Source organism: Hordeum vulgare, chromosome 2H, assembly GCF_904849725.1.
Source record: "Hordeum vulgare subsp. vulgare chromosome 2H, MorexV3_pseudomolecules_assembly, whole genome shotgun sequence".
Lineage (NCBI taxonomy): Eukaryota > Viridiplantae > Streptophyta > Magnoliopsida > Poales > Poaceae > Hordeum > Hordeum vulgare.
Window position 1 is genome coordinate 111571030 of NC_058519.1, and position 72089 is coordinate 111643118.

Below are 72089 nucleotides of genomic sequence, written 5' to 3' on the forward strand. Positions count from 1 at the left end.
CTCGTTTTTGTATTCGTTTGTCGTGCCATCTCTTAACCTTTTCCTTGAACAACTTGGCATTCTCGTATGCCTAGGCCCTCCATTCATCTAATGAGTTGATATCAAACAACCGCTTCTCACCGGCAAGTTTGAAATCGAAGTTGAGCTCTTTGATTGCCCAATAAGCTTTGTGTTCCAGCTCAAGAGGTAAATGATAGGCCTTACCATAAACCATTTTATACGGCGACATGCCCACGGGATTCTTATAAGCAGTCCTATAAGCCCATAGTGCATCGTCAAGTTTGCTAGACCAATTCTTTCGAGATCTATAGACGGTCTTTTGTAGGATCAATTTGATCTCCCTATTACTCAACTCCACTTGACCACTAGACTGAGGATGATAAGGAGATGCAACTCTATGGTTGACATCATACTTAGTGAGCATCTTGCGGAAAACACCATGAATGAAGTGTGAACCGCCATCAGTCATCAAATATCTAGGGACTCCAAATCTTGGGAAAATGACTTCTTTAAGCATCTTAATAGAGGTGTGGTGATCAGCGTTTTTAGAGGGAATAGCCTCTACCCACTTGGTGACATAATCCACAACAACTAAGATGTGAGTGTACCCATTGGAACTCGGGAAGGGTCCCATATAATCAAAGCCCCAGACATCAAATGGTTCAATGACAAGTGAATAGTTCATAGGCATCTCCTCACGCTTACTGATGTTCCCTATTCTTTGGCATTCGTCACAAGACAAGACAAACTTACGCGCATCCTTGAAGAGAGTGGGCCAATAGAAACCTGATTGCAATACCTTATGGGCAGTTCTATCTCCAGCGTGGTGTCCTCCGTAGGCTCCGGAATGACACTTCTGCAAGATCTGTCCCTGTTCATGTTCACGCACACAACGTCTAATAACACCATCTACTCCTTCCTTATAAAGGTGAGGATCATCCCAAAATTAGTGTCTCAAATCAAAGAAGAATTTCTTCATTTGCTGATAGGTGAAACTGGGTGGTATGTATTTGGCCACGATATAATTTGCATAATCGGCATACCACGATGCACTATGTGAAGTGCGGATGACATTTAATTGCTCATCAGGAAAGCTATCTTCAATAGGTCGTGGGTCATCAAGGACATTCTCTAGCCTGGACAAGTTATCTGCTACAGGGTTATCAGCACCCTTTCGGTCAACAACGTGCAAATCAAATTCCTGTAGCAGGAGAACCCATCTGATCAGCCTAGGCTTAGCGTCCTTCTTCTCCATAAGGTACTTAATAGCAGCATGATCCGAGTGAATAGTGACTTTGGAGTAAACTATATAATATCTGAACTTTTCACATGCAAACACGACTGCTAAAAACTCCTTTTTCGTAGTGGCATAGTTTCTTTGGGCACTGTCTAGAGTTTTACTAGCGTAGTGAATAACATTCAACTTCTTGTCAACTCTTTGTCCTAGAACAACACCAATAGCATAATCACTAGCGTCGCACATGATTTCAAAGGCCAAGTTCCAGTCAGGTGGTTGAACAATAGGTGCGGTTATCAAAGCCTTCTTAAGTATTTCGAAAGCTTCCTCATAATCCTCATCAAAAACAAAATGAACATCCTTCTGCAAGAGGTTGGTAAGAGGCCTAGAAATCTTAGAGAAGTCTTTAATGAACCTTCTATAGAAACCAACATGACCTAGGAAACTTCGTATACCTCTGATACCTGTGGGGCAAGGCATTTTCTCAATTGCATCAACCTTAGCCTTATCAACTTCAATGCCTCTTTCAGAGATTGTGTGTCCTAAGATGATACCTTCGTTAACCATAAAGTAGCACTTCTCCCAATTCAAGACGAGGTTGGTATCTTCGCATCTCTGTAAGACTCGATCAAGGTTACTGAGGCAATCATCAAAGGAAGACCTGTAAACGGAGAAGTCATCCATGGAAACCTCGACAATCTTTTCACAAAAGTCAGAGAATATAGCCATCATACAACTTTGAAAGGTGGCAGGTGCATTGCATAAGCCAAAAGGCATACGTCTATAACCAAAGGTACTGAAGGGGCAGGTGAAAGTGGTTTTCTCCTGATCAGATTGTGCAACAGGTATTTGCGAGAAACCTGAATAACCGTCTAGAAAGCAGAAGTGTGTGTGTTTGATAGCCTTTATAGCATTTGGTCGATAAACAGCAAAGGATAATGATCTTTCCTGGTTGCCTTGTTCAGTTTCCGGAAGTCTATCACCATCCTATAGCCAGTAATAATCCTTTGTGGGATTAATTCATCCTTATCATTAGGAACAACGGTGATACCTCCCTTCTTAGGTACGCAATGTACTGGACTTACCCAATCACTATGAGCAACAGGATAATTGATTCCTGCTTCCAGAAGCTTTAATATTTCTTTTCTAACGACCTCTTTCATCTTAGGATTTAATCTCCTTTGATGATCAGCAATTGGTTTAAAATCAGGATCGGTTTTAATCTTGTGCTGACATAGAGTGGGACTAATACCCTTAAGATCATCAAGAGTATATCCAATAGCAGCACGGTGCTTCCTCGGAGTTTTTAGTAACTTCTTCTTTTCGTGCTCTGAGGGGAGAGCACTAATAATAACATGATATATCTCCTTCTCATCAATATAGGCATACTTAAGAGTATCAGGCAACTGTTTAAGCTCTAACACAGGATCACCCTTTGGTGGGGGAGGATCCCCAAGCAGTTCAACAGGCAGATTATTCTTGAGAATAGGATAATTTTATCTATCTCATCTCTTTCCTCCATATGGATATCATTTTCATGCTCAAGCAGATATTGCTCTAAAGGATCCGTAGGAGGTATGGCAATAGAGGCAAGAGCAATGATTTCATCCCCACCAGACGACTCTTTTTCATGGGGTTGTCTTCCAAACTTGGAGAAGTTAAATTCATGAGACACACCCTCGAAACTAACAGTGACGGTGTGCTTAATGCAATCAATGTGAGCATTGACAGTGTTGAGAAAGGGTCTACCAAATATGATGGGACAAAAGCTATCTTGTGCAGTACCAAGGACGAGGAAATCAGTAGGATACTTAGTCTTACCACACAGGACTTCTACGTCTCTCATAATTCCCGGAGGGCAGATAGTGTCTCTATTAGCTAGAGTAATAGTGACATCAATGGGTTCTAGCTCAGCAGGTGCAATCTCATCTTTGATTTCATCATATAAGGAACGGGGTATTGCACTAAAACTAGCTCCCATATCACATAAACCATGGTAACAGTGATCTCCTATCTTGACAGAAACAATGGGCAGGCCAACTACAGGTCTGTATTTGTCTTTCACGTGAGGTTTAGCAATTCTAGCGGAGTCCTCACAGAATTTGATAACATGCCCGTCTACATCTTCGGCTAAGAGATCTTTGATAATAGCAACACTAGGTTCAACTCTAATCTCCTCAGGGGGTGCAAGTGGTCTAATGTAACCCCTATGTATCACAGTTGGAGCTTTAGAATAATCCTTTATCCTAGCAGGGTATGGTGGTTTCTCAGTGCACGCACAAGGAACAACAGGATCACTAAAAGCAATGACTTTCTCCTCAACTAGATTGGTTTTGACTATGTTGCTTTCTACAGGAGGATGATACTTAAACCATTTCTCTTTGGGAAGATCAACATGAGCAGCAAAAGATTCACATAGAGAAGCTACTATCTCAGAGTCAAGTCCATACTTAGCGCTAAAATCTCTAGAAGTGTTTGTCTCAACAAAAGATTTAACGCAATCAAACTGGAAATTCATACCTGACTCCTTACCTTCCTCCAGCTCCCAATCTTCAGAGTTACGTTTGATTCTTTCCAATAAATTCCACTTGTGGTCAATATCCTTCTTCATAAAAGAACCGGTACAAGAAGTGTCAAGCATGGTACGATCTTCATGAGAAAGCCGAGCATAAAAGTTTTGAGTGATAATTTCTCTCGAGAGCTCATGATTGGGGCATGAATATAGCAATGATTTAAGCCTCCCCAAGCTTGAGCTATGCTTTCCCTGTCACGAGGCCAAAAGTTATAAATAAAGTTCCGATCACGATGTACTAAATGCATAGGATGGAACTTTTGATGAAATTCCAATTTCAACCGATTGTAGTCCCATGATCCAGTATCATCACATAGCCTATACCATGTCAACGCATTATCCTTAAAAGATAAAGGAAAGGCTTTCTTCTTTACCTCATCCTGGGGCAAACTTGCAAGCTTAAATAAACCACAAACTTCATCTACATAGATCAGATGCAAGTCTCGATGTGAAGATCCATCTCCTATGAAAGGATTAGCCAGCAGTTTCTCAAGCATACCCGAAGGAATTTCATAAAAGATATTTTCAGTAGGTACCTCAGGTTGAGTAACAACTCCTCGTGCTACCGTTCGTGGTGAAGATACCCCAAGCAAACTCCTCAAAGGAACAGTTTCCATAGTGACAAGTGACAAAAAATTTCAGCACAGTATATAAATGTTTCATTACCAATTTCCACTTACCAAAGGCGCTTCACTCCCCGGCAACGGCACCAGAAAAGAGTCTTGATGACCCACAAGTATAGGGTATCAATCGTAGTCCTTTCGATAAGTAAGAGTGTCGAACCCAACGAGGAGCAGAAGGCTCTGATAAACGGTTTTCAGCAAGGTAATAACTGCAAGCACTGAAAGTAGTGGTAACAAGTGATGGTGTAGTGAGGTGAAACGTAGCAAGCGAAAAGTAACAAGTAACAAGTAGTAGCAATGGTGCAGCAAGTGGCCCAATCCTTTTTATAGCAAGGGACAAGCCTGAACAAAGTCTTATAGGAGGAAAAACGCTCCCTAGGACACACGGGAATTCGTGTCATGCTAGTTTCATCATGTTCATATGATTCGCGTTCTTTACTTTGATAGTTTGATATGTGGGTGGACCGGCGCTTGGGTACTGCCCTTACTTGGACAAGCATCCCACTTATTATTAACCCCTCTCGCAAGCATCCACAACTACGAAAGAAGAATTAAGACAACGTCTAACCATAGCATTAAACTAGTGAATCCAAATCAGCCCCTTACGAAGCAACGCATAGACTGGGGTTTAAGCTTCTGTCACTCCAGCAACCCATCATCTACTTACTACTCCCCAATGCCTTCCTCTAGGCCCAAATATGGTGAATTGTTATATAGTCGACGTTCACATAACACCACTAGAGGAAAAACAACATACAACATATCAAAATACCGAACGAATATCAAACTCACATGACTATTATCAGCATGACTTATCCCATGTCCTCAGGAACAAAAGTGACTACTCACAAAGCATAATCATAATCATGATCAGAGGTGTAATGAATAGCATCAAGGATCTGAACATAAACTCTTCCACCAAGTAATCCAACTAGCATCAACTACAAAGAGTAATCAACACTACTAGTAACCTTACAAGTACCAATCGAAGTCGTGAGACGGAGATTGGTTACAAGAGATGAACTAGGGATTGGGGAGGATATGGTGTTGATGAAGATGCCTCCGCTCCGACGAGAGGAGTGTTGGTGATGACAATGGCGACGATTTCCCCCTCTGGGAGGGAAGTTTCCCCGGCAGGATCGTCCTACCGGAGCTCTAGATTGGATCTGCTCAAGTTCCACCTCGTGGCGGCGACGAAGCCATGAAAAAGCTCCCGATTGATTTTTTTGAAACGAAACCCTTCATATAGCAAAAGAGGGGGGCTAGTGGGCCGTCAGGGAGCCCACAAGCTTGCTAGCCGCCACCAGGGGGTGGCGGTGGCAGGGCTTGTGGCGCCCTAGTAGCTCCCCTCTGGTACTTCTTTAGCCCAGTATTTTTTATATAATCCCAAAAAATTCCACATAAATTTTCAATGAATTTGGAGATGTGCAGAATAGTGGACTAAGATTTTCTCCTTTTCCAGTCCAGAATTCCAACTGCCTGAATTCTCCCTCTTTAAATAAACCTTGCAAAATAAGAGAGAAAAGGCATAAATATGGTACCACAAAGTAATATAACAACCCATAAAGCAATAAATATGAACATGAAAGCATGATGCAAAATGGACGTATCATGGGGGAGAGGAAAACGAGAGGCAAAAAAAAAGTAAATGCAAGAGATGAGTTTGCGACACTTACTTGGATTAGTTCTTGACTTGATCCTCCCCGGCAATGGCGCCAGAAATCCTTCTGGTACTTCTCAAACAACAGTGCCAGAAATTGACACGTTGACGGAGACTTGCTTACGTTGGCTTTTCCCTTGAAGAGGAAAGGGCGATGCAACACAGGAGCAGTAAGTATTTCCCTCAGTTTGAGAACTAAGGTATCAATCCAGTAGGAGAATCTCGTCAAGTTGGGTATACCTGCAAAAACACAAAAGAGCTTGAACCCAACGCTATAAAGGGGTTGTCAATCCCTTCAAGATTGATTGCAAAGTGAGATCTGAAGGCGGAAAGTGCAACGAAGAAAAAGAGTAAGGCTGAAAATATGGTGTGGAGTAGACCCGGGGGCCATAGTGTTCACTAGAGGCTTCTCTCAAAATAGCAAATATTACGGTGGGTGAACAAATTACTGTCGAGCAATTGATAGAACATCGCAAAGTCATGACGATATCTAAGGCAATGATCATACATATAGGCATCATGTCCGAGACAGGTAGACCGATACTTTCTGCATCTACTACTATTACTCCACACATCGACCGCTATCCAGCATGCATCTAGTGTATTGAGTTCATGACGAACAGAGTAACGCCTTAAGCAAGATGACATGATGTAGAGGGATAAACTCAAACCAATGATGAAACCCCCATCTTTTTACCCTTGATGGCAACAACACGATGCGTGCCTCGCTACCCCTTCTGTCACTGGGTGAGGTCACCGCACGGTATGAACCCAAAACCAAGCACTTCTCCCATTGCAAGAATCATAGATCAAGCTGGCCAAACAAAACCCACAACTCGAAGAGAATTACAAGGATATGAAATCATGCATAAGAGAGATCAGAAGAAACTCAAATAAGAATCATAGATAATCTGATCATAAATCCATAATTCATCGTATCTCGACAAACACACCGCAAAAGAAGATTACATCGGATAGATCTCCATGAAGATCATGGAGAACTTTGTATTGAAGATCCAAGAGAGAGAAGAAGCCATCTAGCTAGTAGCTATGGACCCGTAGGTCTATGGTGAATTACTCACGCATCATCGGAGAGGTCATGGTGTTGATGAAGAAGCCCTCCGTATCCGAATCCCCCCTCCGGCACGGCACCAGAACATGCCCCAGATGGGATCTTGCGAAGACAGAAGCTTGCGGCGGTGGAAAAGTACTTTCGATGATCTCCTGATTTTTTCTGGAATTTATGGGAATTTATAGGCGAAAGACCTAGGGCAGAGGTGGCCCAGGGAGCCCACAAGCCTGGGAGGTGCGGGCCCCCCTGGCTGCGGCTAGGGGGCTTGTGGGGTCCGTGGTGGCCCCTGCCCTAGTTCTCAGGTTCCCCGATCTTCTTCTGTTTCGGAAAAAATCATTTTGGAAGTTTCGTTCCTTTTGGACTCCGTTTAAAATCCTCCTCTAAAAGGGGTCAAAAACATGGAAAAAACAGGAACTGGCACTTGGCGGTGAGTTAATAAGTTAGTCCCAAAAAAGATATAGAAGGCATACAAAACATCCAAAGTTTGACAAGATAATAGCATGAAACCATCAAAAATTATAGATACGTTGGACACGTATCAATGTTCCTTGCATCTTCTCTGGAAAAATGATATTCGGCATTGAATGCTCTCCACTGGCTACCATCTACGAGGTGTCTCAGCTTCGGATCATCTCCATCATCAGGCTTCTTCCTCTCCGCATGCCAGCGCATGAGCATTGCTTCCTTAGGATCTATGAAATACCCCTGCAGACGGGGAGTGATCGGAAAGTACCATACAACTTTCTGAGGAGCTTTTTTTCCTGCCTTCTTGTATCGAGAAGCATTGCACACTGGACACCTGATTTTTTACGCAATCGACACTAGTAGGACCCCGATAAATGATGCAATCGTTGGTGCATGTGTGGTATCTAATGTGCAACAGATCCAGAGGGCAAACGATTTTCTTGGCCTCATCGACACTAGTAGGACACAGGTTCCCTACGGGAAGAACTTTACTTTGTAGATACTTCAAGTGTTCATCGAGGCTTTTGTTTGTCCATTTGTTTTTGGCCTTTGTCTTTAGAAGTTCGAGCGTGAAACTCAAGCGGGTAACCTCGGGATCGCAACCATCATATAATGGAGTCTTTGAGTCTACTTCAAGTTGCGCCAGCTTGGCCTCCTCTCTATCATCATATGTGTCGCTATTCGTACTCTTGCGAAGGAGGTCTCGAACAGGAGGGTCCTGCACGACTAAACTTAGTAGCGTTGCAGTCTGCGGCGTGTCCATCGACTCTTCACCGCCATGTCCGGACTCTGCTACTTTCCCGTGTCCAGAATCTTCTCTAACGCCATGTACAGACTCTTCCCCGCCGCCGTGTCCGGACTCTTCACAACCATTGTGTCCGGCGCCATCGTCTTCTTGTCGATCGGTCATCTCTTCGTCTAGACCCATGTCATTATTCCCTGACATGTGGATGTCCTCATCATAATCTTCACTTATCCACTGAGTATAGCCATCCATGAAACCATTGATCAGCAAGTGGACTTTCAAACTGCCACGATCAAAAGGGTCCAAAATTACTCCTTCTTTGCATCTTGTACATGGACATCTAATCCCAGTCCGTTTATTTTCATACATGTCCATAATCGCGGATTGCAAATATCGCTCCACCTTCCTACCACTCACCTTCATGACTTCAAGGTATAACAAGCAAAAGGGTCATAAACAAAATGCATGCATATAAAAATTTGGCATGACCTTGCATAAAAATAGGACATATCGAGTTTGCTCGTAATTCATTGAAACAGAAATAAAACGAAATTTTGGCAAAACATAAGCAACTCACCGGTCATGTCGCTCACACAATATCCCTTCATATCGCAAACACACATATTCCCATTATTGAAATGCACAACTTTTTACTCACCTATATATATCCCGAGAGAGATTGTGCATGGCTAAATAATGGATAGGTAACAATGGTGGAGAACTTAGAGAGAGGAAAGGAAAAAGGAGGGGATAGGGCAAAGGGGGGGAGGGGGAGAGGGGGTGTGTGTGGGTGAAATGAGGGCAACAATGGTGGAGGAAAGGAGAAAGGAGGGGATATGGAAAAGGGGGGAGGGGGAGAGGGGGTGTGTGTGGGTGAAAGGGCAACAATGGTGGAGGAAAGGAGATAGAAGGGGATAGGGCAAATGGGGGAGGAAGGGGGAGAGGGTGTGTGTGTGTGGGTGACAGGTAGAAGAAAGAGAGAAGAAGGGCAATAATGGTGGAGAAGTAACAATGGAGGAGGAAAGGAGAAATGAGGGCAAAGGGGGAGGAAGGGGGAGAGTGTGTGTGAGTGTAAATGAAGCTGCCCACGTGTAGCAGTAGCGCTGGTTCCAAGGAAGCGCTACTGCTACGGAAATTAGCAGTAGCGCTTTTTACAGTCCATCGCTACTGCTACAGATACTGTCGGTTGCCTCGTTGGGCCCCGTTTAGCAGTAGCGCTTGCTCCTGTCCAGCGCTACAGCTATGGAAATTAGCAGTAGCGTTGGCTCAGGGAAGCGCAACTACTATGGATAGTGTGGATGGCCTCGTTGGGCTTCATTTAGCAGTAGCGCTGGAACTACAGCGAGCGCTACTACTACGGTAGTTATCAGTAGCGCTTACTATTTCCAACGTACTGCTAAGTAGCAGCAGCGCGTGGTATTTTCCAGCGCTACTACTAGGTCCTACCTATAAGGTTTTCCCTACTAGTGTCTTCTTGGCAGTAGATAGTGGTATTTTTAAAATTTGCAATGATAACCGTGGCACTAGGCTCAGTGACATTAATATTATTAACCAAAGTTTGCTTCTTCGGAAAATGCACAGTATGTTGCTTGCCATTGACATGAAAAGTAACCTTGATTTTGTTGCCACCAATAAAATCCCGAGAAGTATTTAGAAAGGGTGTACCAAGGATGATCGACATGTTGTCGTCCTCACGCATATCAAGAATAACAAAGTTTGTTAAGATAGTAACATTTGCAACTAGAACATGAACATCCTGGCAAATTCCAATAGGCAAAGCACTGGATTTATTAGCCATTTGCAAAGATGTCTCAGTTGGTGTAAGCTTATTCAAATCCAGTCTTTTATATAGAGAGAAAGGCATAACACTAACACCGACTCCTAAATCACATAGAGCAGTTTTAACATAATTTCTTTTAATCGAGCAAGGTATGGTGGGTATACCAGAATCTCCCAACTTTTTAGGTACTCCACCATCAAAATAATAATTAGCAAGCATATTAGCAATTTTAGAATCAAGTATTTTTCTTTTATTGGTAATAATATCCTTCATATACTTAGCATAGGGAGGCATTTTTCAATATACCAGTCAAGCGAGTGCGCAAAAAGACAAGTCTAATCATTTCAGCAAAGCGTTCAAATTATTTCCCGTCCTTACTTTAAGAAGGCTTCCGAGGGAAGGGCATGGTTTTTTGAACCCATGGCCCTCTTTCTATTCCATGTTTACTAGAAACAAAGTCTGTTTTATCATATCGTTTATTCTTAGTGTGTGGGTTATCGGGATTTTCAGTAGGTTCTATTTCCACGTCATTATTAGGTTCCTTACTACTATCTCATGGATCTTCTACATGAACATTATTGTTATCATTATCATTATCACTAAGTTCATGTTCACTACCAGATTGTGTCTCAGCATCAGTTATAGAAACATCATTATGTTTCTCAAAACGTTCACTAGAAGCATGCAAAGTCCTATCATCTTTCTTTTTATTTTTCTTTGTAGATGAGCTAGGTGCATCTTCATTAATATCTGAGAGTCTTGTTCAATTATTTTAGGGTGACCCTCAGGATAAAGAGGTTCTTGAGTCATCCTACCTCCTCTAGTCATTACTCTAGTAGCATGATCATTCATATTATTATTTAGTTCAGCAAGCAAATCATTTTGTGACTTAGCAACTTGGTCTAGTTGGGTGTGAACCATAGAAGCATGTTTACCTAGACATTTCACATCATTTGCAATTCTAAAAATCAAGTCACTTAAGCGGTCTATCATCATAGTAGTATGTCTTAATTGATCCTTAACATGATTATTGAAGTGCTTTTGCTTAAAAGTGTAATTATCAAATTCATCCATGCATTGACCCGGAGTCTTAGTATAAGGTATATCACTTTCATTAAAGGAATGAAGAGAACTTACCTCTACTACCTGTGTCGAGGTATCAAGTCCATGTATAGGTGGCAATTCCGTGTCATCTTTGATTTTAATACCTTTCTCTTTCATAGATCTTTTTGCTTCTTGCATATCTTCAGGGCTGAGGAATAGAATACCTCTCTTCTTTTGAATAGGTTCTGAAGGTGGTTCATCGAGTGTCCAATCATCGACATTTTGTAATATGTTATTCAATAATTCTTCACCTTGTCCAACAATTCTTTCCCTGAAAACACAACCAACACTACTGTCTAGGAAGTCCCTGGAGGCATCAGTTAGCCTATTATAAAAGTTATCAATATTTCATTTTTCTTAAGAGGATGACCAGGAAAAGATCTAAGTAACTAGAGAATACTCCCCCAAGCTTGAGGGAAAGTTAAATATTTCTTGTAAGACAACTTGTTTCTTATGAGCAGGAAAATATTTTTTAGAAAAGTAATAAAGCATATCCTGGCAACTACGCATACAACCAGGAGCCAGAGAAAGGAACCATTCCTTGGCCTCGCCTTTTAGAGAGAAAGTAAAAAAGCTTAATGATATAATAGTAGCATATCTTTTCATCATTAGTAAACAAAGCAACAATATCATTCAGCTTCATGAGATGTTCGACAACAGTTTCATTTTCATAAGAATGGAAAGGATCAGATTCTACTATAGGAATCAATTCAGGGTCTATAGAGAATTCATAGTCCTTATCAATGATAAATATAGGAGGAGTGGCAAATTTAGGATCATGTTTCATTTTCTCCATCATAGATTTTTCTTTTAGTTTGCATAGTAGTTTCTTCAAATCATCTTTATTTTCGCAAGAAATAAAGTCCCTAGACACTTCCCCATCCATAACATAACCTTCAGGTACACAAGGCAATTCATATCTATTAGGAGAGCGAGGTGTAACAGGAGATTCAAAATCTTCATCAGTTTCAGCATTTTCAAGTTCTCTAGCTTTAGCAATGTGAGCATCAGGTAATTCATTCAGTGGCACAATTTTAGTTTCAACATGTGTTGCAATAGTATCATCATTAATTTCAGAAGTATCATCATCAAGTTCATGTGACATATTAGAACGATCAACGGGCGGTGGTGTAATAAGCTGATTCAAAATAGTAGGTGAATCAAAAGCAAAGCTAGATGTCAGTTCCTTACATCCTCTCGTACGAGAGGGGACGATCTTAGTTCGAGTATATTTCAGATTTTTCATAGTGGCAATTGGATATCCTCAAGTTAACACAATAAATATAGCTATGCTCCCCAGCAACAACGCGAGAAGAAGGTCTTGATAACCCGCAACTATAGGGGATCGCGACAGTCTTCACCGGTATTATTTCACCCTAATTTATTGTTTCGATGCAAGGGGAGCCAATGAATATTTATTGGCCTTGACATTTGAGTTGTCAATTCAACCGCACGTGGAATATCTCTCTACGCCAAAGGCTTAGCGGCACGGTAAGTGATAGTAGTAGCAGTAATAGTGATAGCATCAGTTTTGGTAATAGTAGTAACAGTAGTGATTGAGTAACAAGTGTGACAGTAATAGCAACCGTAATAGCTTAGCAATATTCAGTATATGTAAAGCAGAGACACATGCATCAGCGATGGAAAGATATAGATGACAACAATCATGTAACAATTAAACACTAGATCGACACACAACTAGCTACAATTCATCAATATAATGTAGGCATGTATTCTATATATAGTCAGACATGCTTGCGATAAGAACTTGCATGACATCTTATGTCTTATCCTCCGGTGGGAGCGGGGTCCTATTGGAAACTTTGGGAAATTAAGGCCTCCTTTTAATAGAGAACCAAAACAAAGCATTAACACATTGTGAATACATGAACTCTTCATACTACGGCAATCGCCAAAAAGAATCCCAATTATTGTCACTTTGGGGTATGCGGATGAAGACTCGTAATAGGTGCATACAACTTGCAAGATATGATTTAAACTCTTTTAATATCAGAGAGAACATAATAAGTTGAGGTTTGAAATCATGGAACTTGGGCCCTAGTGACAAGCATTAAGCATAACAAAGTCATAGCAACATCAATCTCAGAACATAGTGGATACTAGGGATCAAGCCCTATCAACTTAACTCAATTACATGATCAATGCCATCCAAAACTCATCACCATCCAGCGAGCCTGCTAAGGAATTACTCACTCCCGATGGTGAGCATAATGGAATTGTTGATGGAGAAGGGTTAGTGATGATGACGGCGACGAATCCCCCTCTTCGGAGCCCCAAACAGACTCCAGATCAGCTTTCCCGAGGAAGAATAGGAGGTGGCGGCGGTTCCATCTCGTAAAACGCAATGGAATATTCTCTCTGGTTTTTATCTCTGAAGATGTGACTTTATAGGACTAGAATTAGGGTCGTAGGAGCTACGCGGGCCCCACAAGCCTTCAGGGCGCTTTGAGGGGGGTGGGCGCGCCCTGTTGGCTTGTGGCCCACATGCATTCCTCCTTCGGTGATCTTCGCTCCATAATTCATTATATATTCCAAAAATAATTCACAAAAAGTTTCGTCCAATTCCGGGAACTTTTATTTCTACATAAAAATAACACCAACGTAGTTCTGTTGAAAACAACGTCAATCCGGGTTAGTTCCATTCAAATCATGCAAATTAGAATCGAAAACCAGAGCAAAAGTGTTTCGAAAAGTAGATACATTGGAGACGTATCAGACGCCCGATCTGGCACAGCCGTCGCGGGTGTAGCCAGCACGCCACACCCCCATCGTCCAAGATGCCGCCACCTGTGTGGCCAAGGACGTTGGAACCAGCGCCCGCACCACCGCTCATCACAAATCCGGTGGTGCCTCACGAGGCGAGGTTGCCACCCCCAAATCTGAAGCCCACCACGGGTGAAGTAGGGCAACGGATGCCCCCGCCGCCATCTTCCTCGGGGTGCCCCAGGATTGCCTGACCGTTGTCTATGGCGGTGACGAGAGAAGGGGGAGGGGAAGCGGGCTATGGCGAGGCTAGTGTGTTCACCCCTTGAGTGGCTTGAGCGAGACACAGAGCAGGGGTGGGGGTGCGGTGAAGGGGCATAAGTACATCGTCAGGATGAAAATCCTTGTCCTGTCCGTCTCTAGCGAGACGTGGCGAGGCCATTGGTCCTTCTTAAAGGCATTCTAGCGAATGAAGTCGAGTTAGTAATAGGTATTATATCCGTATCATGTAATGGTTTCGCCATAGTTGCCTTTGTTTTGTATTCTACTTGTTGATGACTTTGGCCTCGTTATAGTTGTGTGCATCACAATGATGGAGATGCTAGCTAGGTGTCTCAAACTCATTTTTGAGAAATACGAAAAAATAGAACACATGATTTATTTATTTATTTTTTGCGGAAAAACACATGAACGAGTTCAGAAGCCCATCTCACGTGGTAGAGATGTTAATTTTCACTACATTTTCTCTATGTGTCGAGAAGACATTAACTAAAGAACCCACTGATTTTCTCCTAATATGACAAGGGCTGGAGTATTTAGCGGTCTGCAGTGTATCGATATACTCTCTCCGTTTTTATTTACTCCCCATATTATCTTTGTCTAAAGTGAAACACTATATATACTTTTAACAAGTTTGTAAAAACTAAAATACTCCCTCTGTAGTTTTTTCCAAATACAATTATTTAGGTATACATATATAGTTCTTTTCAACTACAGTTATTTAGGTACAGAGAGAGTAGAATATAAACCATCAAATCTATATCATAGGATCCATCATTGCATATAGTTTCACATCATATAAATCTTTTACTGTAAATATTCATATTGTTTTCTACAAACTATGACTACAGTCGAAACTAATATGGGGAGTAAATAAAAACAAAAGAAGTATTTGGAACGCTGATAACTGAACATCGAACACACTGAATGACAATGAATTCCTGCTCCATTAACGGAGTGAAAAGAGATTCTTATCCGAACACTACTACAGTCATGCAGGATCCCTTTTCTTTTGAATGTATGATGTATTTCCTTTTAGCATTCATAGAGGTTATCATCCATAGTTCCATACGATGATACAACCCACGATTGAACAGTGTAGACTTTCTTCAGTCTCCACCGAGCAGACCCCACTGGCAGGACGGGGTCACCCACCTCGTCCATGCCAAATGTCGCTTGCCGTCTCGCTCCCTTGTACCCGACAACAGCGGACCACACACGAGGCCTGGAAAAAACCTTTTCGCACAGCGAACCCGACCACGCTCGCTCCGGCGACCAATCCCCGGCCGTTGGCGAGGCAGACCCCTGTGGTGCACCAGCGCCACGGGCCCGCGGACCCACCAGCACCAAGGTCGCAATAACGACCCCCGCCCGATTCAACGGCCGGGATCCTTCCCCGTCTCCTCGAGATCATCTCGGCCAACCAAAACTCGACAGCGCGCCACGGGAAACCAGTCCGGTTTCGCCATACCACCCCTCGCCCCCCATCTAAACCGCCCACCTCGCCCTCCCATTTCCTGCGAGCTCCACACACCATCACACCGCATTTCTCAGTCTTCCTCCTCACATCGCCGTAGCAGCTAGCTAGTTAGCCGGGAGAGAGGGGCCGGCGCCGCCGAGCGAGAGAGCCGGAGGGGGCGGGGTGGAGGCAGGGCGGAGATGGGGCGCGGGCCGGTGCAGCTGCGGCGGATCGAGAACAAGATAAACCGGCAGGTGACCTTCTCCAAGCGGCGCAGCGGGCTGCTTAAGAAGGCGCACGAGATCTCCGTGCTCTGCGACGCCGAGGTCGCGCTCATCGTCTTCTCCACCAAGGGCAAGCTATACGAGTACTCCAGCCAGGACAGGTTATATCACGCGCCCCCAGCTACCCCTCCTTTCTCACCCACTCGGCTCCTTCCCACGAGCTCTATTTGAGGATTCGGGGAACCGGATGATTGATTTGGGCTGCTTTGTGTTCATCTTCATTCCACAAGTGGCTGTCTCGTTCGATAGTTCCGGTGGGGAATTTGGCTGCGGGAAATGTTGCTCGGTGCATGCGAGGTTATTATTTCGTGCTATTTTTTGTGGGTTATGCTTGGATGGGTAATCTAGTTCTCCTTGTTTCAATCATGGAATCGATTGTTGTTCAATTAACCAATAGCACCGGAGTTTCTGGCCCTTACTCTATTGCCCATATAGTAATTAACCTACGTACTGCGTACTGTCTACAGGTTCTACCATATGATTATGCATACTCTTGTGTACTTGATTGATTACTCTATATAAACTGTAGCATCTATTGTGCGAATGGTACACTGCCACACCAGTAATCCTTAATCACTTGTAGGGCCAGTAAAGGTGATTTTCTGATGCTATCTGTTCCGAAAACTAAGTTCACTTTAAGTGGAGGTATTCTCATGAAATGGCGGCAAGGGGGACTTGTACATCAGATGTATAAGTTTTCCTAAATTGTCTAAAGTTTGCTATTCAATGATGCTGATGCTAATGTTTCACTGTCATGTTAATTCCATATATACTACTCCATCCGTTTATAAATATAACTCTTTTTAGAGGCTCTATATAGATATACTTTAGAGTGTAGATTCACTTATTTTGCTTCGTATGTAGTCCCCTAGTCAAACCTCTAAAAAGACTTATATTTAGAAACAGAGGGAGTACTGTACAAGATATATGAAATTAACTGTGGTTACTGTAGAAACAATTTAATATGAGAGCAAAGCCTACACATATCCGTTCTCGTCCCATCTGCATCTCTCCGTCAGATATTAGACAGCTATGCTATTACGCAATGGTCTTTGTCAGATCTAACTGGTATGCATGGCCATCAGCTTATTTGACAGATATTTCGGTTTTTTTATCAATATTCTTTATCCATATGAACATTAAGGTTATGTGGTTGAAAACTTTGATTGTAGTGTTTGATTGTTTTGTCAGACTGAGAACAATCGTTACGCAAAGCCTGAAACTGATCAATGTTTTGTTTGAGATTTTGGGCGTATAGAATATATATAGACATCTTTATATTTTATGAGTAAGATAACAGTATATTGATCTTCTTTCTGATGTTTCATAATCAAAGGTGTATTTTCTTCTTATGACTGTTTTTACAAAACATCTTTTACTTTCGCTGCAATTTTTTCAGTTGCTAAGAACTAAATATTTTAGCCCTATAAAGGATTTTTTTGTGGTAGACTGGTAGTTGACTCTAAAGGTAAATTGTAGTTTTTTTCTGCAATATAGTATTTTATTGATGTGTGGTTGGAAACGAGTACCAGACTGCTAGTACGAGAAAATGGCATTGTATTAGTTAGTGAACATGGCCGGGTAACCCAAATAATGTTTTCAATTTTTTCTGACGTTTGATACTCAACCTGCATATACATTTCTAAGAGCTAAGCATACAATATTTGCTGTATATCATTCCATAATTACACAGATCACACAATCATCTGTTTGTATACACTGTATAGTATATTGTATCCACTGATTACTTGTTTCACGGGAGTAGATCCCCTTAGTACTTAAGGTTATTGTTTTGAAACCATGGTGTTGCAACCTTCTCTCACGAAGGTTAGACTATATTCGTATGGAGCACTTTTTTTTTTTTGGAAAAGGAGGTTAAACCCCCGGCCTCTGCATCAATCGATGCATGTAGCCAATTTTTGTTAATTATTCCACAAAGGTCTAACAAAAGTATACATCAATCCATCCAATGCCACCACTCACACCTACAAACTCGATAATGTGGATTGCTCTCACTTCACATATGTAAGACCGGTGTTGTTTCTAATCCATCCACATAACATATCGGGAACAACAGCTGGTGCAGCATACCTGAGACGCACACCTCACGCACACGTTTTACAAGCCGCCATCATCATCGAACCACTGACCCATCTTCAGGAAAGAGATCCGCATCATCCTTGCCAGTCCAATCATCCGTCGACGCCACCACGGCGCCCAACGGCGCCACCGCCCTGCGCTCATCCGTCCAGATACGAAGACTCCGGGAGATCTGTCGTGCGTAGCACCTGCCAACCAGGCATGACTCAGCGTAGCACCTGTCGGGCAGGCATGACTTGACAGCTCCACCGAAATTCCGTGCAAGACGAAGCCGCTCCACCTCCTGCCCGAGTCTGCCAGCGCTGCTCCACAAACGATGCTCCCAAGAGAGAAACGACACCGCAGTACCGCCATCGTCCGATCTGAAAGACCAGATCCTAGGGTTTCCCCTGAAGCAGTGCCCACCACCAGCAACAGTTCAGGACCCATACAGTGCCCACCACCACTCAGCCCTCAAGGCGACGCCTTCAGGAAGGTCACGACGTCAAGGCCGCCGCCGCCGCCCGCCGGAGTTAGGGTTTCCATCCGAGAGGCAAGGGAGGGGAGCAGAGGAGCAGATGTATACCGACGTCTCCAAAAAGAATAACGGCGCCCTTGAGCGTCGTCGTCGGCGCGGCCGGCCTGGGCCAACCAAGGGGTTTCCCCCAATCTGAATCTCCTCCACCGGCTTCACCCGCAGGTAGGGCCCCGGCAACCACGCAGGCACCACCAAGAATCCGCAGGGGAGAGGCCCACAGATCAGGACCTGGGGGCGCAGGTGGCGGTGCGGGCAGCGGTCGACGAAGGGGAGCAGCACACCTTCACAACGACGCTTCCAAGAAAGATAGCGGCACCTGCGGGCGTCGCCGTCGCGGCTCCGATGAAGACCGAAGCAAGGATTTCTTCCGGAGCTGCGCTGGACATCCACCGCTACCGACCGTCGAGCATGGCCGTCACGCACCATCACGACCCCCAGCCAGGGCCACTGCACCGCACTTCCTGGACATGCTCGTGCCCAGCCGACAGGCCCTGCCAGCGCAGCCGCGCCCGGCCGCCGCGCCCCCATTATGGCCGTGAACCCTGCATCCGGCCATGGAGCCCTGGATTTCTTGACTTGTTTTGCATTTCTGAACCGCACTTGGCACAAATTTCTGCTGGACAATCATTTCAAACTACACTGCCGTGTGTTTGTACTGGGATACAAAGTGGTGTGCTTTAGGGTACCCGCCAACCCTCTTTAGTTAATTCAAATGAACATTTTCTTTCATTTGAATGAACCAAGGAATAGGACCCTAAAGGCTACCCATTTGCACTCCTTGTACAAAATGGTTGGCCTTACCTAGCTAGTTTTATTGCACCACCTTATTTACCAACAAAGGAATGTCCAACTTTATCTAAATGAAATTTACTAGTGCATAAAAGCATGGGCTTATATCGCCCGCTAAGTTGCCGCTATTGCACCGGTATAGTTGCTGCATGTAAAAAATTGTATGATGGCTGAATATTGTGTTGTTGTATTCTAACCCTTTAGGGATATATATACGAGTACATGAGGGGTAGAGGCTTGGAGTACAAAACAAATTACATGTGGTTTGAACTAATTATATCTTTATTTTCTTATTTCTAACTTAAACCCAATTATACTTCTAACATTCCCCCTTCTGAATTTGAATTCTTGCACCTTTGTCCTCTTCTTCACCGCGTCATCATCAACTGCGTCTCTAATGGATCGGCATCTAGGGCGCTGATTGCGTCCCCTTCTGGTGCCTTCCTTGTCTCTCCTCTATTTCCTCCCGCAGTCACAACGGGAATGGCGTGGACGCTAGTGACGACGCAGACGCTAGTGACGACGCATATGCTACCGATGACGCATACGCTGTTGACTTGAGTTGTTGCGGATGAGTTGTTGTAGATCAAGCTATTAATGTTGATGTCGAGGTAGCTGATCATGGTGATGTAGCCGTGGTTGAGGTAGACGTGGTCAATGTGTGATCGTCGTGGATGATGAAGCCGCACAAAGCCGGAGGCGCAATAAAAATGCATTGTGACGGAGCTGCAGACGTGGACGATACACCTTGCGGATGTCAGAGGGTGTCGTCGGTGATGAGTCCGCCGGTTTTGCCAGGACCGGAGGAAACCCATCGAACACACATCGGTTTTGCCAGAACTGTGAGGCCGTATAGGGGTCATCACTATAGTGACACCGTGTCGATGCAGTCGTGCCTCGTGCATGACATGGTCGATGCCGGCGTCTTGACGCGGTCATTGTCATTGTCGAGGTTGCGCCTTGCAGAAAAATCTATCTGAGGACGCTAGTGTTCATTTTGTGGACGAGGTGATGATGAAAACCATGTTGATGAAGACCTTGGTGATGAAGTGTTGACGATGGCGTCGCAGCAGCGTGTCGGTCGGCTCGCTGATGGAGCACTTGATGTAGATGCGTGCAGGTGCACTGGTTGGTGTAGATGACCCGCTCGCAGCTGGAGCAGGAGTCGCGTTGCAAAACCGGCTCGTATCCAGTTCGTGTTCGTGTTGTCGAAGAAGTCGTAGCCGGATCCCGCGAGAGGCCCTGTAATCGATACACGCTAGGGCTTGCCTTTCGGCAGGCACGGGCGTGTGTCTCTGGAGTTTGTGACCGTGGTGGATGAAGCCATGAAGGAGCATGTGGCGCGGATGTTTCCTGTACGCATGCATCTTCTAGTTTCCTGGTGCATGCGTGTACAGGCCGTGTGCATGTATATCTCCTGTTCTGCATATACGCAAATAAAATAAGATTAGATCGGACCAGCGTGCCGCCCTCCCGGTGTCGTGGCCGGGTTCCGCCTCGTGCTGGTGGCGCCACGTGAAGTTTTCTCTGATGCCGTCTTGTGGAGCGAGTCGACTAAGTTCTGTGTTGATGCATCCCGGCCAGCTGGATCCGGTAGACGCACTGGATGGTGTACTTGGCGGCCGGAGGCCACCAAAAGCCCGCGGGTGGTCAGTCCCGCGTGCTTGGTCGATATCGCCGTGGAGCTGGCCGGATCAGTGCATGCGCATGTATTTAGCGCATCTTGCGCTGCAATCGGAGGGCGGAGTTTCGTCAATTTGCTCGGAAAAGCTGTAGTTGCGTGTGGAAGATTGGCGGCGCATGGCCGCCTGCACTGATTGCGATGGGATTTTCATCGGATTTTGAGGATCGTAGGACTTATTCGTGGCTAAAGAAGAATCGATCTAAGAAATTTGGAAAAGTGGAATTGATCTAATCTAAAAAACTGATCCAATCTTTTGATCAATCGGGTGTCGCGCCCCTGGGAGAGAAGACTAATCTTCCCGAGGGCGGCGCGCTACGGAAGTGATAGAGGAACTTAGGATTGACGTCGTGAGACTAACCGCTCTAATACCATGTAGAAAATTGTATGATGGCTGAATATTGTCTTGTTGTATTCTAACCCGGGCGAAGCCACCGCCCAGCTAGCCTGGGCAGTTGCGCGCTACATGCTACGATTGAGCTATCAAAACGAAGAAAATACTCCATGCACGGTGGTTTATCCGGGCAGTTGGCAGCTGGTCCAATGGGCTCTCGTTTCTTATCTGGTCAACAATACTAATTAATAGATTAATTAAGCAGTTAATAATCTATTGGGCCACGAGTGCCTACGTGAGAGAAGCGGTTCTGTTTTCGTTTTTACTCCGTTCCAATTAAGGTTTATTTATGTATCGTTTGATGATTGTTGCTTTATATATAAAACGAAGCGTGAGCTTGTTTCGAGAGAGAAATTGGTCATTTAGGATGGTTACCACTTGATGAGCTTCGTGCTTTGTTTAGGGTGTTTGGTTTAGATAGTTGGTGTTATTTTTTAATTTTTTAATTATTAGCTTTGAGAGCTGAGGAGGTTTTTGGCACTGAAAATGCAATGGTGTGCAACCAAAAACATAAGTAGAGCCACGTCCACCATCCCATATTGCCACGTGAATTTATTTAGCATACTATATGGCATGTTTCATCTGAACATCTCCATTATTTCAAGCTTCCTATTTTGAATATATTCACAAATCAAACTACTTAATTTATATGAATTACAAATCCAATTTTTTTATCTTATTGTGTCTTTTAGGACATTTGGGTGGTGATTTTGGGCAGCTATGTTTTCGCCGGCAATATGATCAGTTCGGTTCTATGACTTGGTTGTGAAGTCTACACTTAATTTTGACCTACGAAACTAAATAAATATATACTATATTATTTCGCTATTTGTGTATGATTCCTATGGTTATATTTTCACTACATCATTAACACAGATTTTTGGTTCAAAATTTTGATGTTATTTTATATGTTGTGTATCCAAAACCCAATTTTGTTTTCTAGATACTCAACCTCAAGTTTGCCCAGGCTTCACAAAATTTCTGGCTTCGCCACTGCCTTTAGGGGCATACATAGGAGTACATGAGGGGTAGAGGCTTCGAGTATAAGACAAGTTACATGTGGTTTAAACTCTATCTTCTTATCTCTAACTTAAACCCAATTATACTTCTAACACTACAGAGCCTTCCTGCTTCGCTACCGTTGGCACCACAAAATCCTCCTAATACCCTGCTAAACAGTGTCAAATTCAGCAAGAAATTATGGAGACACCACAAAATCCTCCTAATACCCTGCTAAACAGTGCCAAATTCAGCAAGAAATTATGGAGAACCTGTCTCTCAACTGGAGAAGTGCCCGCTATAGCTGCTGGGAGAAGCCGCCAGAAATTCGTTTCTCCCGCAATTAGAAACTTTGGTTCCTAATGCGCATCAAATGGGAATCGTGGGATAGTTTTAGTCTGCTGGTGTTCTTGGCTTCCAATGGAGTTTTCCTCCTTATATAGAGGAGATACATGCATGAACAATCTTCTACCTTACGCATACCTTATCTGCATAATTTGTTAAATTCGAATTTAAGCTATCTATATCACAAACCATTAATCCAATTAGCAATCTGTCTACACCGCTGAGTTTCTCTCGTTGGGATTTCAAAATAAGATCCCATCTTTTGTTTAGATATATTTTTAACACCATCGCTTACCAGGCTAAAGTAGCATTATTGTCATGTTAGCAGCGAAACAGTTACCATGATAAAAGTGTATGGCTGTAATTTAATAATTTATATGTATTTATATTAGATATTACAATGTTATGCGGAGGTAGAGAGTGTGTATTCATGTGCCACCAGTAGAAACAATATCATATCATATAAGTATTATCATGAAAGTCTTACATGGATGGAGAGTGGTAACTTGTAACAGAGTGGCTATAACCTACCAATAACTTGGTTAGTAAGTGAGTATACCTGACAACTACCGACGGGAATTTTTTTGTCAAAATATATCAACATGAGATCTACTTAGAAGGTAAATGTTTTTCCAACATATGTCACCACCATGACTTCGCCACCGTATCCTCATCAACGAGTAGGGGGAGGCCAGTAAGAGTAGGTTGGCCATCAAGCCATCATTGTAGGGTTGTTGTCACGGCATAGGAGCTCCTGTCTTGGGTGTATTGCATGCAAAATCAAACATTTGGTGGAAGATGGCTTCTCTCTGCTTGCTCATCTCCTTCCCTTTAGTGGCAGCGCTCGCGGTGGCAGGCAATGCATGTATATCTTAGATCTAGAAGAGCATGGTGTCATCAAGGTTTTCGAGTCGACGAGTCGTTATGGGGTAGCGACTCTTGAATAGTCGACCCTGCAGTTGTGATTAGTCACGACTTGTCGACTAGTCGACAAGCTGTTGAGTCGACTATTTTTTCCGACTCATCCATGCTAGGTGACCCATGCCACTAGTTAGTGGATGATGATGTCTTGCTATTATAGAACACCACATTCCACATAGCAAAACTATTCATTGCATGTTGTACTTCGGCTGTCACTATTAGATTGTTTTAGATGTGTAATGCACATCGCACAACACGGCCTGCCAGTGTGTGATGTGCCAGCACACCGCAAACATGTAGTGTCCGAAGCCGTTTGAGATGTGTTATCTCATCGCAAACGAGCATTGTTATATCACTGTTTACATTGAGGACCTTTATGTGCACACAACTCTATTTAATTGTGTGTTGTGTAGAGCAGATTGACCACACCCTAATTTCACTACATTTTGTATAAAAGCCACATGATTTTCATATATCACTTATTATCACATAGCTCACATCAATACATCACAACCAACATATAGTATGACAGACATATGTTAGGGCCAGTTATTTTTCAGCTTATTGTCAAAATAAACGAGAAGCCTAAAATAACTCGATTTGTATAAGCTAGCTTAACTTATTTTCATCGGAGTCTCCTTTGCAATGAAAAAATCTGGGGTAAGCAGCTTCATACAGAAGCTCACTTAGAAGTGACGGCGTATAGCCCTCCATCACCGCTGCTCCCGGTCCTTCCCTCCGCCGACGCCGCCTCTCCTCCCTTTGGCGCAACCCCTCCCTCCCTCTGGCGTGACTCCGCCTTCTCCTCGACCTAGCAGCAACAACTCCACTCCGGCGGACGATCGGGGCTCAACTCTGGTGGACACCGTCAAACTCCGGCCGACGACCCACTCCAGGGAAGGACCCCTGTCCCTTGTCCTACTCCGACTGACGACCCACTCCAGCTCCACTTCAAGGGTATTATAGACATTTCACTACTTATACCATATATAAGCTGAAAAAACAGGCACTGAAAAAACTGGCTAGCTTATTATCCGGAGCTTATTTTCACATGATATTATTTGGAGCTTATTCTCACATGAGTTTATTTCCACAGGAGAGCTCAGAAGAACTGCCCCTTAACATCCATATATATTCTAGGTAGTATCTATCATATTAAAGAGTATTTAGGCATATTATGTATAAGGTAGTATACATTCTACCCCTTAGGTAGTGTATGATACATCCATTTGAGCGATAATTAATACGAAATGAAGGAAATATGTACTGTAGTCATTTTTTGTACCATACAAATATGAATGTATTTTAAAAATAAACTAAAAGTATAGGATTCGTTGCAATTTTTCACATACATACCGTTATAGTATCTTGGAAATTGGAAATAGTATATGCACGTTTCAGAGATGGTATCCGGGATGCCAGTTATCGACCATGTTGATCGAGTATGTGACGGGTGCTTGGTTGGAAAACAGCACCGCAGGCCATTCCCTGCTCAGTCTACCTATCGTGCAAGTGATGCACTCGAGCTGCTCCATGGTGATCTATGTGGCCCTATCACCCCGGCAACTCACGCTGGAAAGAAGTATTTCTTCCTTATGGTAGACGACTACTCGAGATATATGTGGGTCGTTCTCCTACGGTCTAAAGATGAGGCGTTTGAAGCATTCAAGAAGCTGAAGGCTGCAACGGAGATGGAACACAAGCTGAAGGTTCGCGCTCTACGGACAGATCGCGGCGGAGAGTTTACGTCGAATGAGTTCAACGACTACTGCGAGAAGATTGGCATAAAGAGGTTCCTCACGGCACCTTACACGCCGCAGCAGAATGGGGTCGTTGAAAGGCGCAATCGAACCGTCGTTGACATGGCAAGGAGTTTACTCAAGAGCAAGAACCTGCCGGGGATTTTTTGGGGAGAAGCTGTCTCGACGGCGGTCTATCTTCTCAACCGGGCTCCAACGAAGGCGGTGATCGGCAAGACTCCGTATGAAGCAATTTACGGACATAAGCCGAATGTGTCTCATCTACGGACGTTCGGGTGCGTGGCACATGTGAAGACGGCGGAACCACATCTCTCAAAGCTTGCCGATCGTAGCACCAAGATGGTGTTCATCGGATACGAGAGCAGTTCTGGCACTAAGGCATACCGTTTCTACGATCCACAAACCAAGCGTCTACGGATTTCACGCGACGTCGTGTTTGAAGAAAACCAAGCGTGGAATTGGAGCGCTGCAGCCGACGATGCTCCAAACAGTAACATATTTGCAGTTGAATTTCCAACTGATGATGATGCAGGGGAGGATGTCCAGGTGGTTGGCAAGACGCCCAACCAAGGTGACCACAATGGTAGTGATCATCATGGTGCCGACACCGACAACGACGCGCATAGGTCGCAAGGAGATAACGACAACGCCGCGCACGACACAGGCGGAGATCTCGACGACAACATCGACAACGAGGCGCATAGTGACGACGACAATCAAGATGATGGTCACGGTCACGACGACTACGCCGACGACACGGATGTCGATGACACACCAGGGTCTCAGCCGTCTTCCTCAAGTGCATCAACACCGACACAATTTGTGTTGCCTCCTTCGCAAGCCACAACGGACTCCTCAGGGCCTCGTCGCTACAAGACCCTCAAGAAAGTCTACAAGTACACAAAGCCAGTTACGCTTGAGTACTCCGGACTATGTCTGTTCGGAGTTGAGGAGCCGGCGAACTTCGTAGAGGCGAGCAAAAGTCCTAGCTGGACGCACGCCATGGATGAGGAGATGAAGGCAATTGAGAGCAATGGCACGTGGACTTTGGTAACCCGACCTCCAAACCAAAAGACGATAGGTTTGAAGTGGGTTTACAAGTTAAAGAAGGACACAGAGGGTGCCATTGTGAAGTACAAGGCAAGACTCGTTGCAAAGGGCTACGTATAACGTCAAGGAGTTGACTATGATGAGGTGTTTGCACCGGTTGCTCGAATCGAGACGGTGAGAGTGCTCCTAGCTTTGGCAGCACAAGAGGATTGGAAGGTTCATCATATGGATGTTAAATCCGCTTTCCTCAACGGCGATCTCACAGAAGAAGTGTACGTGGAACAACCCCTCGGCTACGAGAAGAAAGGCGAAGAAGGGAAAGTTTACAAGCTCAAGAAGGCACTTTACGGGTTGAAGCAAGCGCCAAGAGCTTGGAACTCAAAGTTAGACCGAAGTCTGGTCTCGCTCGGGTTCAAGAGATGTCCCCTCGAGCACGCAGTCTATACAAAGAACTCCAAAGGCTCAAACCTGCTAGTTGGAGTTTATGTCGACGATCTGATTATCACCGGAGATAGCGTACAAGAAATTGAACGTTTCAAGGCGCAAATGAAGAACAAGTTTAGCATGAGTGATCTGGGGTTACTCAGCTATTACTTGGGCATCGAAGTGAAGCAAAGCTCCGGGGAGATTTCCCTATGTCAATCGGCTTACGCGGTCAAGTTATTGGACAAGTGTGGCATGTCAGATTGCTACGCGACACAAGTTCCAATGGACCAACGTCACAAGTTGAGCAAGCGTAGCTCAAATCCGCCGGTGGACACCACAATGTATCGAAGTGTTGTGGGTAGCCTAAGATACTTGGTGCATACCCGACCTGACTTGGCTTATTCAGTCGGGATCGTGAGTCGTTTCATGGAGAATCCGACAACCGAACACATGAGCGCGGTCAATCAAATTCTACGCTATGTGAAAGGCACAATTAATCTTGGCTGCACGTACAGAAAGGGAAAGCAAGGATTGATCCTTCGTGGATATTCAGATAGTGACATGGCAGGTGATGTTGATGACCGAAAGAGCACAACGGGCATGGTTTTCTACCTTGGCCCGAATCCGATTAGCTGGAATTCTCAGAAGCAAAAGGTGGTGGCACTGTCTTAATGCGAGGCAGAATACATAGCGGCAAGCACGGCGGCTTGTCAAGCAGTGTGGCTGAGAAGACTCCTAGCTATTCTTGCAAAGCGGGAGGTGTAGATCGATAACCAAGCTGCAATCTCGTTGTGCAAAAATCCGGTTCATCACGAAAGGAGCAAGCACATAGATACATGGTTCCACCATATCCGGGAGTGCATTGAAGAAGGGTTGATCGAGGTTCAACATGTGAACACGAAAGACCAACTTGCCGATATTTTCACCAAGTCCCTCGGTCGACAGAAGTTCATCGAGATGAGGAGGAAAGTCGGAGTGCAAGAAGTGAAGTCAAGCAACAAGATTAAGGAGGTGAATGTAGATGTTAATCATGTTGCTCATGTAGGATTAGGAAAGAAAGCCAAACCGAGTCCTAGTAGTATTAGGATTCCTAGTCCTAGTCTATTTCTATAGTCCCTTGTGGACGTGTATAAAAGACACCCTAGGGGTGTTGATTGTAACACCAGAAAAAAGAAAAGCAATACAAAGCAAAGGCTCGACACGGGTCTTTAGCCATCAAATCTATTGATCAGTTTTATTCGTGTCGCTAGTTACGCAAGTTCCGTCAAGTAGCCGGCCAAAGCAAGAATCGCGTAGGCACGCCTGTACAGCTGCATACGCACGTTCAAAAGCCAACACATGCCCAAGATGATAGAGTGGTATATATACTACCAGATGGTAGTATATGATGACGTTGGTGTAACTACACTTGGTTGAAGTTATGTACTTAAGTTCACATCTGACATAATATATCTGTATCATGAAGTATATATTATAATGTACTCAGTAGTAAGTAGTAACGAAAAAATACAAATTCGCTTCCTTCTGCTTACGTCCTTATCATTGCACTTTGGAAGGATGAGTTGCAAACAAAAGCATGGAACATATAGTATCATCTTATCTTATTGCCATAACAAGCCATATATTACAAAATCAAAGTACTCTTTTCGTTTTTTTATACAAAGCCACAAACTCATATTACACGTATCAAGATAGAAATTAATGTGGAAGGATGAGTTGCAAACAAAAGCATGGAACATATAGTATCATCTTATCTTATTGCCATAGCAAGCCATATTACAAAATCAAAGTACTCTTTTCGTTTTTTTATACAAAGCCACAAACTCATATTACACGTATCAAGATAGAAATTAATGGCCACTTAAGCCAATGTTGCAAGCAGGTCTTTTCTCTTCACTTGACGTGTTAATTAATGTGTATTTTTCTCTCCAACGCACAATAAGGCAACTATCTCACTCCTCATTAGTTGATTAATGTGGTGCATTCAAACCAGTCTTTTCATTTTCGCATGCATGCATCCATGGGGTATTAATGTTCTCGGCTGCTAGTACGAGTCAAACCTCGTCAATTTTACCTTCGTTGTTAATGGCCATGTATAGCTGCAAATTGTAATTTTGTTAGTGACCTTGTATAGAAAAATAGAGGGAGTACTAATAATGGCATCTTATCTTGTAGAAATTTTGTACCATCTTATGTTACAAAATTAAATTACTATCTCCCTCCCGACTAAACTATCTAAATATGTATTATATGTGACAAAAAATATAAAAAAAATATATATTTTGAAATACATCCATGTAGAAATCTAATGATATACTTTTCATGACATATAACACATATTTATTTGTTCAAATCGATGACCTAAAACTATGCAAATGACTTATACACCGGGACAGAGGCAGTACAATCTATCATGAATTAGTTGAATGTGCCTATTAACAAAACTGAATTACTAATAGAACATATTTTATATTAGCAAAATTATAATAACAAAATCAATACAGTGGTTGAACTTCTTTCTAGAAACACTGATTACAACCTAGATACACCCAGAAATGCATACCTCTTTTAGACTTGTATTCTTTTTGGAGGAGCAACTTATTTGTACGCATAGCCCAAGTGGCAAATATATAGTACAGTAGACTTGGGCTACAAGAAAGGAAATTTATACTAATATAGACACTAGAACAATACCAACAGTATCTCCAGCACTGTCAATCAAAACGACACATCAAATATATGCGGTATGTCTGGACGTGTCCACACACAACTTTATGGGAGTCGGCCATCGAAACCGCCTGAGTCCACCACCCGGCCTTGGACGTTGCCGGTGGAGGAGAGGTTGATGATTGACATGGACAGTCCGGCCTCATTGACGTGGAGCTTCCATCGCTCGCGATGGATGATCCGACATTGCCCGCGGACTCATAGAGCACACGGTCCTCATGGCCACGATGACCTCCCGCCAAAGATCTGGCCCTTCGTTAGCCGATGTCGCTTGAAGTGTTGTAGGTTGTACCGCTCCTACAGCATCCAGAACATGGAGACCGGCAACATTGCCTGCTCCTTCCCCATGAGAGCGTCAAAGTGCGCCTACACCATGGTGAAGCCCGTAACCAGCGCGGGCACTTGCTCCTGGTCAAATGGCTCATCTATCCTCTGGTCTTCATGATCGAGCTCTCCTCCGGTAAGCTCAGAGGCAGTCTCGCCTCATAGCGGAATGAACGCTCGGCTTCCCAGTCATCACAAGCTTTGCAATCTCATCTCGGCAGCGTGGTGAGAGCTTCTTCCACCACCCACGCCCGATCCTGGCCATTGTATCGACAATCATGGAAGGAGGAAGAGAAGAGGTGGTGTGTAGGCGGAGGTCGGACCAAGGAAGATGGGGCTTAGAGGTGTTGCGGGTCACCCTGGGCGTTCGGGTACCCTAACCCGCTACCCGAACCAAACCAAATTACCCGGATTGTCAGGTAATACGGAACATCAGAGTTTGGATCTTCAAGGTCGACGAAGTCAACACAAATGGCTCACTATTGACGGGAACATAGTGGCGTATAGTGATGGGATTTACCTACCAAAAAGCTAAGCTAATGATGATCAATGGCTTGAAGACAAGTTCACATTCAAGATCACTGGCATGATGGCCAGGACCACATAGGGTCATCCACAGGGTGGCTCCGAGAGGTTGCTTGGGGCCAATGTCGTGGCTATAGCAGAAATGGCCGTCACCACTTTGCACTTCAAGATTGGTGAGGTCAATACAAACATTTCGCTATTGACGGGAACATGTTGGCATATAGTGATGGAATTTAACTACTAACAAAACTAAGTTGTTGACAATCAATGGCTCAAGGCTGGTTCAGATTCAAGATCATTGGCATGATGGTCACAAACACACAAGGTCATGCCCGGTGGCTCTTCGGGAGGTGGCTCGGGATCGGGGTCGCCATGGTGGCTCTGGCAGAAATGGCCAGCATGATCCTCCACTCCAGCCGAGGATTGTTGTGCTCTGACACTTGGAGCTCGCCGCACCACACGTGAATCAAGCCGTGATTGAAGGGGGGCTCCCTTATATCTTGTGCAAGCCCCCATCTCATCCCCTCCCCATAAGTGTTCTCTCCCACTATGATAATAGAGGACATATTGCCTTCCCCGCCATGAATCATCTCACAATAGAAGCGGAACTACTCCCATGTCGGGGCTAGCATCTCAATCTTCCTATCCTTTTAAGACAATGTCGACCTTGTCCTCCTCTGCCCCTCACGCCCGCGTTAGCCCCATGCTCTTCGACAAAACTAAGTTATTGAGAATCAGTGTCTCGAGGCTGGTTCAGATTCGAGATCATTGGCACGATGGCCACAAACACATAAGGTCATGCCCCGCGGCTCTTCGCGAGGAGCCTTGGGGTCGGGGTCGCCATGGTGGCTCTGGTAGAAATGGCCAACGTCATCCTCCACTCCAACCGACGATCGCTGTGCTCTGACATTTGGAACGAGCTCGTCACCCCACACATGAATCAGATCGTTGCTGAAGGAGGGGCCCCCATTGCTTATACCAACCGCTATCTCATCCCCTATCCATAAACGTTCTCTCCCACTTTGATAATATAGGCGAGACTGCCTTCCCAGCCATGAATCATCCTGCAATAGAAGCAGAGCTCCTCCCGCGTCGGGGCTAGCATATCCATCTTCCTATCCTCTTGAGCAAATGCCAACCTCGCCCCCCTCTTTCCCTCATGCCCGTGCTAGCCCCGTGCTCTCCTAGCCTTCTCTCCTCCCTTGGATAGGATCCGACGACACTCAAAAGTGCTACAGAGGCGAGTAATGACCAGGAGATGGATGAGGCAATGATGGGCACCACAATTGGATTAGTTCATTGGCCCCCCTCTCATCCCTCGTGACCGAGATCTGGCAACGCCGGTCTTGTAGGTGGCCTCCACCAACATCTCGTTCAAATCAGGAGAGGGTGAGACAGGGTTAGGCTCATTAAAGAGCGCCTGGCTTTGGCTAGTCACAATGGGAGTATCATCTGCTAGTGTCATGCATATGATACTATTGTATGATAATACCGCCAAAGTGCGTAGTATCATAGTGAACCCATTATGGCCATACATAACACATACTTGTACATCATTTAATATGTTTTGTATCATATCATGATACTCAATCATCTCTTCCATCATTATGACTAGTCTTATATAACGCCTAAGCAGATCACCTCAATTGTTGTTTCTCCTGGATCTTGGTGATCGAAGGGAGGTACCACTGCATATTGGTTACCGCTTGTATTAGAGCTAGGATAGGCTGAGAGCGGGAAGGGAACGGAAGCGAAGAGAACGCCATGGAGCGGAAAATAAAGTGTATGGTTTGTTGTGTATTTAAACCAAACTCCCATGTACTCTGTACTCTTCAGGAAATCCTACACACTGCAAATGGTGGGATGCCACCTTAACAACCGTTTTCTATGAGCACTTAATTGACTGGTTTTTTAAATATATCGCCCAACATTCCCATTTAGTTGGACTTTTGGATGAACTGGTTGGTGCATAATTCAATCTTGTATCAGAGCAAAGAGGTCTTGAGTTGCAGACTCGATAAACATACTATTAAATAAAATATTTGCAGCCTACATAGATCCTATGTCTAAGGTGTGGAGTATATCTTAGAAGTGAGGGAGTGCTGAAATATATTGCCCGAACATTCTCCACCAGTTCCGTCTTCAAAATGATCTCGTTGGTGCATGAATTCAATATATCTATTTACCGATGATTGTAAGACTAGAAAATAACACAACTATTTATAGACTTTTAGGACACCTCAAGGAGTCTAGTATGTACAAAGAGCATCCCTACCCCTTCTCCACATCTTAACTCCTTAAACCACCTACCAAAACTTAACTCTTTCAAATATGAGGGCTTAAACTTTGTTGCACCAATCCCTTTTCGTAAACTTAACTCTCTATACTTTTTCTTTGCAATTTATTTCCATTCCTTTGCAAGCACATATCCCATTTGAACCATACTTTCACGTCGTATTAGTTCAAATCTTGATATTTCTAATGCACATATTTCAACAATAATTCCTCATTTTCATATTTAAACATTCAAATTCAAACACAACAATGGTCTGGATGAAGTGAATAATCCAAATAAAATATGATAAAAGCATAAGAATAAAGAACTAAGAAGTTCCCACAAGTGCTCCATAAGATTATATCAGAGATGGTCATGAGCTTCTTGCCTTTCAATCATCTTATGCACCTCGAGGAATCTTTAGATCATGGTGGCTTGATATTCCAATTAGACTTGCATCCCATTGTAATATGGTCAAAGTTGTCTCGTTGACTTCTCTCACCCTTGATGATCATGTTGTCGAAGATCGCACATGTTGTCATGATCTTGAACAATATCTTTTGGTCCCAATACTCAATAAGATCACAAACAATAGCAAAGTGAGTTCACAACACACCAAAGTCTCTCTCAACGTCCTCTAGCGCAGCTAGTTGGCACATCACAATGTGAGATCTCTTGTTCTCTTTTAGGCGTTGAATTGTCTTCACAAGTGTGGTTTTTGGAGGGTAGTTGCCATATGCAAGGTAGTAGCCCATGTTGCCAACCACAAGCCTTGTGTGTAGAGGAAATCTCTTCAAGACACTGAGGTCAGTAGGTTAACTAGGCATTCCAGAGTACGAATGCCAAATCCATGAATCCTATAATACAACTACTTTGAGAATGATGGTTGAATCATGGCAATGCCTTCTTAACTGCCCATGCCATTTGGTAGGACAATTATTTCATGTGCAATGCATACTACGAATGGATCCAAGCATTCCTAACCACCCTCTTGCTTGATCCATATCCAGAAGCCTCGCAGTGTCTTCATGAGTGGATGCACTCTGAAGATCTCGATCGAAACTTTTGATAGCTCTTCGTATACTTGAGGATGGTATCTTCTCCAATACAAATGTACACATCAACAAGGTCAATTGAAACTCCATATGAAAGTATTCAAAGTGTCATTGGTACACTCTCATCAAAGGACTTGCATCAATTTCTCCAACTGCATCCCTTCTCGGTGTGAACCAATGATCCTCCTCCTCCTCCAAAGCTCTTGCAATGCGCACAAAGATCTTTGTACACTCGTAATTGTCACCCTAAAAGGTTTGTCCAAATACACAAGGGATTGTTCGTAAAGTAAACCTGAAAAGTTTTGGCATCTGGCCTATTGCAATAGATGTGATGCCGGTGGAAACGTGAACCATGTCTCTCTTGGAGAACTTTGCATGGGAAACAAAAATTTTCCTACGCACACGCAAGACCTATCCATGGTGATGATCATCTACGAGAGGGGAGATCGGATCCACATACCCTTGTAGATCGCTAAGCAGGAAGCGTTAAGAAACGCGGTTGATGTAGTTGAACGTCTTTGCGATTCAAATCGCAATCCGTCCCACGAACTCCATCCCGATCTAGTGCCGAACGGACGACACCTCCGCGTTCAGCACACGTGCAGCTCGGTGACGATCTCCGCCTTCTTGATCCAGCAAGAGAGACGAAGAGGTAAATGAATTCTCCGGCAGCACGACAGCGTGGCGGTGATGATGGTGGAGCTACTCCGACAGGGCTTCGTCGTATCGTACCGAACTAGCTACGGGGTTTCACGAGGTGGTAGAGGGAGAGAGGGCTGCAACATGGCTTAAGGTGCAAAAAGCCTCTCTACCCTCCACTATATATAGGAGGGAGGGGAGGGGTGGCGCCCTGGGGACTTGCCCTAGGGTTTGGCCGATGCAAGGAGGAGAGGAGTCCTCCTCCAATACGGTTTGGAGGAGGAGTCTCCTTCCCCAATTCGGTTTGGCCCCACCTCTCTTTCCTTCTTCCCTTCGGCCGAATAGGCCCTCTTGGGATGGCCACCAGCCCACCAAGGGCTGGTGCGCCATCCTTGGGCCTGTTTGGTCCCCTCCCGGGTGGGTGGCCCCTCCCGGTGGAACTCCGGAACCCATTCGTCACTCCCGATATTTTACCGGTAATGCCTGAAATCCTTCCGGAAGCCAAATGGATACTTCCTATATATCAATCTTCGTCTCCGGACCATTCCGGAAACCCTCATGATGTCCGAGATCTCATCCGGGACTTCGAACAACATTCGGTTACCAACATCAATAATATTCGGTTACCAACATCAATAATTCAACTATACCGAAACGTCACCGAATCTTAAGTGTGCAGACCCGGCGAGTTCGAGAACTATGTAGACATGACCGAGACACTCTCCAGTCAATATCCGATAGCGGGACCTGGATGTCCATATTGGATCCTACATATTCTACGAAGATCCTTATCGGTGGAACCTCTATGTCAAGGATTCAATTAATCCTGTATAACATTCCCTTTGTCCTTTGGTATGTTACTTGCGCGAGTTTCGATCGTCTATATCCCTATACCTATTTGGATCTCGGTACCGGCAAGTCTCTTTACTCGTTCTGTAATATAAAATACTGTGGCTAAATCTTTAGTCACATTGCTTGCAAGGCTTGTTGTGATGTTGTATTACCGAGTGGGCCCCGAGATACCCCTCCATCATACGGAGTGACAAATCCCAGTCTTGATCCATGCTAACTCAACGGGCACCTTCGGAGATATCTGTACAACACCTTTATAGTCACCCAGTAATGTTGCGACGTTTGATACACACAAGGTATTCCTCCAGTGTTAATGAATTATATTATCTGATGGTCATAACAATATATACTTGACATGCATAAAAACAGTAGCAATAAAACGACACGATCACATGCTACGTTCATAATTTGAGTCTTGTCCATCACATCATTCTCCTGATGATGTGATTCCGTTATCAAGCGTCAACACTTGTCAATGGCGAGGAAACCTTGACCATCTTTGATCAACGAGCTAGTCAACTAGAGGCTTACTAGAAACAGTGTGTTGTCTATTTATCCATACATGTATCTAAGTTTCCATTCAATATAATTCTAGCATGGATAATAAACGATCATCTTGAACAAAGAAATATAATAATAAATATTTATTATTGCCTCTAAGGCATATTTCCAACAGTCTCTTGTTCCGCCCTTCCTCTCCAATGATCACAGGCAATGCCATCTCGAAAACATTATCCTCTACTGCTTCCTCAGACGACGGGTTGTTGAAAACCACTTCCAATAGCCTCCTCATCTATACATTGGTTTCTGCAATGATTAGATTTAGTGCATAAACCGAGAAATAAAAGAAAAAAAGGAAAAGAGTTTACCATTCGCACAATTGGTCAGACACTTCGCAAGCAAGGTGAATGGCTCTGCGTCTGGCAGGGGTGTGCAAATGAGGTGGTCAAAGACGAAAGAGCCCAGCAGAGGGGTGGATGTGGGAGGAATTGATTTCGTGCTCACCATCAATCTAGTGGAGGTGGTGGATCCCTCGGTCAGAGGCGGACCCACGTTCATGGGAGTGGGGGCCTAGGACCCCACTCAAAATATGAAACTTCAGTGATATTTCTTTGAAATTCCAGAAAAAATTGCCAAAACTATGTGAATTTGTACAAAGTGTGCCCCCACTCCTATAGTTTGGCCCCACTTAGAATGTTTTCTAGGTCCGCCCTTGCCCATGATGGCGGGCACAATCGACGTGGGGAAGGAGATGTGGAGGCCAGGAGCGTGTGCATGTGTCTATTGTGACCTCCTGCTCCTCCAGGTGTGTGGAGATGGGCTAAGGATGGCGTCGTGGCCACCGGAGGGACGGAGTCGGCGTGGAGATCAGTGGTCCCGCAGGAGAGGAGCTATGCGGTGGCAGCTGGTGGTTGATTTTTTACCTTGCCCAAAAAGTTTTGTTTGGAGGGGTTTTGTGGAGCTTGAACTTCCTGGTCAAATTTGAGCAGCCAAAGTGCACGTTTGAGGAGTTATACTAAAACTTGTGTTCATTGTTCCTAATATAACTCTCCACTCATGGAGTTAAAGTTTTTGGTTTTATAGAAATTTGGAGGAAGAAGCTCCCAATATGGTGTCCGATTCTAAACACACTTTTTGAGTTTTTGCATGTACCTTGGCTCACCATGTGCACACAGTGCAGTGATAATGATATAGATCAGGATGTGACACACAAGTTGCTTTACAACTATATTTAGCAATGAGGTTTGCTCGAAAAACAAATATTGCATTTTGCTATACTTAAAAATATAAGCGAATAGCCCTGGTCAGTTTGTTTTGCACTCTCGAATAAGGAGAGCATTAGGCCTGGTCATTTCAATAGTTTCAGTCACATGACATGATTATTACACTGAGTAATTTGAAAATAATATATGAGCACTAGTTTGGTTCTAATATAAGACCTCGATTGCTTTTTTGTGCATGCACAACATTATTTGGGGACATTTCCTCAGTAGCATGGATGTGATTCTTGAACGTTACCAACGTTACTCATTTGAAGAAAGAGCTGTACTGGATCCAAGTACTGGAGACCAGGTAAATAACATTGTAACTTGTTGTGGAACACATATGCTTATGCAGTGAAGAGATTAATTTCAGCTAATTAAATTTACTTATTATATGTACTTCATATTCATCTAGCTAATCAAATTTACTTACTATATGTACTTCATATTCTTTTTACTTGTAGGCAAATTGGGGAGACGAATATGGAAGTTTGAAGATAAAACTCGATGCACTCCAGAAGAGTCAAAGGTATTGTATTTCGAGGAACATTCTCATTCTAGTTATATGATGGGTGCTAAGTGGTAAGTGGTAATTGGCGTTTGGTCCATTTCAATCTGAAGGCAACTCTTAGGTGAACAATTGGACCCACTCACCACAAAAGAACTTCAACAGTTGGAACAACAGCTTGATAGTTCTTTGAAGCACATAAGGTCAAGAAAGGTGAACCAATTGTGTTGATATTTTGCCATTGGTGTGCAGAGCTAATTTGCATCTACCAATTTTTTAACCAAAATCTTATGAAGCATTGCCTTTTCCACAGAATCAACTTCTCTTTGAGTCAATATCTGAGCTTCAAAAGAAGGTATGTTACTCTCATTAAGTTCCCATGTGGTTTACCTTTGTGTGTACAGTGACCGCCAAGGAGAATTGTCGATATGATTCATCGGCCTCCCGCCTCTATAAACACACCCTCGTCTGAAACATTTGAAAAAAGAACCGTTTGCATTTGTCAATGTGCTAGCATGTTTTAATGAGTTTCAACGTAGTTAGTCCGCCAATGATACCATTTCGTTTTCCCATGCTTGAATAATAGTTAAACATCTATTTCTTCATCATTTGTAAATATTTAGTAGACCTAGGTTAGCAAATATTTATAATCATTGCCTTATAAATATGTGCAGGAGAAATCATTAAAAGATCAGAATGGCGTCCTGCAGAAGGTAAATCTTCTTGTTTACTGTAAGGTGACTAGCTGTGCAGACCAGAGGCTAAAATCTTCTTTTTATTTTTCTTAGCACCTCGTAGAGACAGAAAAGGAGAAAAATAACGTTTTGTCAAATATTCATCACCGGGAGCAGTTGAATGAAGCAACAAATATTCATCACCAGGAGCAGCTGAGTGGAGCAACAACAAGCTCACCGTCACCTACACCACCGACGGCCCAAGATTCCATGGCACCTCCAAATATTGGGTACTTATGCTTCCACTTAGGTATGCAGATTTGGAATCTTGTATCCTCTAACCCTCTAGTTTAACTAAATGAACTAATGTTTCAGAATTCACATCACTTTTGAAATTTTAGTTCATTTGGTTGAATTACAGAGGGCCATAGGGTACCCTAAAGGATCCAAATTGCATCTCTACTTTCACTGTATTTACGTGTTTTCCTCGTTTACATATCACTAAATAAAGTAAGACTTCAGGTCATAAAAATTAATAAAGTAAGACTGTGTAGTGTGTACATTGTTCTTCAGCAAAGAATTGGATGCCTTTTCTTAGAAACACTGATTGCAGTGTATGCACGCGCACACACACACAAACTCACACTCACATAGTGCCTACTAAGGACCGGGTCGGAGTTGCGGAATTTGAAGATTTGCGAAGTCACCATGGGAGCCTTGCTATTGATGGAAAGGCCGCCTCCCACTGAAAGAATAATCCGCATTAGCGAGACACCAAAGAGCCAAATTTGGTGTTTGATCCTTGGTGGATGACCACCCATGTTTCATAGCGATCTCAAGCATGTTCTGAATATTAGTTACCGACCTATATATACCTAGAGGACTTCAACAGAACATGAACTCTGCATAAACTATCTCCAATTTTTAATTCATTTTTATGAAATGGTTAAATCAAGGGCTGTTAATTGATTGTGTTCAGTTCATGTGATACATACGCGCATGCTGAAATCAAAAGCTAGATGCTAAACGTTTCTGGAAATTGCTCTCCGTAAGAAACAGTAAGACGCATGAGCTAGCTTTGTTCCATTTTGCTAGATACTATACCTGTCATGAAACCGAGGCTGGTAAATTCAGTTGGCGTAAGCAACTATTTGAAAAACCAACACATAAGCAACTATTTAGCACTGTTCCTAGATGAAAGCTACTGTCTGTTTTAGCACGCTGTCATTCCTTTAACAAATGCAGGCCATATCAATCTAGAGGAGGAGGGGATCCAGAACCTCAGCCGTCACCAGCACAAGCAAACAACAGCAATCTGCCACCGTGGATGCTCCGCACCATCGGCAACAGATGAAGGCTGGCGACAGCCTCATACGACTCCACCTGAAGGCGACAATGGCGCCTGACACGCGCCCACTATGGAAGCTAGCTGCCGGTGTGCAGTCCATCTCCGGCAATGGCTTCCGGTGTAGCCACCAATAAGACCATGTGTCTTTGCTACAGGGTGAATGGGGTCTTCCTGTCTTGAGCTTTTCCTGCACTATAGGGAGCAGTGTCTTGTTTCCACGTTTCAGTTCCCTTTTTTTCGCTGATCGATGAGCACGATCTTGTGGTTGGACTTTCGTGTGTAAGCTTTAATGGATTTGCGGTATGGTTTTACACGTTGACACGGTTTTTGTATTCCATCCGTTGTAAAAATGCAAAAGGGCGCTGCCTTCTCTTTATATTGTTATTAAAAGAGTAGGGCACTGTACTTCTTGCAAATGCATGAGCACGACCGACAGTTCATTAAGTTTTAGCTTCTGTCGGAAATGAAATTTCCGCTGTATCTTTTGTGTTCAGCAACTTAACTGAACCCCGGAAGTTTCACTCTGGCTTCAACTATACTAGCGGCTGCTGCTAACGCGTGCCTTGCCGTTCTTTGCATAAGTTTTCTCCCCACTTTGTATAGTGGATGTTCGGTGCATCATTCTTTTGGTTTATCTGTTCCCCGTGGGTTTATTAGGCCCTGTGTGCTTGGGGTGTAATCAACCATTTGGTTCGATAGCAGATATTTTTTTAGCAGATGAGAGACACAATTGCTATATCGTTTGTAGGTAGGACGTGGAGTTTCTACATCTGGGCACAAATGTTCTTAGTGTGAACAGTAAAAAATTAAAAAAATATTTTGAATTTTTGAATTTTTCTTGCTGGTATATTTTAAAAAGTGTTTGCTATGCATGCAAAATTTCATCATGAAATCACATTGATGGAAGGCGTGGTAAAAAATATTTGATTATCTGAAGATGTTACTTTCAGTCGAATGAAACCAAGAAACCACTACAAGAATAACAGGCTATGTCGACGGCGGTTTGTGTGCCGATGACTTTTTATCGGGGCCGTCGGCATAGCTAAAAGTATGCGGAAGGCTGGGGGAATGCCGTTGGCATAGATAAGCCTTCGGCGTAGGGCGATGTATGCCGACGACAACCGTAGGCATAGATCAGTCGTTGGCCTATCCCCATCTATGCCAACGACAGTCGTAGGCATAGGGCGGCCATCAGCATAAACGTGACTAGGGTGACCCGAGACTCGATAGTAGGTTGACGCCATCACACCTATGTTGACGGCCCTAACGATGCATGTCGGCATAGAGTAAATATTTATAAACTTCCACGTGTCACATCTATGCCGACAGCCATGCCGTCGGCTTTATTTTCTTAATTTTAAATTTGTTTTCTTTTTTGGTAAAATCTTATTAATATATATCTTATTTATACAAGCTTAGACATACACAAATTATATATCGATTGGGGTAGATTTTTTCATAGATTATGAATATCCAGTTTGTTCTTCAATTTGAGTATATTAGAAATGTAAACTTATGTAATTTTGAATCTAGGTCCTTGTACTTTGTTCAAATCATAAGTAAGTGATACTTCCATCGATTTGGACAACTTTTAAATCATTTTTTATGAGAATCATGAAATGATTCGATTGCATAGACGCCCCTCGCAGGGCTCCGGGTGTGGCCCCCCTTCACGGGCAACACTGTCGCCCTCACTTGAAGGGGGAAACGTGCACGTCGGGTCGAGCCACAGGGAATCTAGTGGTTGGTTTGGTCCAGACCATGTTCGAGGATATACCTATGGGCTGACCTATCGCAACCAGGTGAAAGAGTCCATTGGTCAAAGTCCGTCTAGCGAAAGTCAAAGGCCTAGATCTTCGGGTCAACGGGGCTAGGGTTTACTCCGGTCGCGGGGCCTTGGAGGGGGGGGGGGGTAGCTATGCCACCAAAGCATCACACGGGTCCTCATGCATGTCTCAAAGTGATGTGGCATGCGTAGACGCCCGTCGCCGGGCTCCGGGGTGTGGCCCCCCTCCACGAACGACATTGCCGCCGTTACTTGGAGGGGGAAAACATGCGTGTCGGGTCGAGCCGGAGGGAATCTAGTGGTTGGTTGGGTCCTGGCCATGTTCAAGGATGTACCTATGAGCTGACCTATTGCAACCACGTGGAAGTGTCCATTGGTCAAAGCCCGTCCGACGAAAGTCAAAGCTCTAGATCGCTGGGTCAATGGGGCTAGGGTTTAGTTTGGTCTTCGGAGGTAGCTATGCCACCAAAACATCGCATTAGGTCCTCATGCATGTTTGAAAGTGATGTGACATGCCTAGAAGCCCGTCGCGGGGCTCCAGGGTGCACTACAAGAAATATGCTAACTTGTGACCATCAATATTGGTCACTGAATGGTCGTTATTTTCATTTACGACCCTTTTTGTGACAAAAACAGTTGGTCAAAAGCTGACCGTCTCTAATAAACTACAACGACCAAAATGAAAGGTCGTTGGTTCTACGACCAATTTTTTGATCGCTGGCAATCTGCCCACACCATGTCAGATGTGATGCGGCAAGCTGACGTGGCAAAATTGCGACCAAATAAAAAGGTCATTGATTAGAATCAGCCCGGTCAAGTCTAGCCGTCTCTAGGGGTCGAGCCAAAAATTCATACCATTTAATTTATTCTTCCTGTTAATTCTGGTAGCAACATGGGCCAAGCCCAATAATTTGAATTTTTATTTTATGGGTTGTGGCCTTTTTGCACACCATTTCTTTAAGTCTATTTTTTTTTTAGAAATGTACAATGTTCGGGACCACTATTGATTGGTCGAGTAGAACATTTGGTGTTTTTCATTCACATATTTCAATTTACACATTTGAACAACAAACAATCAAAAAAATTCTTGATTAAATGATTAACTCCAGAAATCTTTCAATCAAATACTCACAACAACACATACGCGTCTGCACAACTAACAAGTGTACATACAATCAAAAAATAGGTACACAAGCACCAAAACATGGTGGTAACGACAATTAAAATTTTAGTGTGCATCTCCATGCTTCTTCTGATCTTCTATCACAGGAGCAGCAACATCGACGACATTAGATCCTGATATAGATAAACTATTAGTGAAGTACATTGGACGTAAATAATATTCATTCAAGAGACTAAAATTTATAAATACACACACATGCCCAAATGCCCCAGCCCTGTAAACACAAAGATTGGCATAGCAAAACTTCCAATAGCTTGAATACAACAGGTTAACCTCATGATGGTCTACCATAGTAACCTGTAGGTCCCAACATGGTACATTGGCATAAGTGTAGGTAATGCAATGAACATCACTGTAACACGTTCACCTGAAGAAAATTCCTATTCTGCTATCACAACCATCCATTTAGCTGACATCATGAAGAAAATTCCTATTCTGCTACCACAACCATCCATTCAGCTGACAACATCTAACAATACTAGTAAGTGCATATACTAACATCACAAGGTAGGAGAGAATAAAGGGAACGGTACCTAATGATGATAATGTCGATGATGATTTGATTGGATCGGCGTCGCTGATGAGGTTGATGATCAAGAGACATTCGTCATCCAAAGTAACAACTGCATGATCCAAAAAAATACATCAAAACTTCTTCCAAGCAATCAAACAATAAATGTCAGTGTGGATTATATAGAAGAGTAGAGATTTGCGTCCCTAGGAAGCACAAAAAATGCTAAAAATCAGAACTGGATAATTAATAAGTATGTCCTTCAGTACGAGCATATATGAGTAGATAACATTTTTGGTACAACAGAGCAAATTCATACGAGGAGGAAAAGGGTTGTGTGACGGTTAGCTTACAAACTTGACAATCTCTCATCCCATTGTAAACCAGATACTAGTATCAAAAAGAAATTATAATCATCAGTTTATTCTTGAAGCACGAGTACATTAAGAAACCCAAAATAAAAAACTTAAGGAATAAGATATGAAGCACACACCCACAATTCAATGCATTTAAAGCCATGGGGGCAGTATTGACCTGTATAACCATGCATGAGCAAAGAAGGAAAACCGCCCAAATAATGACATTCAACAAGTGCACCAATAATTGCATATAAGGAAAACATGAGCTGCATAGCAGAGTGGAGGAGAATGATAGCATAATTTATCAGCACTATAGCATGGTCAAATCGAATCACACCCAATACAGTAGTTGCAGCTACATCTAAAGCAGAGCAGTTACCAAAGCAACACATATGGCCATGAGAGGAGGAAGAAGTGACACATGAACAACACTGTGGGGGCGATCCAAGGGGTGGCTCCGTGAGGGTGCCCAGTGCGGGTACGCTCGTGCGGCACACTTGCTGGTTGGGAGCTACCTCAGGCAGGCGTCTGGGTCTGGGGACCAGGGACCTCTCGCCTTGGACAGGGTGGACGCACCCTCATGTCCAGGTCGAGGGGCCCCAGCCTGGGGACAGGGGGTGGAACATACGCCCATGCTCCCGGGCCAGACAAACCCAACCTAGGGGCCGGGGGTGGTATACCCGCTCCCGCCCCCAGGGCGCGCGACCCTCACTTCGGGACGGAGGGTGGAACACACGCCCATGTCACCCGTGGAGGCTTCGTTCGGTTACCAGAAGGTGTTCACATACCCATCGCTGCCCTTAGGCTGGGCCAGACCGGCCTGGGGGCGAGGCCCAGGGTATCAGCTAGGGAACCCCGGGTGCCCGAGCAAGGCACACTGGGGCATCGCCCCGGGATCCTGCACCCACCACCTGGGCGAGTCTTTCGGTCGGAGGGCGTACGGGCTCTCCCCACGCTCGAGGACTCACTCAGGGTGGGCCACGCTACGTCTCTACAAGCCCGGGGATCGCGAGCGGGGCGCAGGCCCATGAGGCTTGGAGCCCTCAAAGCATCCGCGGGTCCCGCATCAACCCGCAGCACCTCGGCGCAGCCTCGCGACGCCCCAGCGCCGCCACCGCATTGACTCTGCATCGTCCTTCAATTCTTCCGGAACCTACTTCATCCCGTGACACTCTCATGTAATAACGAGCCGAGGCTGTACACGCCCAGGGCCCCCAAGGACGCGGAAAGGGTCCACACCAGGCCTAGTGGAGAAGAAGAAGGAATCAACACAGTCCCCCAATGACTTCGGGAATCAGGCGCCTAATGCCTCGGGGGTAGGGACACTCGCGAGGCCAAAGCGTCCTCGCGACCTCCCATATACACCCCTACCGTGACAATCTCACGTAATAACGAGCTGAGGCTGTATACACCCAGGGCCCCCCAAGGACGTGGAAGGGGTCCACCCCACGCCTAGTGGAAGCCCTATGCTCAGTGCTGGGGGAGACGGAGGGGGTGAATAACTAGGATGCCGGACGCGGTTTCTTCTCGTTTCTTCATTGAGTTTTAAGTTCAGGCCCTCAAAGGTCTTTCCCTTTTTGTTGTATCCTGAGCTGTCAAGGGCTCGCGAGTTTCCCTGTTTGACGTTTTGAAAAGAAAACAACAGTGGGTATTTCGTTTTTGTGTTCTCTCGTCTCGCCGGACTCGTGTTCCCTTTTCCCCATTGCTTTGATTGATATTTCACTGGAACCTTGGGGGTCTTCGGTCCTCGCGGGGCAACCGCAAAAAGGGGTGGAATGCAGAATCGCTCGAGCACCAGAAAGGGGGCTCCTGGGTCCCACCTCACGAGCCTTACTGGTCATAATGCCACTCGCCACTATCGGCGATGACCTGGTCAGTGCCGGGAGTGGTGAGGCCCCGCCCAGTGAAGTGCGAGCTCCACAGTGGTAGGGATATGTGCGGGACTGGGGCCTGACGATGCAGAGCGGCTTGAGTGTCAAAGGGTGCTCCTGAGCGGCACGCCTGAGGGGCCTCACTGGTCACAATGCCACCCGCCCCCAGGGTGTCGGGGCTTTGCCCCGTGAGGAACAGCCTTGGTAACGGGTTGCACCGCACGACGGCAGGGAGATGTGCGGGACCGAGACCTGCAGACACAGAGTGCCGAAAGGGTCTTCAAACCGCCCCAAAAGCAGGAAGGAGACATGTGAACGAGCCCACGCTCATAGGACAAAACATTAGCATTGCAACATCTCAGGCTGGCCACAATCGCGGCCAGAATAGAAGCGCCACACGTACCTCAACACCAGGAAACACGTTAAAAGGTACCCACCAGACACAACCTAGCTGATGTTAAACTTAACACATGAACCTATCAGGAGTACAAGGCTGAGGATCATGAGGGCACGTCTTCATCGGAGCCCATGCCGCGGCCTTCTAGAGCAAGTCTTGCCACCAGGTCTTCCACGTGAACCTCGACCCACTCAGCCAGGGCGGCACGGATCGTCTGTGGCACCGGGTCCAGCACCGAAGCGAAGTCAAAATCATGGTCAAGGCGAAGAAGGTGACTGAAGACGTCCGAGGCAGCCTGACAAAAGGTCGTGACTCTTCTCCTCCGCGAGCGCAAGGGCCTTCCCGGCGCTCGCCTCAAGATGCTCCACAACGCGGTAGAAAAAGCCCAAGTACCCAGAGTCGTCAGGAATCAGGGGACCAGAGACGCCTTCTCCGTAGATATCGCCCAGGGAGCGGGAAGCCCTCCGCTCAAGGGACTGGAACATCCTGGGGCGTTCAAGTTGGAGTCTGCGAGCGTGGGCGGCCTCTTCGGAAGCCTCTCCAACCAAGGAAGACGTGCCTTTCACTTGTTTGTAGATGTTCGACAGCTTACCCTCGGCAATGGCCTATGCGTCCAGTGCGGCCTGTCAGCTTTCCATTTCCTGATCCAACCTCCTCTGGAGGGCACTGACCTCATTTTGCAGGCAGTCATGACGCTTGAGGAAGCGGGATTCTTGGAGCCTCAACTTCGCGTGATAATCAAGGAGGAGGGAACGTCGAGCCTCCGCCACCCTCCTGTTTATCTCCGCCTCAAGCTTCGCTTCACGAGAGGCAAGGGACTCCTCGACAAGCGACAGGAGGTGCTCCCGCGTCTCTAAATGCTCCAGCTCCAAGCACTGCTCCACTTGTGCAAGCACCAACGAGTCGGCAGATGCTCGAGGACCGACAAGGAAGGACTCCTCCGACGGGCCCCCTTGGGAGACCATTGGTGGAGCTTGCGCTTCAAGACGAGCGATGAGGGCGTAGAGCTCCTTGTGGCGGTCCTTGGAGGCCATGCGTCGACAATCAGCCTCGACAGCCTCAACAAGGGCACACTCGCGGGCTTTCACCGCCACAACAAGGGATGCCTATGCCTCTGCGCGAGCACGCTCCCGCTATAGACACCCGAGGTTCACAACGACTTCATGTTGGCGCCACCCCCGATGCAAGGTAATGGTGTTCGCCTTCCCGACGGGCCTCGTGACTGGCGAGCCCCGCCCCTAGATGTTGAAGCGCGTCCGCAGCGGTGCGGAGCAAGCCCCAAAGTGCGGCGGGCGAACCCGCGACAGGCTCCAGAGGCAGGCGGGGGTCCTCACCTCTCGAACAACGAACAAGAGAAGCGCGCAAGAGGCCTCCCGGCCCAAGTCCGTGCTCGAGGGCTAGGGGTTCCCCTGTACCCATTTCTTCGACGTTAAGCCTCCCATGAGGCCCCTCATCACCATGCTGGAGGGGCCCATGGGGAAGGTGCGGCATGGCCACATGAGGTGCCACGGGTGAGGGGAAAGGCATCCCGTAGAAGAACCGAAGGCCACCTACAAAGAAGACCACAGGGGACTCGCGATCAGGAGGCTCTGGAGGCCGGGCTCCGTGGAGTGCGAGGGAAGAAGCCGCGGGACGCCCACCGGGCACCTGAGCAGGCGACGTAGACCCGCCCCCATGGGCGTTGAACGGAAACCAGAGGAATAGAGGCTTAAAATATACGCGCGTAAAGGAGGACAAGGAGGGAGACGGGCGCTTACTCGTCAATGTCCATCCACTTCTTCCTCGCCGAAGCCCCCCGCGCCGAGAGCCGTCCGCCCTTAGATGACTTCCTCTTCCGACCTGCGGGGGCGCCCCGACAGCCCTCGAGCGAGGCACGGTAGCGGGGGCGGTGCTACGTCAACAAAAGTACTTCCCTAGCAATGGTGCCAGAGATCCTTCTGCCGTCTCTTGAGCTTGCGTTGGTTTTTCCCTTGAAGAGGAAAGGGTGATGCAGCACCGGAGCAGTAAGTATTTCCCTCAGTTTGAGAACCAAGGTATCAATCCAGTAGGAGAATCTCGTCAAGTCCACAGTACCTGCGCAAACACAAAAGAGCTTGCACCCAACGCTATAAAGGGGTTGTCAATCCCTTCAAGATTGTTTGCAAAGTGAGATCTGAAGGCAGAAAGTGCAACGAATTAAAAAAGTGTAAGGCTGAAAATATGGTTTGGAGTAGACCCTGGGGGCCATAGTGTTCACTAGAGGCTTCTCTCAAAATAGCAAGTATTACGGTGGGTGAACAAATTACTGTCGGGCAATTGATAGAACCGCACAAAGTCATGACGATATCTAAGGCAATAATCATACATATAGGCATCACGTCCGAGACAAGTAGACCAATATTTTCTGCATATACTACTATTACTCCACACATCGACCGCTATCCAGCATGCATCTAGTGTATTGAGTTCATAACGAACAGAGTAACGCCTTAAGCAAGATGACATGATGTAGAGGGATAATCTCAAACCAATGATGAAAACCCCATCTTTTTACCCTTGATGGCAACAACACGATGCGGGCCTCGCTACCCCTTCTGTCACTGGGTGAGGTTGCCGCACGGTATGAACCCAAAACCAAACACTTCTCCCATTGAAAGAATCATAGATCTAGTTGGCCAGACAAAACCCACAACTCGAAGAGAATTACAAGGATATGAAATCATGCATAAGACAGATCAAAAGAAACTCAAATAAGATTCATAGATAATCTGATCATAAATCCACAATTCATCGGATCTCGGCAAACACACCGCAAAAGAAGATTACATCGGATAGATCTCCATGAAGATCATGGAGAACTTTGTATTGAAGATCCAAGAGAGAGAAGAAGCCCTCTAGTTACTAGCTATGGACCCGTAGGTCTATGGTGAACTACTCACGCATCATCGGAGAGGTCATGGTGTTGATGAAGAAGCCCTCTGTGTTTGAATCCCCCCTCCGGCAGGGCACCAGAACGTGCCCCAGATGGTATCTTGCGGAGACAGAAACTTGCGGCGGCGGAAAACTACTTTCGATGATCTCCTGATTTTTTTGGGATTTTTGGGGAATATATAGGCGCAAAACCTAGGGCAAAGGGGCCTTAGGGAGCCCACAAGCCAGGGGGCCGCGGCCTCCCCCTGGACGCGCCATGAGGGCTTGTGGGGTCTCCGGCTCTTTGATATTTTTCTGTTTCGGACAAAAAATCTTTTTGGCAGTTTCATTCCGTTTGGACTCCGTTCAAAATCCTCCTCTGAAAGGGGTCAAAAACATGAAAAAAACAGGAACTGGTACTTGGCACTGAGTTAATAAGTTAGTCCCAAAAAATATATAAAAGGCATACAAAACATCCAAAGTTTGACAAGATAATAGCATGGAACCATCAAAAATTATAGATACGTTGGAGACGTATCAAGCATCCCCAAGCTTAACTCCTGCTCATCCTCAAGTAGGGAAGTGATAAAGAATGAATTTTTTATGTGGAATGCTACCTAGCATAGTTGTCCTTTGCAACTTCTTTCACGTGACATGAATGTTTAGATCCGTAAGATTCAAAGCAATAGTTTGCTATTGACATGAAAACTATAATACTTCAAGCAAACTAGCAAGGTAATCATGAACTTTCAAAATAACAAGGCCAAAGAAAGTTATCCCTACAAATTCATATAGTCTGGCTATGCTCCATCATCCTCACATAACTAATGTAAATCATGCACAACCCCGGTATTGGCCAAGTAATTGTTTTCGCACTCTTACTTTCTCAAATTTTTATAAGTATCATGCAATACATGAGCGTGAGCCATGGATATAGCACTATAGGTGGAATAGAGTGTGGTGGTGCTTGTGAGACAAAAAGGAGGAGATGGTCACATTGACTCGGCGTATCAAAAGGCTATGGAGATGCCCATTAATAGATATCAATTTGAATGAGTAGGGATTGCCATACAAGGGATGCACTAGAGCTATAAGTATGTGAAAGCTCAAAAGGAGAACTAGTGGGTGTGCATCCAACTTGCTTGCTCACGAAGACCTAGGGCAATTTTGAGGAAGCCCATCATTGGAATATACAAGCCAAGTTATATGATAAAGATTCCCACTAGCAGATGGTAGTGACAAAGCAAGAAGGTCTCAATCATGAAGAACATGGTGCTATTATGAAGCACAAGTGTGGAAAAAGATAGTAGCATTGTCCCTTCTCTTTTTTTTATTTGGGCTCTTAGGCCTCTTTTTTTTCTTTTCTCTTTTTTTCCTTTTTTTATTGGGCTCTTTTGCTTCTTTTTTTTTATTTCCTCACATGGGACAATGCTCTAATAATGATTATCATCACACTTTTGTTTACTCACAGCTCAATGCTTAGAACGCTGATGACTCTGTAGGAAATGCCTCCGGCAGTGTACTGGGATGTGCAACGATCTAGCTTGGCGTATGATGTTGAAACATCTCGCTAGCTATCTTACGATCATGCAATGGCAATATGAGAGTGACGCCACAAGTCATGAGACGGAACGGTGGGAGTTGCATGGCAATATATCTCGGAATGGCTATGAAAATGCCATAGTAGGTAGGTATGGTGGCTGTTTTGAGGAAGGCATATGGTGGGTTTGTGTACCGGTGAGAATTGCGCGGCACTAGAGAGGCTAGAAATGGTGGAAGATGAAAGTGCATCTATACCATGGACTCACATTAGTCATGAAGAACTCACATACTTGTTGCGAAATTTTTTATTAGTAATCGGAACAAAGTGCTAAACGCATACTCCGAGGGGAAGGGTTGGTAGGTGTAATCCATCGCGCGATCCCGACCTCAACACAAAGGATGACAATCAATAGATCAATTATGCTCTGACTACCTAACATAGCGGTTCACCATACGTGCATGCTACGGGAATCACTAACTTCAACACAAGTATTTCTAGATTCACAACACCCTACTAACATAACTCTTAATATTACCGAATCCACGTCTCAAAACTAATTGAGAGGAATCAAGACTTCTCTTTCTACTCAATGCACATGAAGATGGAGGTTTTTGTATCCTCTTTGGGTACCTATCACATTTGGGACTACTTTCATAGCATAAGCCAACTACCAAGTCACGCACCGTCGTGCTCTAAAAGATATAAGTGAAACACATAGACCAAACGTATCTAGCTCAAAAGATATAAGTGAAGCACTATGAGCATTCTAGCAAAAATCACCATGAGTGCATGTATCTCTCTCTCAAAAAGGTGTGCAGCAAGGTTGATTGTGACACAACAAAAAGAAAAGACTCCTACGATACAAGACGCTCCAAGCAAAACACATATCATGTGGTGAATAAAAATATAGCTCCAAGTAATGTTACCCATGGATTGAAGACGAAAGAGGGGATGCCTTCCCAGGGCATCCCCAAGCTTAGCCTTTTTGGTTTCCTTGAATTTGGCTTGGGATTCCTTGGGAATCCCCAAGCTTGAGCTCTTTCCCCTCCTTATCTCTTTGTCCATGAGAGCATCACCCAAAACTTGAAAACTTCACAACACAAAACTTAAACAGAAACTCGTGATAACATTAGCACAAGAAAACAAACTACCACTTCTTTTGGTACTGTAGAAAACTTGAATTCTATCTATATTGGTGTTGGGCTACTGTATTATCACTTTTCCATGGCTAGTACCCCCGATACTAACCATAGTTTGATTAGAACAAGCAACCAACTCAACAAAAATAGAATCTGTAAGAAAAAACCCAGTCTGTAGCAATCTGTATACTTCGTATACTTCTGGTACCTCAAAAAATCTGAAAAATTACGACTGCCTGGGAAAAAGGCATATCAACCAGAAGAAAAAAGAATCAACTTAAAAGCTCTTTCTGAATAAAAATGAAAAATCATCTCGTGAGCGAAACATTTCTGTCTTTTTCCAGCAGGATCAAACAACCATCACCAAGACTAATCATAAAGGTTTTGCTTGGCTCAAACACAAAAGAAACACAAAAACACAATCACAACAGAATTATGATGGTGTGGACGCAAAAAACAGAAAGAAAAAGATAAATTCATTGGGTTGCCTCCCAACAAGCGCTATTGTTTAACGCCCTTAGCTAGGCATAAAAGCGATAGAATCACGTATGGTCGTCTTTGGTGCTCAAACCATAAGTGGCGTGAGCAATGAGAGTACTAATAAAATCATTATTATTAGTATTCGAGAAGTCACAAAGTTTGGTGTTTTCATTCATGGTGACTTCGGCAAGCAAGCAAGCACACAAGCGAATAAAGAGCAAGCGAGAAAAAGGGCGAACGAAAAGGCAAACGAAAAAGGCAAATTGGTGAAGTGGGGGAGATGAAAACGAGAGGCAACTGGCAAACAAAGTAAATGCAAGAGATGAGTTTGCGACACCTACTTGGATGAGTTCTTGACTTGATCCTCCCCAGAAACGGCGCCAGAAATCCTTCTTCTATGTCAACAAAATTACTTCCCCAACAACGGCGCCAGAAATCCTTCTGCTACGTCAACAAAAGTACTTCCCTCGCAATGGTGCCAGAGAACCTTCTGTCGTCTCTTGAGCTTGCATTGGTTTTTCCCCTGAAGAGGAAAGGGTGATGCAGCACAGGAGCAGTAAGTACTTCCCTCAGTTTGAGAACCAAGGTATCAATCGAGTAGGAGAATCTCGTCAAGTCCAGAGTACCTACGCAAACACAAAAGAGCTTGCACCCAACGCTATAAAGGGGTTGTCAATCCCTTCAAGATTGTTTGCAAAGTGAGATCTGAAGGCGGAAAGTGCAGCGAAGTAAAAAGTGTAAGACTAAAAATATGGTTTGGAGTAGACCCTCGGGGCCGTAGTGTTCACTAGACGCTTCTATCAAAATAGCAAGTATTACGGTGGGTGAACAAATTACTGTCGAGCAATTGATAGAACCACGCAAAATCATGACGATATATAAGGCAATGATCATACATATAGGCATCACGTCCGAGACAAGTAGACCGATACTTTCTGCATCAACTACTATTACTCCACACATCGACCGCTATCCAGCATGCATCTAGTGTATTGAGTTCATGACGAACAGAGTAACGCCTTAAGCAAGATGACATGATGTAGAGAGATAACCTCAAACCAATGATGAAAACCCCATCGTTTTACCCTTGATGGCAACAACACGATGCGTGCCTCACTACCCCTTCTGTCACTGGGTGAGGTCACCGCACGGTATGTACCCAAAACCAAGCACTTCTCCCAATGCAAGAATCATAGATCTAGTTGGCCAGAAAAAACCCACAACTCGAAGAGAATTACAAGGATATGAAATCATGCATAAGAGAGATCAGAAGAAACTCAAATAAGATTCATAGATAATCTGATCATAAATCCACAATTCATCGGATCTCGACAAACACACCACAAAAGAAGATTACATCGGATAGATCTCCATGAAGATCATGGAGAACTTTGTATTGAAGATCCAAGAGAGAGAAGAAGCCATCTAGTTACTAGCTATGGACCTATAGGTCTATGGTGAACTACTCACGCATCATCAGAGAGGTCATGGTGATGATGAAGAAGACCTCCGCGTCCGAATCCTCCCTCCGGCAGGGCACCAGAACGTGCCCCAGATGGGATATTGCGGAGACAGAAGCTTGCGGCGGCGGAAAAGTTCGATGATCTCCTGATTTTTTTAGGATTTTTAGGTAATATATAGGCGCAAAACCTAGGGCAAAGGGGCCTCAGGGAGCCCACAAGCCAGGGGGCCACGACCTCCCCCTGGCCGCGCCATGAGGCCTTGTGGGGTCCCTGGTGGGCCCCTGCCCTGATTCTCCGGCTCTCTGATCTTTTTCTGTTCCGGAAAAAATATTTTTGGCAGTTTCATTCCGTTTGGACTCCGTTCAAAATCCTCCTGTGAAAGGGGTCAAAAACATGGAAAAAACAGGAACTGGCACTTGGCACTGAGTTAATAAGTTACTCCCAAAAAAAATATAAAAGGCATACAAAACATCCAAAGTTTGACAAGATAATAGCATGGAACCATAAAAAATTATAGATACGTTGGAGACGTATCAGGTGGTGCTTTCTATTGTCGACCAATCATCACCACCAACCCCGACTCGACGTGGAGCCAGAGCTGGGGGGTGGGCGCCCGTGCGTCGCCCAGCATGATCCCAGAGGCAATCACACAATCAGGGTCTTCGCTGGGCCGAACCCCAGGGGGCACGGCCTCCCGGAAATGTTTTCCCACCTCAGGGAGGAGCTCTCATTCGTCGAAGACCGGCATCTCCGCGGTGAGAGCTTTCGGGGCCTTGAGGCGGTACAACGGCTGGCCGTTCGGGGGAAGCTCGTCAGGATTGCCGTTGGTCAATCGGCGAAGCAGCTCACACAGGACATCAGGGGAAAAGGGGGTGACTTGAGTCCTCATCGAGTCGCTGGGCCCTGCATAAGCCCACATGGGGCGGGAGTGGCGTTGAAGGGGAGCAATCCGCCGACAGATGAACTCGCAAACCACCATCGCCATCGACACCCCCACATGTCTCAGTTGTCCCAGCTGGGTCAAGACCGGCGCGAGCCGGGGGTCGCTGAGCTTTTCGCGCTCCCACCCCCGTTTTGGCATCACTGGGGACGGACGAGGTTGGAACAGGCCTCCGGCCCCGGCAGCTTCAACCAACACCCACTGCCGCCGGAACCCTTCCACCTCGGGGAGGAGCTCGACGCATGGGATCCTGATACGTCAATTTTGCATCATGTTTTCATGTTGATATTTATCGCTTCTTTGGCTGTTATTTCACTTCACGGTACTATTCTTATGCCTTTTATCTCTTATTTTGCAAGGTTTACATGAAGAGGGAGAATACCGGCAACTGGAATTCTGGCCTGAAAGTGGAGCAAAGTTGAGATACCTATTCTGCGCAACTCCAAACGCCGGGAAAATCAACGGAGATTTTTTCCCAATATATACAAAATACTGGGCCGAAGAAGTAACGGAGGGGCACCAGGGGGTGCCCACAAGCCTGCACAGCGCGGCCACCCCCCAGGTCGCGCCATGGGGGCTTGTGGGCAGCACACTGGCCCACTGGCCCCCCTCTTTGGCTATATGGAGGGTTTCGTCCAGGAAAAAAAAAATCAGACGGGAGCTTTTTCATGGTTTCGCCGCCGCCACGAGGCGGAACTTGAGCAGAACCAATCTAGAGCTCCGGCAGGACGATCGTGCCGGGGAAACTTCCCTCCCAAAGGGGAAATCGTCGCCATCGTCATCACCAACACTCCTCTCATCGGAGGGGACTCGTCACCATCAACATCTTCATCAGCACCATCTCATCTCCAAACCCTAGTTCATCTCTTGTAACCAATCTCCATCTCGCGAATCCGATTGGTACTTGTAAGGTTGCTAGTAGTGTTGATTACTCTTTGTAGTTGATGCTAGTTGGATTACTTGGTGGAAGAGTTTATGTTCAGATCCTTGATGCTACTCATTAAACCTGTAATCATGATTATGATTATGCTTTGTGAGTAGTTACTTTTGTTCCTGAGGACATGGGATAAGTCATGCTAATAATAGTCATGTGAATTTGGTATTCGTTCGGTATTTTGATATGTTGTTTGTTATTATTCCTCTAGTGGTGTTATGTGAACGTCGACTACATAACACTTCACCATTATTTGGGCCTAGAGGAAGGCATTGGGAAGTAGTAAGTAGATGATGGGTTTCTAGAGTGACAGAAGCTTAAACCCTAGTTTATGCGTTACTTCGTAAGGGGCTGATTTGGATCCACTAGTTTAATGCTATGGTTAGACTTTGCCTTAATTCTTCTTTTGTAGTCGCGGATGCTTGCGAGAGGGGTTAATCATAAGTGGGATGCTTGTCCAAGTAAAGGCAGTACCCAAGCGCCGGTCCACCCACATATCAAACTATCAAAGTAACGAACGCAAATCATATGAACATGATGAAACTAGCATGACAGAAATTCCCGTGTGTCCTCGGGAGCGTGTTTCCTCCTATAAGACTTTGTCCAGGCTTGTCCCTTGCTACAAAAGGGATTGGGCCACTTTGCTACACCGTTTCTACTTTTGTTACTTGTTGCTTGCTACGAATCATCTCACCACACAATCGCTTGTTACCGAAAATTTCAGTGCTTGCAGATATTTCCTTGCTGAAAACCACTTGTCAGATCCTTGTGCTCCTCGTTGGGTTCGACACTCTTACTTATCAAAAGGACTACGATTGATCCCCTATACTTGTGGGTCATCAAGACTCTTTTCTGCCGCCGTTGCCGGGGAGTGAAGTGCTACTGCAACAAAAGACCTTCCAACGGTGCCAGAAACAAGCGTGCTGGCGGGAGACTATTCTTGTCTTGATACTCCTCAGCAACGGCACCAGGAATCCTTCTGCTACGGCTATGCCTTTAGGGACTTCCTTGGAAAATATGCAAAGGATTCTCCCATGGCCTTGGAGCCTTGCGTTGGTGTTCCCTCGAAGCGGAAAGGGTGATGTAGCACAACGGCGGTAAGTATTTCCCTCAGTTTTGAGAACCAATGTATCGATCCAGTGAAGGATTATCACAAGTACCTGCACAAACACAAAGAGCTTGCACCCAACGCTATGAAGGTTGTCAATCCCTTATAGATTGTTTGCCAAGTGAGAACTGAAAGCAAAAAGAAACAAAGCAAAGTAAAAGGGAAAGTGGAAACGATAGGTGTGAATAGACCCGGGGGCCGTAGTGTTCACTAGTGGCTTCTCTCATGAAAGCAAGTAGACGGTGGGTGAACGAATTACTGTCGAGCAATTGATAGAACCGCGCAAAGTCGTGACCGATAGATTATATCTATAGGCATCACGTCCAAAACAGGTAGACCGATACTTTCTGCATCTACTACTATTACTCCACACGTCGACCGCTATCTAGCATGCATCTAGTGTATTAAGTTCATGAGAACAGAGTAATGCCTTAAGCAAGATGACATGATGTAGATGGACAATCTCATATCTACGATAAAATCCCATCTTCTTACCCTTGATGGCAACAACATGATGTGTGCCTTGCTGCCCCTTCTGTCACTGGGAAAGGTCACCACACGGTATGAACCCAAAACCAAGCACTTCTCCCATTGCAAGAATTATAGATCTAGTTGGCCAAACAAAACCCAAGACTCGGAGAGACTTACAAGGATATAAAATCATGCATATAAGAAATCAGAAAAGACTCAAATATATATCATAGATAATCCGATCACAAATCCACAATTCATCGGATCTCGACAAACACATTGCCAAAGAGGATTACATCGGATAGATCTCCATGAGGATCATGGAGAACTTTGTATTGAAGATCCAAGTGAGAGAACAAGCCATCTAGCTACTAACTACGGACCCGTAGGTCTGAAGTGAACTACTCACGAGTCATTGGAGGGGCGATGATGTTGATGTAGAAGCCCTCCTACTCCAAAGTCCCCTCCGATAGGGCACCGGGAAGGGTCTCCAGATGACATCTCGTGGAAACGGAAGCTTGTGGCGGCGGAAAAGTGTTGTCGTGGATGCCCTCATTTTTTCTGGATTTTTAGGGAATTTATAGGCCAAAGACCTAGGGCAGGGGAGTGCCACAGGGGCCACAAGCTTGGTTGCCGCGGCCTCCCCCTGGCCGCGACAACAGGTCTTGTGGGCCCCCTATGGGCCCACTGCCTTGGCCCTCAAGCCTCCCGATCTTCTTCCATTCTGGAAAAATTTATTTTGGGGATTTTATTCCATTTGGACTCCGTTCCAAAATCAGATCTGAAAAGAGTCAAAAACACAGAAAAAACAGGAACTGGCGCTTGGCACTGAATTAATAAGTTAGTCCCAAAAAAGATATAAAAGGTAAATAAAACATCCAAAGTTGACAAGATAACAACGTGAAACCATAAAAAATTATAGATACGTTTGAGACGTATCAAGCATCCCCAAGCTTAACTCCTGCTCGTCCTCGAGTAGGGAAGTGATAAAGAATGAATTTTTGATGCTTTCATGCTACCTAGCATAGATGTCCTTTGTAACTCCTCTTATGTGACGTGAATGTTCAGGTCCATTAGATTCAAAACAATAGTTTGCTATTGACGTGGAGACAATAATACTTCAAGCAAACTAGCAAGGTAATTATGAACTTTCAAAATAACAAGGCCAAAAGAAAGTTATCCCTACAAAATCATATAGCCTGGCTATGCTCTATCATCATTGCACAACGAATTTAAATCACGCACAACCCCGGTATTGGCCAAGTAATTGTTTTCACACCTTTACTTTCTCAAACTTTTTCAACTCTCACGCAATACATGAGCGTGAGCCATGGTTTTAGCACTATAAGTGGTGTGGAGTGTGGTGGAGGTTGCAAGACAAACAAGGAGAAGATGGTCACACTAACTAGGCATATCAATGAGTTGTGGATATGCTCATCAATAGATATCAATGTAAATGAGTAGGGATTGCCATACAAATGATGCACTAGAGCTAAGAGTATGTGAAAGCTCTTAAAGAAAACTAGTGGGTGTGCATCCAACTTGCTTGCTCACGAAGACCTAAGGCAAATTTGAGGAAGCCTATCATTGGAATATACAAGCCAAGTTATATAATGAAAATTTCTCACTAGCTATATGGTGGTGACAAAACGAGAGACTCTCAATCATGAAGATCATGGTGCTTAATATGCACAAGTGTGGAAAGGTGGTAGCATTGTCCCTTCTCTCTTTTTCTCTCATTTTTTTAGATAGGCTCTTTGGCCTATTTATTTATTTATTTATTTATTTTGGTGGGTATCTTTGGCCTCTTTTATCTCCTCACATGGGATAAAGCTCCATCAATGATGATCATCACACTTACAACTCAAAACTTAGAGCAATGATGACTCTATATGGAATGCCTTCGGTAGTGTACCGTGACAATGATCTAGCATGGCATGGACATTAATGGAAACATCATGCTAGCTATCTTACGATCATGCAATGGCAATGTAGACGTGGTGGCACATGTCATGGTGGTAGTTGCATGGCAATATATCTCGGAATGACTTTGAAAAAGCCATAGTAGGTAGGTATGGTGGCTGTTTTGAGGGAGGCTAATGGTGGGTTTAGTGCACCGGCGAAAGTTGCACGGCACTAACAAGATAGTGATGGTGAAAGGTGAAAGTGCATCTAAACCGTGGACTCAACATTAGTCATGAAGAACTCATATACTTGTTGCAAAAGTTTTATTAGTAATCGAGACAAAGCATTCAACGCATACTCCTAGGGGAAGGGTTGGTAGGTATAAACCATCGCGCGATCCCGACCGCCACACAAAGGATGACAATCAATAGACTAATCATGCTCAGACTTCATCACATAGAGGTTCACCATACGTGCATGCTACGGGAATCACTAACTTCAACACAAGTATTTGTAGATCCAGAACACCTTACTAATATAACTTTAATATTACCATAACCACAACTCAAAACTAGTTGAGATGAATCAAACTTCTCTAACTATTCAATGCACATGAAGGTGGAAGTTTTCGTATCCCTTTGGATAAATACCCCTTTTGAGACTACTTTCATAGCATAGATCAACTACCAAGCCACGCACCGCCGTGCTCTAAAAGATATAAGTGAAGCACATAGAGCAAAATCAACTAGCACAAAAGATATAAGCGAAGCTCGACAAAAATCACGGTGAGTGCATGTCTCTCTCTCTAGGTGTGCAACAAGGATGATTGTGCCACAAAAAAAATAAAAGACTCCTACGATACAAGATGCTCCAAGCAAAACACATAACATGTGGTGAATACAAATATAGCCCCAAGTAACGTTACCGATGGATTGAAGACGAAAGAGGGGATGCCTTCCCGGGGCATCCCCAAGCTTAGGATTTTACGGCATCCTTGAATCATCTTGGGGTGCCTTGGGCATCCCCAATCTTGATATCTTGCCACTCTTTATCTTTTTTTCCATAAGAACTTCACCCAAAACTTGAAAACTTCACAACACGAAACTTAAACAGAAACTCGTGATAACATTAGTATAAGAAAGCAAACCACCACTTCCTTAGGTACTGTAGCAAACTTAAATTCTACTTATGTTGATGTTGAGTTACTGTATTTTCAATCTTCCATGGCTAATACCCCCCGATACTATCCATAGTTTCATCAAAATAAGCAACCAACCCAACAAAAAACAGAATCTGTTAACAACATACCAGTCTGTAGTAATCTGTATACTTCGTATACTTCTGGTACTTCAAAAATTCTGAAAAATTACGAAAGTCTGAAGAATTTGCATAGCAATCAGCAACAAGAAGAATCAACTAAAAAGCTCTTACAGAAAAAAAAGGAAAATTATTTTTGTGAGCAGAAAGTTTCTGTCCTTCCCAGCATGACCAAACGATCATCCCCAAGACTAATCATAATGGTTTTGCTTGGCACAAACGCAAAAAGAAACACAAAAAAGACAATCATAACAGAATTATGAAAGTGTGGAAAACACAAAACAGAAATAAAAAGGATTGATTCGTTGGGTTGCCTCCCAACAAGCGCTATTGTTTAACGCCCTTAGCTAGGCAAAATGTGATGGAATCACGTATAGTCATCTTTGGTGCTCAAACCATAAGTTGCCCTCATCATAGATTCATAAGGAAATCTTATTTTCTTTCTAGGAAAGTGCTCCATGCCCTTCTTTAGAGGAAATTGAAATCTAATATTCCCTTCCTTCATATTGATGATAGCACCAATAGTCCTTAGGAAAGGTCTACCAAGAATAATGGGACATGAAGGATTGCAATCTATGTCAAGTACAATGAAATCCACGGGTACATAGTTCTTATTTGCAACAATAAGAACATCATCGATCCTTCCCATGGGCTTCTTGACAGTAGAATCCGCAAGATGCAAATTAAGAGAACACTCTTCAATCTCATGAAAACCAAGAATATCACATAAAGACTTTGGAATCGCGGAAACACTAGCACCCAAATCACACAAAGCATTGCACTCATAGTTTTTTATCTTGATTTTGATAGTAGGTTCCCACTCGTCATGAAGTTTTCTAGGTATAGAGACCTCTAGTTCGAGCTTCTCTTCAAGAGATTTCATCATAGCATCTACGATATGCGCGGTAAAGGTTTTGCTTTGGCTATAAGAATGTGGCGAGTTTGCAATGGATTGCATCAAAGAAATGCATTCAAACAAGGAGCAAATATCATAATTGAATTCCTTGAAATCCAAAGTGGGAGTTTCATTACTACCCAAAATTTTGATTTCTTCTACTCCACTCTCCACACCTTTATCATCAAGATAGGTGGACTCTGAATCATTGGGGCGTTTTTCAACCAAAGTGGATTCATATCCAGCCCCTTAATCAATAGGTTTGACACGCGAAAAAAGATTCAAGAGGAGTCACACCAAGCATTTTAAGGTCTTCATGATTTGCATCACTAGAACGCAACCTTTTAAACCATTCATGCCTAGCGCAAATTTGGGCGGTTCTTTCTTTGCTCTCATTCATGGAGACACGCATGGATTTCAAAGTTTCATCCAAGTTGAGCTTGGGAGGAGCACATCTAACTTTCAAAGCATCAATATCACAAGACATCCTATCAACGCTCTTAGCCAAATCGTCAATTTTGAGTAGTTTTTCCTCTATGGACGCATTGAAAATCTTTTGAGTGTTTATGAACTCTTTGATATTACTCTCTAAATTAGAGGGTAATTTGTTGTGATTTCCATAAGTGTTGTTGTAGTAATTGCCATAATTGTTAGACGAGTTACTAGGAGAATGCCTAGGAACATAGTTTCCTCTAATAGCATTGTTGTTGCCAAAATTGTTCCTACCAACAAAATTAACGTCCAAACTAGCGTTGCTACTCTCAATCAAGGAAGATAGTGGCATGCCATTAGGATCTAAAGGAGCGTTTCTACTAGCAACCAAATTCATCAACTCGTCCATCTTAACACTAAGTGAGTTAATTTCTTCTATAGCGTGTACCTTTTTGCTAGCAGGTGACCTTTCAGTGTGCCACTGAGAGTAGTTGGTCATGATATTGTCTAGGAGTTTTGTAGCGTCTCCTAACATGATTTCCATAAACGTTCCACCTGAGGCGGAGTCCAAGATATTGCGAAAGGAAAAACTCAAGCCAACGTAAAAGATTTGTATAATCATCCACAAACTCAAGCCATGAGCAGGACAATTTCTAATCATTAACTTCATCCTCTCCTAAGATTGTGCAACGTGTTCATGATCAATTTTCTTGAAATTCATGATATCGTTACGTAAGGAGATAATCTTAGCCGGCGGAAAATACTTGGATATGTAAGCATCTTTGCATTTATCCCAAGAATTGATACTATTTTTAGGCAAAGAAGAAAACCAAGTTTTTGCGCGATCTCGCAACAAGAAAGGAAAAAGCTTCAACTTAATCACGTCATTATCCACATCTCTTTTCTTTTGCATATGGCAAAGCTCAATGAAGGTATTGAGATGGGATGCGGTATCTTCACTGGGAAGGCCAGAGAATTGCTCTTTCATAACAAGATTCAGCAAAGCTGCATTGATTTCATACGGTTCCACACTAGTGGCGTGAGCAATCGGAGTACTAATAAAATCATTATTATTGGTACTCGAGAAGTCGCAAAGTTTGGTGTTTTCAGCCATGATGACTTCAACAAACAAACAAGCACACAAGCAAGCAAGAAAACCGGCAAAGGAAAACGGCAAAAAGGCAAAAGGCAAAAGAAAACGGCAAAGGAGAAAGGCAAATGAAAACGGCAAATGTGAAGTGGGGGAGAGGAAAACGAGAGGCAACTGGCAAAAAAGTAAATGCAAGAGATGAGCTTGTGAGACATACTTGGATAGATCTCTCATTCCCCGGCAACGGCGCCAGAAATACTTCCGCTACTGCAACAAAAGACCTTCCAACGGCGCCACAAACAAGCGTGCTGGCGGGAGACTATTCTTGTCTTGATACTCCTCAGCAACGGCACCGGGAATCCTTCTGCTACGGCTACGCCTTTGGGGACTTCCTTGGCAAATATGCAAAGGATTCCCCCATGTCCTTGGAGCCTTGCGTTGGTGTTCCCTCGAAGCGGAAAGGGTGATGTAGCACAGCGGCGGTAAGTATTTCCCTCAGTTTTGAGAACCAAGGTATTGATCCAGTGAATGATTATCACAAGTACCCACACAAACACAAAGAGCTTGCACCCAACGCTATGAAGGCGTTGTCAATCCCTTATACACTGTTTCCAAGTGATAACTAAAAGCAAAAAGGAACAAAGCAAAGTAAAAGCGAAAGTGGAAACGATAGGTGTGAATAGACCCGGGGGCCGTAGTGTTCACTAGTGGCTTCTCTCATGAAAGCAAGTAGACGGTGGGTGAATGAATTATTGTCGAGCAATTGATAGAACCGCGCAAAGTCATGACGTTATCTATGGCAATGATTATATCTATAGGCATCACGCCCAAAACAAGTAGCCCGATACTTTCTGCATCTACTACTATTACTCCACACGTAGACCGCTATCCATCATGCATCTAGTGTATTAAGTTCATGAGAATAGAGTAACGCCTTAAGCAAGATGACATGATGTAGATGGACAATCTCATATCTACGATAAAAGCCCATCTTGTTACCCTTGATGGCAACAACATGATGCGTGCCTTGCTGCCCCTTCTGTCACTGGGAAAGGTCACCACACGGTATGAACCCAAAACCAAGCACTTCTCCCGTTGCAAGAATCATAGATCTAGTTGGCCAAACAAAACCCAAGACTCAGAGAGACTTACAAGGATATCAAATCATGCATATAAGAAATCAGCAAAGACTCAAATATATATCATAGATAATCTGATCACAAATCCACAATTCATCGGATCTCGACAAACACACCGCCAAAGAGGATTACATCGGATAGATCTCCATGTGGATCATGGAGAACTTTGTATTGAAGATCCAAGAGAGAGAATAAGCCATCTAGATACTAACTACGGACCCGTAGGTCTGAAGTGAAGTACTCACGAGTCATTGGAGGGGCGATGATGTTGATGTAGAAGTCCTCCAACTCCAAAGTCCCCTCCGGCAGGGCACCGAGAAGGGTCTCCAGATGAGATCTCGCGGAAACGTAAGCTTGCGGCGGCGAAAAAGTGTTTCCGTGGATGACCTCATTTTTTCTAGATTTTTAGGGAATTTATAGGCCAAATACCTAGGGCAAGGGAGTGCCAGGGGGGCACAAGCTTGGTTGCCGCGGCCTCCCCCTGGCCGCGGCAATAGGGATTGTGGGCCCCGTGTGGGCCCACTGCCTTGGCCCTCAAGCCTCCCGATCTTCTTCCGTTCTAGAAAAATTTATTTCGGGGATTTTATTCCGTTTGGACTCCGTTCCAAAATCAGATCTGAAAAGAGTCAAAAACACAGAAAAACAGGAATTGGCGCTTGGCACTGAATTAATAAGTTAGTCCCAAAAAGATATAAAAGGTAAACAAAACATCCAAAGTTGACAAGATAACAGCGTGAAACCATCAAAAATTATAGATACGTTTGAGACGTATCATGAAGCGCCTTTGGTAAGTGGAACTTGGTAAGGAAACATTCATATAGTGTGCTGAAATTTGTTGTCACTTGTCACTATGGATACTAATCCTTTGAGGGGCTTGTTCGGGGTATCTTCACCTCAAACGGAAGCACGAATGGTTGCTCCTCAACCTGCTGCACCTACTGAAAACATTTGCTTTGAATATCCTTCGAGTATGCTTGAGAAACTGCTGGCTAATCCTTTTACAGGAGATGGAACATCACATCCAGACTTGCATCTGATCTATGTAGATGAAGTTTGTGGTTTATTTAAGCTTGCAGGTGTGCCCGAGGATGAGGTCAAGAAGAAGGTATTTCCTTTATCTTTGAAGGATAAGGCGTTGACATGGTATAGGCTATGTGATGATACTGGATCATGGGTCTACAATCGGTTGAAATTGGAATTTCATCAAAAGTTATATCCTATGCATTTAGTACATCATGATCGAAACTATATTTACAATTTTTGGCCTCATGACAGAGAAAACATCGCTCAAGTTTGGGGGCGGCTTAAATCAATGCTATATTCATGCCCCAATCATGAGCTCTCGAGAGAAATTATCATTCAGAACTTTTATGCTCGGCTTTCTCATGATGATCGTACCATGATTGACACTTCTTGTACCGGTTCTTTTATGAAGAGAGATATTGACTTCAAATGGAATTTATTGGAGAGAATTAAACGCAACTCTGAAGATTGGGAGCTTGAATAAGGTAAGGTGTCAGGTATGAATTTCACTTTTGATTGCGCTAAATCCTTTGTTGAGACAAATACTTTTTGTGATTTTAGCGCTAAGTATGGACTTGACTCTGAGATAGTAGCTTCATTGTGTGAATCTTTTGTTGCTCATATTGATCTCCCCAAAGAGAAGTGGTTTAAATATCATCCTCCTTTAGAAGTCAATGTAGTTAAACCCACTCCAGTTGAAGAGAAAGCATTTCCTATAATGATCCTATTGTTCCCAGTGCTTACATTGAGAAACCACCTTTCCTTGTTAGGATAAAGGATCATTCCAAAGCTTCAACTGTCATACGTAGAGGCTATATTAGAACACGTACACCCCCTGAGCAAATTAGAGTTGAACCTAGCATTTCTATTATCAAAGATCTTCTGTATGAGGAAGTTGAGGGACATAATATTCACTTTTGTGAAGATGCTGCTAGAATTGCTAAAACTCACGCTAGAGACAAACATAGGCCTGTTGTTGGCATGCATGTAGTTTCTGTTAAGATAGGAGATCATTGTTATCATGGTTTATGTGACTTGGGTGCTAGTGTTAGTGCAATACCTCAATCCTTATACGATGAAGTCAAAGATGAGATTGCACCTGTTGAGATAGAACCTATAGATGTCACTATTCAGCTTGCCAATAGAGATACCATCTGCCCTGCGGGAATTGTTAGGGATGTTGAAGTCTTGTGTGGTAAAACAAAGTATCCTGCTGATTTCCTCGTTCTTGCTACCACTCAAGATAGATTTTGTCCCATCATATTTGGCAGACCTTTTCTCAATACTGTCAATGCTCATATTGATTGTGAGAAGCAAACTGTCACTGTTGGCTTTGAAGGTGTGTCACATGAGTTCAATTTCTCTAAGTTTGGTAGACAACCTCATGAAAAGGAGTTGCCTAGTAGGGACGAAACTATTGCCTTAGCCTCTATTGTCGTGCCTCCTACTGATCCCCTAGAGCAATACTTGCTTGAGCATGAAAATGATATGCATATGGATGAAAGGGATGAAATAGATAGAGTTGTCTTAGAACAATATCCTATCCTTAAGAATAACTTGCCTGTTGAACTGCTTGGGGATCCACCCCCACCAAAGGGTGATCCTGTGTTCGAGCTTAAACAGTTGCCTGATACTCTTAAGTATGCCTATCTTGATGAAAAAGTGACATATCCTGTTATTATTAGTGCTAGCCTCTCAGAGCACGAAGAAAAGAAGTTACTACAAACTTTGAGGAAGCACCGTGCTGCTATTGGATATACTCTTGATGTTCTTAAGGGCATTAGTCCTACTCTATGCCAGCACAAGAATAAAACTGATCCTGATTTCAAACTAGTTGCTGATCATCAAAGGAGATTGAATCCTAAGATGAAAGAAGTAGTAAGAAAAGAAATACTAAAGCTCCTGGAAGCGGGTATTATCTATCCTGTTGCTCATAGCGATTGGGTGAGTCCGGTGCATTGCCTTCCTAAGAAGGGAGGCATTACCGTTGTCCCTAATGATAAGGATGAGTTGATCCCATAGAGGATTATTACTAGTTATTGGATGGTGATCGATTTTAGGAAGTTGAATAAGGCCACTAGGAAAGATCATTACCCTATGCCTTTTATCGACCAAATGCTAGAAAGACTATCCAAACACACACATTTCTGCTTTCTAGATGGTTATTCTGGTTTCTCCCAAATACCAGTTGCACAATCTGATTAGGAGAAAACCACTTTCACCTGCCCTTTCGGTACCTTTGCTTATAGACGCATGCCTTTTGGCTTGTGTAATGCACTTGCCACCTTTCAAAGATGTATGATGGTTGTATTCTCTGACTTTTGTGAAAAGATTGTTGAGGTTTTCATGGATGACTTCTCCGTTTACGGGTCTTCCTTTGATGATTTTCTCAGCAACCTTGATCGGGTCTTGCAGAGATGTAAAGACACCAATCTTGTCTTGAATTGGGAGAAGTGCCACTTTATGGTTAATGAAGGCATCGTCTTAGGACATAAAATTTCTGAAAGAGGTAGTGAAGTCGATAAGGCTAGGTTTGATGCAATCGAGCAAATGCCATACCCCACAGATATAAGAGGAATAAGAAGTTTCCTTGGTCATGCTGGTTTCTATAGAAGGTTCATTAAGGACTTCTCTAAGATTTCTAGGCCTCTCACCAATCTCTTACAAAAGGATATTCCTTTTGTCTTTGACGATGATTGTGAGGAAGCCTTCGAAATACTTAAGAGGGCTTTGATAACTGCACCTATTGTTCAACCACCTGATTGGAACTTGCCTTTTGAGATCATGTGTGATGCTAGCGATTATGCTGTTGGTGCTGTTCTAGGGCAAAGAGTTGACAAGAAGTTGAATGTTATTCACTATGCTAGTAAAACTCTAGACGGTGCCCAAAGAAACTATGCCACTACGTAGAAGGAATTTTTAGGAGTCGTGTTTGCATGTGAAAAGTTCAGGTCTTACATAGTTGATTCCAAAGTCACTATTCACACTGGTCATGCTGCTATTAAGTACCTCATGGAGAAGAAGGACACTAAACCTAGACTTATCAGATGGGTTCTCTTGCTACAAGAATTTGATTTGCACGTTGTCGACAGAAAGGGTGCTGATAATCCAGTAGCAGATAACTTGTCTAGGTTGGAGAACGTTCTTGATGACCCACAACCTAACAATGATAGCTTTCCTGATGAGCAACTGAATGTCATCGATGCTTCACGTAGTGCACCGTGGTATGCTGATTATGCAAACTATATCGTTGCCAAATACATACCACCTAGTTTCACGTACCAGCAAAAGAAGAATTTCTTCTTTGAGTTGTGACACTACTTTTGGGATGATCCTCACCTTTATAAGGAAGGAGTAGATGGTGTTATTAGATGTTGTGTACCTGAACATGAACAGGGACAGATCTTACAGAAGTGCCACTCCGAGGCCTACGGAGGACACCATGCGGGAGATAGAACTGCACACAAGGTATTGCAATCAGGTTTCTATTGGCCCACTCTCTTCAAGGATGCCCGTAAGTTTGTCTTGTCGTGTGACGAATGTCAAAGAATAGGTTATATTAGCAAACGTCAGGAAATACCTATGAACTATTCACTTGTCATTGAACCATTTGATGTTTGGGGCTTTGATTATATGGGACCTTTTCCAAAATCCAACGGGTATATGCATATCTTAGTTGCTGTTGATTAAGTCACTAAGTGGGTAGAAGCTATCCCCACTAGTAGTGCTAATCACAACACCTCTATCAAGATGCTGAAAGAAGTTATCTTCCCTAGATTTGGAGTCTCTAGATATCTAATGACCGACGGTGGTTCACACTTCATTCATGGTGCTTTCCCTAAAACACTCGCTAAGTATGATGTCAACCATAGAATTGTGTCTCCCTATCACCCTCAGTCCAGTGGTCAAGTAGAGCTAAACAACAGAGAGATTAAACTGATTCTACAAAAGACTGCCAACAGGTCTAGAAAGAATTGGTCTAAGAAGCTCGATGATGCATTGTGGGCTTATAGAACTGCCTATAAGAATCCCATGGGCATGTCTCCGTACAAAATGGTGTATGGGAAAGCATGTCACTTACCTCTTGAGCTAGAGCATAAAGCTTATTGGGTAATCAAAGAGCTCAACTTTGATTTCAAACTTGCCGGTGAGAAGAGGTTATTTGACATTAGCTCGCTTGATGAGTGGAGAACTCAGGCATATGAGAATGCCAAGCTTTTCAAAGATAAGGTTAAGAGGTGGCATGATAAGAGGATACAAAAGTGTGAGTTCAATGTAGGTGATTATGTCTTGCTATATAACTCTCGTTTCAGATTCTTTGCAGGTAAGCTTCTCTCTAAATGTGAAGGTCCCTATGTTGTTGAGGAAGTATATCGTTTCGGTGCTATCAAGATCAACAACACGGAAGGTAATTATCCGAGAGTGGTAAATGGACAGAGAATAAAGCATTATATCTCATGTACTCCCATAAATGTTGAAAGCAATATCATCAATATCATAACTCCGGAAGAATACCTAAGGGACATTTATCAGCCTGTTTCAGACTCCGAAAACGAAGAGGTATGTGATTTGGTAAGAAAACAGAGTCCAAAACGTTGCCTATAGGAATTTTTCTCCATTTTGGAATATTAGAAAAAATACCAAAATTGGAAGTAGTCCGGAAAGTGCGCGAGGAGGCGACAAGCCTGCACGGCACGGGCCCACCCCCTCACCGCGCCATGAGGGCTTGTGGCCACCTCGTGCGCCTCCTGGACTCTGTTTTCGTGCAGGGAACTCCTTCTGGTCTGAATTTTTTTCATTATATATACTTCCGTTTGGTCTGACCCATGCATCACGCAGATTTCCTGTGTTTTTCATTTCGAGCCTGTTTTCTACCGTAGATCTAGGTCAAGATGTCCTCTCAAGAATCTGTGGGGGAGAACAACCTCCGTCAAATCTATGGAGAAGTTCATGCTGATCTGAAAAGGATGGAGGTCATGGAGGCTAAGGAGAGGCTACCTAAAGAAACCAAGGGTAAGGCTAAGGAGAAGGATCAGGCATGGGACGAAGTGCAATCTATGCTCAATAAGGAAGAAGTTGAAGAAGTGGATTTTCTCTAACCTTACCTCCACCTAGTGTCTCCATCTTTGATTGAACTCTTGAGGTTTTGTGAAACAACTCGTGCTCGCAATACTTGTCTCACTCGTGAAGTTGTTTTGCTGGAGAAACATATCACAGATCTCCAAAGTATAAATCGAAGACTGATGGCCCTCTTGGAATCAAAGGTTGCAACAACTTCATCACCATCACCACCAAAGGAAGATAACTAAGCATTGGTATGGGCAATCCCCTTGGCTTGTGCCAAGCTTGGGGGAGTTGCCCCGGTATCGTATCAGCATCATATCTTTTGCCTTTACCTTTGTTTTAGTTTTCCTTTTCAATTTTCTTTTTCTCTAGTAGTTTAAAAATCTTAGTGTTTTAGTCTTGAGTTTTGCTTTGTGTCACCCCCGATGTATTCTTGCTCGTGAACCATATAATAAAGAGTGTCTTAGTTGAAGGGCTTTGCCTCTTGCCATGATCGAAAGAGTGAGAATAGAACAAAAGCTTGAAAGATCATGTAATGATCTTATGTGAAGTGATGACTTCACATATAAAAAGAATGAGGATTGAAACTTGTTGAGGGTAGGCAAACGTAGACCTTGGTCATTGTTGCAATTAATAGGAAGTGATAAAGAAGGAGAGGTCCACATATAAATATATCATCTCTCACACCATCTATGATTGTGAACACTCACTAAACTATTGCATGCCTAGAAGTAGATGTTGGACAAGGAAGGCAACGTAATGAATTGTGTTTGCTTGGCTTTGAACAGTGTTATATGATTAGAGATCCCTTAGCATGTGACGATTGCTTCCACCTCATATTAGCCAAAACCTCCCACACTAAGTAGAGATACTACTTGTGCATCCATTAACCATCAAACCAGTTTTGCCATGAGTGTCCACCATACCTACCTATGGATTGAATAAGATCCCTCAAGTAAGTTGTCATCCGTGCAAGCAATAAAAATTGCTCTCTAATATGTATGATCTATTAGTGTGTGCAAAATAAGCTTTATACGAACCTGTGATGAGGAAGACATAAAAGCGACAGACTGCATAATAAAGTTCTTTATCACAAGAGGCAATATAAAGTGACGTTCCTCCGTGCTAAGAGGACACGCATCCAAACCTCAAAAGCGCATGAAAACCTCTGCTTCCCTCTGCGAAGGGCCTATCTTGTACCTTTACCTTTTGTCCCTGAAAGAGTCATGGTGATCTTCACCAATTCCTTATTTTGCCTTTGTCTTGGCTACTGTCACATGCTTGGGAAAGATCTATATTGATATGTCAACTTGGAGGTAGGCATTCATGAGTTATTATTGTTGACATTACCCTTGAAGTAAGCAGTTGGGAGGCAATACTGTAAGCCCCTATCTTTCTGTGTGTTCAGCTGAAACTTTGATCTCATGAGTACCACGTGAGTTGTAGCAATTGTTGAGAATGAAAGAATGATTGAATATGTGGATTTGCTTTACAAGCTCTTATTTGACTCTTTCTGGTGTTGTGATAAATTGCAATTGCTTCAATGACTAAAGTCTACCTGTTATTACTTCTCGGTAAGGTTCTTGATCCATGCTTTACTTTGTGAAGGAATTATCACTTTAGCATGAGAGATTATATGTTGGTATTGCTGTTCTGAGCTTGATCATGATGCATGCATGTTCGTATCTTGTTTTGCCGACACCTCTCTCCCTAAACATGTGGACATATCTATTGAGCTCGGCTTTCGCTTGAGGACAAGCGAGGTCTAAGCTTGGGGGAGTTAATACGTCCATTTTGCATCATGTTTTCATGTTGATATTTATCGCTTCTTTGGCTCTTATTTCACTTCACGGTTCTATTCTTATGCATTTTCTCTCTTATTTTGCAAGGTTTACATGAAGAGGGAGAATACCGGCAACTGGAATTCTGGCCTGAAAGTGGAGCAAAGTTGAGAAACGTATTCTGCGCAACTCCAAACGCCGTCAAAATCAACGGAGATTTTTTCCCCAATATATAAAAAATACTGGGCCGAAGAAGTACCAGAGGGGTACCAGGGGGTGCCCAGAAGCCTGCACGGCGCGACCACCCCCCAGGCCGCGTCATGGGGGCTTGTGGGCAGCCCACTGGCCCACTGCCCCCCTCTTTTGCTATATGGAGGGTTTCGTCCAGGAAAAAAAATCAGATGGAGCATTTTCGTGGTTTCGCCGCCGCCACGAGGCAGAACTTGAGCAGAACCAACCTAGAGCTCCGGCAGGACGATCCTGCCGGGGAAACTTCCCTCCCGGAGGGGGAAATCGTCGCCATCGTCATCACCAACACTCCTCTCATCGGAGGGGACTCATCACCATCAACATCTTCATCAGCACCATCTCATCTCCAAACCCTAGTTCATCTCTTGTAACCAATCTCCGTCTCGCGACTCCGATTGGTACTTGTAAAGTTGCTAGTAGTGTTGATTACTCTTTGTAGTTGAT

General features: G+C 44.2%; 1 protein-coding gene across 3 annotated transcripts; it reads left to right on the forward strand.

The window, feature by feature from the left end:
- Positions 1-15669: 15669 nt before the first annotated feature.
- On the forward strand, positions 15670-40052 carry LOC123425416 (MADS-box transcription factor 18-like). Of its 3 annotated transcripts, none has more exons than XM_045109112.1 (8): positions 15670-16105; positions 37375-37456; positions 37611-37675; positions 37768-37867; positions 37968-38009; positions 38329-38367; positions 38443-38638; positions 39574-40052. In XM_045109112.1, exons 1-8 carry the CDS (start codon positions 15921-15923, stop codon positions 39732-39734), a joined length of 870 nt encoding a protein of 289 aa, XP_044965047.1. In that variant the 5' UTR covers positions 15670-15920; the 3' UTR covers positions 39735-40052. The 3 variants fall into 3 exon arrangements, with proteins under 3 accessions (XP_044965047.1, XP_044965049.1, XP_044965048.1); XM_045109114.1 differs by having other exon boundaries at positions 38443-38618; XM_045109113.1 differs by having other exon boundaries at positions 37378-37456.
- The last annotated feature ends 32037 nt before the right edge of the window (positions 40053-72089 follow it).

Bases quoted from the DNA above. Each gene is read 5' to 3' on its own strand.
- LOC123425416 (XM_045109112.1), top strand. From the start codon at position 15,921: ATGGGGCGCGGGCCGGTGCAGCTGCGGCGGATCGAGAACAAGATAAAC. The intron at 37,457-37,610 runs GTAAATAACATT...TTTTACTTGTAG, and splicing joins ATCCAAGTACTGGAGACCAG to GCAAATTGGGGAGACGAATA. The intron at 38,010-38,328 runs GTATGTTACTCT...AAATATGTGCAG, and splicing joins TATCTGAGCTTCAAAAGAAG to GAGAAATCATTAAAAGATCA.